Here is a 72,089-nt window from a genome sequence, read left to right on the forward strand (position 1 = left end):
TTAGGGGAAATCTCTCAATTTTTCCCCATTAAGAATGATATTCGCTGTGGGTTTTTCATAGATGGCTTTTATGATATTGAGGTCTGTACCCTCTATCCCTATACTCTGAAGAGTTTTGATCAAGAAAGGATGCTATAGTTTGTCAAATGCTTTTTCTGCATCTATTGAGAAGATTATATGGTTCTTGTTCTTTCTTTTATTAATGTATTCTATCGCATTGATTGATTGCAGATGTTGAACCAACCTTGCAACCCAGGGATAAATCCCACTCGGTCGTGGTTGATGATCCTTTTAATGTACTGTTGGATCCTATTGGCTAGTTTTGGTGAGAATTTTTGCATCCATGTTCATCAGGGATATTGGTCTGTAATTCTCCTTTTTGATGTGGTCTTTGTCTGGTTTGGGAATCAAGGTAATGGTGGCCTCAGAAAACGAGTTTGGAAGTTTTCCTTCCATTTCTATTTTTTGGAACAGTTTCAGAAGAATAGGTATTAATTCGTCTTTAAATGTTTGGTCAAATTTCCCTGGGAAGCCATCTGGCCCTGGGCTCTTGTTTGTTGGGAGATTTTTGATGACTGCTTCAATTTCCTTAGGGTTACAGTTCTGTTCAGGTTTTCTGTTTCTTCCTGGTTCAGTTTTGGTAGTTGATACATCTCCAGGAATGCGTCCATTTCTTCCAGATTGTCTAATTTGCTGGCATAGAGTTGCTCATAATATGTTCTTATAATTGTTTGTATTTCTTTGGTGAAAGATCTCTCCTCTTTCACTTAGATTTTATTTTTTGGGGTCATTTCTCTTTTGTTTTTGATAACTTTGTCCAAGGGTTCATCTTTTTAATACTTTTAATACTTTCAAAGAACCAGCTCCTAGTTTTGTTGATCTGTTCTACTGTTCTTTTGGTTTCTATTTCATTGATTTCTGCTCTGATATTTATTATTTCTCTTCTCCTGCTGGGTTTAGGCTTTATTTGCTGTTCTTTCTCCAGCTCCTTTAGGTGTAGGGTTAGGTTGTGTATTTGAGTCCTTTCTTGTTTCTTGAGAAAGGCTTGTATTGCTATATACTTTCCTCTTAGGACCATCTTTGCTGCAACCCAAAGATTTTGAACAGTTGTGTTTTCATTTTCATTTGCTTCAATGAATTTTTTTAATTCTTCTTTAATTTCCTGGTTGACCCATTCATTTTTTAGCAGGATGCTCTTTAGTCTCCATTTATTTGAATTCTTTCTGACACTCCTCTTGTGACTGATTGTGGTCTGAAAATATGCAGGGAATGATCCCAATCTTTTGGTACAGGTTGATACCTGATTTGTGTCTTAGAATGTGATCTATTCTGGAGAATGTTCCATGGGCACTAGAGAAGAATGTGTATTCTCTTGCTTTGGGATGGAATGTTCTGAATATATCTGTGAAGTCCATTTTGTCTAGTGTGTCATTTAAAGTCTTTTTTTTTTTTTTAAGATTTTATTTATTTATTTAATTGACACAGAGAGAGAGACACAGCGAGAGAGGGAACACAAGCAGGGGGAGTGGGAGAGGGAGAAGCAGGCTTCCCCACGGAGCAGGGGGCCCAATGCGGGGCTCGATCCCAGGACCCTGAGATCATGACCTGAGCTGAAGGCAGTCGCTTAACCAACTGAGCCACCCAGGCGCCCCTTAAAGTCTTTATTTCCTTTCTGATCTTTTGCTTAGATGATCTGTCCATTTCAGTGAGGGGAGTGTTAAAGTCCCCTACTATTATTGTATTGTTATCAATGTGTTTCTTTGTGTTTGTTATTAATTTGCTTCTGTAGTTGGCTACTCCCATGTTATTGGCATAGATATTTACAATTGTTAGATCTTCTTGTTGGATAGACCATTTAAGTAGGATGTATTGTCCTCCTCATCTCTTATTATAGTCTCTGGTTTAAAATCTAATTTGTCTGATATAAGGATTGCCACCCAAACTTTCTTTTGAGGTCCATTAGCATAGTAAATGGTTTTCCACCCCCTCACTTTCAATCTGGAAGTCTCTTTGGGTCTAAAATGAGTTTCTTGCAGACAGCATATTGATGGGTCTTGTTTTTTTATCCAATCTGATAGCCTGTGTCTTTTGATTGGGGCATTTCCATTGTACTGCCTGTAAGGTGACTGTGACTGTATATTGTCTGTGTTCCTTCTGGTCTGTGTTACTTTTTAGGCTCTCTCTTTGCTTAGAGGACCCCTTTCAATATTTCTTGTAGGGCTGGTTTCGTGTTTGCAAAATCCTTTAGTTTTTTTTTTTTTTGTCCTGGAAGATTTTATCTCTCCTTTTATTTTCAATGACAGCCTAGCTGGATATAGTATTCTTGGCTGCATATTTTTCTCATTTAGTGCTCTGAATATATCATGCCAGCCCTTTCTGTCCTGCCCGAAAGGTCTTGTCAATCTAATGTTTCTACCATTGTAGGTGACAGACCTCTTATCCCAAGCTTCTTTCAGGATTTTTTCTTTGTCTCTATGACTCGTAAATTTTACTATTAGATACCAGAGTGTTGACTTGTTTTTATTGATTTTGAGGGGGGTTCTCTGTGCCTCCCGGATTTTGATGCCTGTTTCCTTCCCCAAATTAAGGAAGTTCTCTGCTATAATTTGCTCCAAATACCTTCTGCCCCCTCTCTCTTTCTTCTTCTTCTGGGATCCCAATTCTAATATTGTTTCATCTTCTGGTATTGCTTATCTCTCGAATTCTGCCCTTGTGATCCAGTAGTTGTTTATCTCTCTTTTTCTCAGCTTCTTTATTTTCCATCATTTGGTCTTCTATATCCCTAATTCTCTCTTATGCCTCATTTATCCTAGCTGTTAGATTCTCCATTTTTGATTGCACCTCACCAATAGCCTTTTTGATTTCGACTTGTTTAGATTTTAGTTCTTTTATTTCTCCAGAGAGGGTTTCTCTAATACCTTCCATGCTTTTTCCAAGCCCAACTAGTATCTTTAAAATCATTATTCTGAACTCTAGTTCCAACATCTTACTAATGTCCATATTGATTAGGTCCCTGGCAGTCAGTACTGCCTCTTGTTCTTTTTATTTGAGGTGATTTTTTCCGTCTTGTCATTTTGTCCAGAGGAGAAAAGATGAATGAGAGAACAAAATACTAACAGGGTAACATCATCCCCAGAAAAATATACTAAACAAATCAGAAGAGACATGAAACTGGGGGAAAAGAAAGGGAAAGGAAAAAAAAAAAGAAAGAAAAAGAAAAAGATCTAAAAAAAATGAATATGATCAAATATGATCAGGCTGGTGAATAGATCAGTGCCACATGCTAGACTTTGGACGTATTTTGGTCTGTTAGAATTAACTGCCTCCTAAAATTTCAAAGAAAGAAAAGCTTATATATGTACAAAAATAAGGGTATATATGATGATGGGATGGAATATGACTGTAAAGGTGAAAATTATAAAAGATTTTATAAAAGGAATTGATAAGATAAGAAGTTGGTTGAAAAAAGAAAGAAGACAAATAAAAAAAAAGTTAGAGAATGTGATCAGGCAGGAGACTAGAACAAAGACATACAGTAGAGATTTAGGGTATTTTGGTCTGTTAGAAGAAACTGCATCCCAAAATTTTAAAGAGAGAACAACTTATATGTATACCAAAATTAATATTTAGTACCATGAAGAGATAGAATATGACTCTAAAAATGAAAAATAAAAGATTTTTAAGAAAAGGATTGATAAGATGTTGGTTGAAAAAGGGAAAAAGAAAAGTTAAAAAAAAAAAAGAAAATGAAAAAGAAAAAGAAAATTAAAAAAATTAACATTGAAAAACTGAAGAATCAGGGGGAAAAAAGCCATGAATTCTATGTGCTGTGTTCCCCTAGTGCTAGAGTTCTGCCATTCTCATTGATCTGTAAACTTGGTCTTGGCTGGCTGTTCTTGCTGATATTTGGGGCGGGGGGGCTGTTGCAGAGATTCTCAAATGTCTTTGCTGGAATCTGAATTGCCCCACACTTGCCGGGTCCGGGCTAGGAAATCTGCTCGGGTTTGCTCTCCATAGCTTTTTTTCCCTGCAATCTTTCCTTTTTGCTTTGGAGGAAGAGAGTGAAAATGGCAGCCGCCCAATCTCCACCCCAGAGGAGCCAAGAACTCGGGGTCCCACTCCTCAGTGCACTCCCAGAAAAAAGCAATCACTCCCGTCTCCCCGGTCTCTGGCCGCACTCTGTGCTCACCTGGCCTGTGACCGAGTGTTTCTATCTCTGGCACACGACCCTGTTTGGAGTCTCCAAACCCAGCAGATTCCTGCCTGCGCCGCTCCTCCCAGGGGAAAAAGGGGAGTCTCCCTGGATTGGCCGCTTGTTGGGTCCTGCTGGAAGAGCCGTGGCCCAACTGTGCCAGAGATCATGGTTTATGGCAACCCCAAGCTGAGAGCCCACTCCTCAGCTCCGTCTCTGCAGCCGGCTTCCCTGCTCTGATACCTGGGAGCTCTGCCACACTCAGGCATCCCCAGTCTTTCTGTGACCCCGAGGGTCCTGAGACCACACTGTCCCAGCTACGGTTCCAACCCCTGCTTAGCCAGTGGATCGGCGTCCCTCAGCAGAGCCGACTTCTAAAAGTTCCAATTTTGTGCTCTGCTGCTCTATCACTTGCAAGTAGCGGCTGATGAAGGCTCCCTCCCTCCACTGTCTATCTTATGGAATATCACCTCAGATTCACTTCTCCACACATCCTACCTTCCAGAAATTGGTGTTTTTCTGTTCAGAGATTTGCTGCTATTCTTTTCTCAATCTCCTGTTGAGTTCACAGGTGTTCAGAATGGTTTGATACCTATCTAGCTGAATTCCTGGGGCCAGACGAAATCCAGGTCTCCTAATCATCTGCCATCTTGCTCCTCCCCCAGCTGTATAGTTTTAAGAACAAGGGATTATGTTTGTAGTGTAAATACCTAACATAGTGTTTAACATTTTTTAGCTATTCAAATAGTGTTTGTGTGAATAAATTAAGCTATTTTTTTATTTATTCTCTTGATACCACTTGTATATTCTCTACCCTGTTGCTGCAGGGTGTAAGACTTATACTGTTGCAGGATTTACAGTCAAATATATTTTTTACAGCAATAAGCTTGGTTTTCTTTCTTTGTATAAACTAATAAAGAAATAAATATAATAACAAAACTTCCCTAGCTATATCCCCAGCAGGTATCTGACTAAAAACTTAAAAACTGTAGATATTTACTATTAGTCATATACTATTTGGTATACTATTTCAATTTTCCACTCTGCCAAGTATTAGTTTAAAGATGAATTATTGAAACTAAAATCAGCTGTAGTGTTGCAGCTATTTGGTACATTAAATGCCAAATGCCTATAAGTGACTTCATTAGAAAGGATGGATAGAGTTCCATTTAAAGCACTGGGTAGATGAAATTAGCATCCTTACTACCTTTAATCAGCCTAATGTCTATCTTTTATTATGCTAAATTTAACAACCTCTCTTTCTTGAGTGTTTATTCTTATTTTCGGAAAATAGAAGAAGTGACTCACTATGTAGTATTTTAAAATGTGAATGTTAATATGAAAATAGTCTGGTTCACATAAAAGAGTGCTTTCTAAAACTAAAGATGTTTTCTTAGAAACCTCATTTAAAAAAAGTAACAGTTATGATGGTAAAATTTAGTCAATGTAGGAGTCTCATATCTTTGTGGGGTTCCCACACGTGTGAACATAATTATAATTGTGTTTATTTTTTCTGTTTTAAAAAATCAGTCACTTTAGTCAATCTGATAATCACTTCTATATTTTTTCTGTCTTCATCTTTTAACAAACTGATGTGCTTTAATATTTTAACTATATATTAAGTCTGCTTTTTTTGGATTTGGATAACATGATACACTTTTTGCATAGTATGATCCTAAGTATTAACTGAGAGAAATCAAATTCATTTTCAAGGCCATAATTCAATAAGTACAATATCTGTCAATTAAGTCCCTGGCAACTTTAGAATCAGAGACTGTTCAGATAAACCAGTCAGAACTGATTTATTGACATTAAAAATCTACATAAAATTTTGAATTATGTTGTTTTTAATAATCCCGTTTCCTCTAAATTTGCTTTTCAGTGCTTTTTATAGCAGTTTCTGAAACTATTACATTTATGTATGTTATGTCATCATCACCATTTCACTTATAGGCACACTAAAAATCAATGTTTTATTCAAGTGATTTTCTTTTATTTTACTGTGATTTACTGAAAGACATGAAAAGACTGGATAAGAACCACATCAACTTGCTTCTTATCTTCTAATGTTTTTCTATTAAATTTTGAAAGACTTCTAAGAAACTAACTTGACTAGATTTTGAGGGCTTATTTAAAATACATCACAACTTGTATGTACGATAGTAATATTGTCCCAATGCCTAATTTTATTTGGTAGTGCATGTATGAGTCAGACAACTAGATCAAATTTGATCTTACAAGAGGAAAGACAAAGAAATTTAAGTTTTCTAGTGACATTCTTGGGAATATACTCTCTGATCCTGAGAGCATTTTGCCAGATGACTGAACTGAGAATCAGCATGCCAGTTATAATTGCCAATACACTGTACCAAACCGATATTGAAATAAACAGGATGTCTCCAAAATACTTGTCCCAGAACCCATGATGTCAAAATCACACAGAGAATCTGATTGGTAGACATATGTGAAACTTTCCAAAATGATGTGATAAAGGATTTTATAAGGAACTCTAAAGCTTTATTGTCAGGTCCCTCCTTACTTGCTCCTTATACCCCTCCTTATTAAACTACCCTAATTGGCCTGCTCCCTCTTGGGATAAGGCTAGATATCACCTTTTTCAGACAATCTTTCCAGACCTACAGAATGTTTGGTTGTTCTTTGAGGTAGCCTGGCAAACTGTTTCTGTCTAGCATGGCTTTTTTTAAAAAACATTATATTGGCATTTATAGTTTATTTTCTTGATAGTAGCAACTGAGACCTGTAATATAACTCATTTCTTAGCCTGTGATAGATGTTCAATACATGTTCCTTGAAAGAATGAGTAAGTAAATAAATGAATTAACTGAAGAAAATACACATCACTTAAGTGAGAATGAGTCACTTTACTGAGTCTATATTTAGGGAATACCTGTATCAAATAGTTAAGAATTAAGATATGGTTCAATGGCTTCAAATTCTAGATGAGAAAATAACTCAGAAGCTTCTGGAGACACTCAAAAATAAAACCTTGATATTACAATTATGGATGTTTTAAATCAAATAAATGGGAGAAGTATCTAAGGAAATCCATGTGACATAGGGTGCTTAGGAATTCTTAAAAAAGAACTTGGATGAATGAATTTTTTAATTTTTAATTTTTTATATTTGTTTATTTAGAGAGAGAGAGCACGTGTGCATGTGACTGGCAGGAAGGGGCAGAGGGAGAGGGAGGGAGAGAATCTCAAGTAGGCTCCCCACTCAGCACAGAGCCTGAGGCGGGGCTCAATCCCAGGACACTGAGATCATGACTAGAGCTGAAATCAAGAGTTGGACACTTAACCAACCAAGCCACCGGGTGCCCCATGGATGAATGATTTCTTTTTAAAGTTATTCTTAAGAAAAAATATCCAGTTTTGAATTCTTGTCATCAAATCATCCAGATATGGGCTTAAAAATAGATTAGAGTTGGAGTAAAAATCTTTGAAATTCACTTAGAGATTTGATTTGACAACCCTCAAAGAATAAAGGGACCCCAAAACTAACTAGAGAAAAAGCTGGAAGTCAGGCATAAAGATAGGTAAAACCAGGGAGATTTTTGTAAAGAGAATTGATATATTAATAATTAAAATTGCTTCCTTAGGATTAAGATCAATTTCTGACTTAGTTTTCTCAGGGAAAACTATGTTGCAAACAGCTGAAGCATCTAAAAGTAACATTGGTTTTATGAGAGTAATTGCCATATAACTAACTACAACTTATTTATTTATTTATTTATTTATTTGCTTGTTTATACATTTTAAAATATATATACATATTCATGTATATATTTATTATGAACTCACAGTACTGGACTTATGTTTACTTTTTAAAAAATCAAATAGTACTTTTTAATTAGTATCAACATTGCATTGAAAGAGCAAAGGGAAAAGATCAAACTGGTAATCTCCCTCCTAGAATTAGGATTCATGTCTAAGCGTTTCTCTAAACCTAATGAAATCACTTTTTACATGCTACTTATAGGTGTTATGCTAAAGAAAGCTACCAAGAAACACCACTGTTATCCTAAAATTTCACTGGAAAATTACTTTAATATATATATCTAAAGGTGTATATATCTTTAGTTAAATCATGGGGGAAATCTAAGGTTCATATTTATTGTATTTACTGTAATATAATTAAAGTTTATAAATTGTCACTTTTAGTGCAGTTTGAAACACTTTGAATGTAATGTGTTTTGGCTATTAGGCCTTTATTTTCCTCTGAAGTGAACACTAAACATTGAGAAAATGGCTTTGTTGTTAAAAATCATATGCTATTCAGTCATAAAATTTAATACTTGAATATATTTTAGATCGCTTTTCCAAATAGGGAAAGAATATGACATCATCACAATTATTTATGATAAGATGTATACATTAAATGATGTGGAAAAATGTTCAACTAAGTTAACTAAAGTTATGTAATGGAAATAAAGCACCACACTAGAAATATAGTACAAAATAAATATAACACATTTTGAAAATGGATCTTTGATCAAGTGCTAAAAGCAGATATTTTAATTTTTTCAAAGAAAATAAGACCGAGTTTAGATGGTTCAGAAAGTATTTATCCTACAATTTACTTTATCATTTAAAATCATTTGAGGATGATTCATGACAGAATCCATGATCCATAGCAAAATTACAAGTTTGAGATTTGGCTTATCTCTGTTTAAACCAACAGCTTACATTCACTTAGCACTTATGTATTGTCATATCCTATGGTGGGCTCATTATACACATAATACGTAATAGGTAGGCATGTTTATCCCAATTTCTTAGGGGATAAAAAAAGGTTCAGAGAAATTGGATAACTTTACCAAAGTAAAACGTTTAATAAATGTCAGAGGTGGAATTTAAATGCAGATGAATGAATAAAGAAGACGTGGTTCATACATTCAATGGAATATTACTCAGCCATTAGAAAGGATGAGTATCTACCATTTACATCAACATGGATGGAACTGGGAGGGTATTATGCCAAGTGAAATAAGTCAATCAGAGAAACACAATTATCATATGGTTTAACTCATATGTGGAACATAAGGAATAGTGCAGAGGACAATAGAGATTGGGGGGAGGAAACTGAAAAGGAAGAAGTCAGAGAGGGAGACAAACCATATGAGACTCTTCACTCTGGGAAACAAACAGGGTTGTGGAAAGGGAGGTGGGTGGGGGGATGGGATAACTGGGTGATGGGCATTGAGGAGGGCATGTGATATGATGAGCACTGGGTGATATACTCAACTAATGAATCACTGAACATTATATCAAAAACTAATGATGAACTATACCTTGGCTAATTGAATTTAAATTTAAAAAACGTGGAAATGTTTCTCTCTACCAAGCTGCCTATCTTTTTAGGATCATATCTTACTCTTTTCTTTCCCAACTCATTTTCTACTACAGCAATATAAAAATATACTACTTTTTTGAAAATCTCATGATCTTTCATGCCTTACTCTCTTTATAATTTTTTCTTTTTTTAGTTTATGTTCCTTAGGAACGTCTAAGGAACTTCCTTCCTTAGGTTCTTTCTACTTTTAAATACATGACAAACTTCTATTTTCCTGAAAGAGTATCATCATATTATAGATTCATAATAAATCCCTTCCTGACTACCACCATTTTTCTCCAAAGAGGTACTTGCTTTCTATTTAACCTCTGTGCAGTCTATGTTTTGTGTACTTTGTATGTGTGCATTCTATTTTTAAAACTTTACATGTATATTTAAGTTTTCAAATTATGTGTTAGCTTCTTCAGAGGTTATGTATATTTTACTCATATTTGGATCCACAGTGCCTAGAACATTGTTTGGTATGAAATAGGTGCTGAATAAGTGTTGAACTGAAGTAAAGGCCTTTGTTGTTTGCTTTTGTTTTGTTTTCAAAATCATATTGATGATGGAAAGAGGCCAAATCTGAGTAAGAGGAGAATATCACTGTTTTTGACTTTAGATGATTGGAATTATGAGTAAAAATTTTAAAGTTTGAATATTTTCTAGAAGGATACTAAACTTGAAATCAGAAGTCCTAAATAAATTATTGCTTTTTCATATATAAGCAGTGGTAACTTGGGTATTTTATTTCTTTAAACTATAATTATTTCATCTATAAAATGTGACTTATACAACTCTTTTTTTAAGTCATATGGTTATTTGGAGAATCAAATGAAAATGGAATAATGTATATGAAAACACTTGCAGAGTGCAAACCATTATATGTGACAGTCCTATTATTACATTTTAGGTAGAGAATGTGATCCAAGAAAGATTAGCAAAACATAGTAAGGTGGGAGTTTAGCAGCCTAGTTGTGTAGTAGTTAGGTGCCGTGGACTGTCCTAACTGAATTCTTAGGAAGTCTTCCAAAGATTCAGTGATGAATATTGTCAATTAACTGTGTTTAACCTGATATGTAGTTGTTGGTGGCATACCATAGATTGAATTTAGTCCTCATTTGTTTAGGAATCACATCTGAAAGTAAAATGAGATGTAAAAATCATGAATATTATTTTCCTTTATTTCCAAAACTGACCACCAAAAGGTAATGAGATTTTTGAGAAAAGAAAAAAAAATGTAGTTAGAATAATTTAGAATTGTCCCATACCATATACTCCTGTGATGATTCAGAATGCCCATATTCAAATTAAATATTTATTCCTTTTCAAAGTTTGGCAATTTTCAGAAATTGAGTTTTATTTTAAGCAATCCTAACACAAGTTACGATCTTACAAAAAGCAGTTTGGGAAAAATCTGTCCTAGAGATTTTTAGCAAATAAGAAGATAAGAGAGGAGAGACTGACAGTTTGAAAATCAAGTATAACTGAGAATTTATCCCCAGCTAGATTCAAATTAGGAAAGATGAATAGTGAAATCTCTACTTAGGATTATTTCATTATTCCACTATGGATGCTTCAATTTTTAGTAGTAGTAATGAAAGTAGCAAAGCGATCTGTCAATCAAGTATATTCAGCAGAGTCATCTCAAGGTCTAGGCAAGCCAATAGCTATACATTTAGTGAATATATTCATCTATGGATTATTGCTTTACTAGTGGATGAACGCAAGCTGTATGCTGGGCTATAATGGTGGTTTAAGGGCTAAGAGAGAGCACATTATTGCACAGCTAGTATATAATGATAGTACCCTTAGGAAGTAATTGTTACATTTTAATCCAGAAGTAAGCAAAGACTGTCTAAATAGCTCTTTAAAGTAGAATTAATTCATAATTAGGAAATGATGGAGTTCTTAACTGTCATGTATAAGGAAACCCATGAGCAAGCTCTATTCTAAATAGACTTTTTAAAAAAAGAAAAGTAGAGGCGCCTGGGTGGCTCAGTCATTAAGCGTCTGCCTTCGGCTCAGGTCATGATCCTAACATCCTGGGATCGAGCCCTGCATCGGGCTCCCTGCAGGGCGGAAAGCCTGCTTCTCCCTCTCCCGCTCCCCTTGCTTGTGTTCCCTCTCTCGCTTTGTTTCTCTCTCTCAAGTAACAAGACAATTCATTAAATTTCACAAGGGAACTTGCAGTATACAGATGTAGGCCAAAACATAGGGGTCTTTAGGTCAAATGTGAAGTTATTTTAAATTAATTCTTGTCATCAAACTAAAATGACTTTTGAATAGTAATTATCTTTTACTTTCATTAGCAATGGTTCTTGAACTTTAATTTCTAAATCTTTTTTTTTAAGATTTTATTTATTTATCTGACAGAGAGAGATCTTGGTTATAGAAAGGAATATATTAGAGTTTCTTTGGCTATTAATGCCTTTCTAACAGAAACTTAATATTTAGGTAAAATGGTATTATTAGGTAAATTAGGTAATATTAGGTAAAATATTCAGATTCTATGCCTATGGTAACATTAGAAGCTTGAAAACTGTTAGACAAGGTAGCATAACACTATGTACTTTTGAAAAATCGAGTTTGAGGAATCAACTTTCATTTTGAGATGTCCATTATTTACCATCAGTTTTGTAAGTAAAAACTGAAAAAATACTTTGATTTAGATTTTTCTATAATTTTCCAAAGGAATTGCAAACATTGAAGGATAAAAGAAAGTATTTGGGAAGAATGAGAGGAAGACGGAGGATAAAAATTATTAAAAAATTAAACTGATTCTAAGATTTAAGGAAAGTTTTAGAAGGAATGATTAAAGAAATGTCATCTTGGAAAAGATGATCAGTAAACATAAATAAGACTTTATTAAAAACACATTATGATAGTAATATGATACAATGTCTTTCCTTAAAATGTTTTGACTAATAAAAGTTGTGTGTGTAAATATATACACACACACACATAGATATATATATTCACTTGCAAATAGTCATCTGTGTCTATTATTTCCAAGCCCTTCCTTAGATTCTGTGAGCACAAATATTATAAACAAACAAACAACAACAACAAAGCAGCAAATGAAACCCTTGCTCTTGTGGAACTTATATTCTAAGGAGGGGAACTAATTGACAAACAAATAATTAAATATGTAAAATGAAAATAATGAAGAAAGATAAAGAAGGAACCAGGGAGTGTCTGGGGTGAAGGAACAAAGGAGTGCCAGGGGAAATTATACTTCTTAAAATAATTGGACTTACACTAACAATAGTAAACTTGGCAGATATGAGTATTAAACCTTGTATTTGAAAAAAATCAACTTTGTAAGTGTAAGATTATTGAGACCTGGCTAAACAAATCTTTATTTAAAATACTTGAAAATTTTAGAAGACCATAAGCTTTTGCTATTGAGTTTTGTCAGAGCAAAAAAAATAGGTATATTAAATTAGGCTGTACTATATTGAGGAAAATTATTCAGACATTATCTTTTATAGTGTTTATTATGTCAGAAAATATGTTCAATGTTAAAAATTATATTTTAAGGGGTCACTGAAATATTGATGCTAATCTAGAAAGGAACATAACTCTAGAAGAAGATTTAAAATTTTAAATGTAGTCTCCCAGATACACTTAATACAGATAATAGTTCTATTAAATTTCAGAAAAATATTCATTTCCTCCATGGTCTTCTTAGGCTGGTTAAGAGAAGTATTTATGTCATTCACCACTGGACATTTCTTTTAATCAGTGAATTGGGGCTTGCTGGACAAGCCCAGTGGGTAAACGGTTATAAAATTTATTTCTATAAATGAGGCATTGTTTTTGGAAAATGATGTGAATATGAGAATAAAGTAGATCACTAAATTAGGATTTGAGGTGGTAACTCAGAAAAATCAATAAGTGAATCTGAGTGAAAAATTGTATAAGAACACCTTTAGAGACTATATTTAATTTTTAAAGCAAAATTTTCAAATAAATGCATGCATTTATTTGGGAAATTATTACAGACCTTAAGAAATGGCATATGGCCAAGCAATGAGTAGCACACTGAAAAAAAAAGAAACTCCCTTGCAAACGTTGAAGTTAGTCCTCTTGTGTTGAGGGGGCAACATGGAAAGAAACTACAAGCAGTCTCCAGGTGCTGGGACTGGTTCCTGACTAATGGCCAGGAAGGAAAGGGACACCTCAACTTTACAATCACAAGAAATAAGCTGTCTTCTCTGTACCAGGAGCAGCTCTGCTGCCACAGCCCCTCATCCCCTGAAAATGTATGCCTGTGCAAAGTTCATCTCCACCCCGTTCTTTATCAAGAGCCCCCCTCAGCTGCTGAGCCAATCACAGTCCCCAGTGGTGCTAAACCCTCTGGAGACACTGACAATGAGACAATGAGAGCCTCAGCAGCTTGGCAGCCCCTCGTCCCCTGACCTCACTTATTCCTAACCACGGCTTCTGAACCAGCACCGTTTCCCGGGATATGGACACAGCCGCCAAGCGCATTGGGGCTGGGCTGCCATGGTAGGGGTGGCTGCCTCTGGAGCTGGAAGCGGGGCTGTGTTTGGGAGCCTCATCTTCGGGTATGGCAGGAACTCTTCTCTGAAGCAACAGCTCTTCTCCTGCGCCATCCTGGGCTTTGCCCTCTCCGACGCCAGGGGGCTCTTCTGCCTGGTGGTGGTCTTTCTGATCCTCTTCACCATGGGAAGGACCTGTCTCCACCTCCCATAGGTCCTTCTGTGTCTCCTTGGCCCTGTATCTTCCTTTCCTTATACCTCCCCAGACAGACTTGAAAAAGTGGTTGGCTCAGAGTTTGACAGAGAGAAGACAAATACTGTATTAGTAAGAAAAAAAAAAAATGAATTCTGCCAACAAACTGAAGGTGTTTGAAGTAGATTATTCCCTAGTCTAGTTTCCAGATTATTGTGACTTTGTTAAATTAACATTTATAAAGTAGAGTCCTAGACTGTCAGATGGTGATCAGCGATTCAGCAGAAGACCACAAGAGAAAATGAAATAGAGAAATTTATTACTCACAGGTCCTGGACAAGGTACAGGTCACACTCCCAGGGGCATGTGGGGAACTCAAGACAGGGTACTGGCAGAGAGAACACAGCAGAACCTGTGGCGTATGCCATCATTAGGGTCAAAGGGTTGCTTGCTTTGGGGTTCCCAGGCTGAGGCTGGATTGGTCAGTTCAAACCAAAAGAAGCAGGGTTTTGGTAAGCTTCTAGGGGTGGGGTGTGTTACCAAGGGGCTCACAAGGGTAAAGGCCTGGGAGTCAGGGGAGAGTGCATATAACAAGGGATGTTGGAGGGAGTCTTATCAGGAGCTTCTGACCCTGGGCGCTCTGTTTAGAGCACATACTTGCACTCTCCAGATGGGCTAGTGTCAATTCAAGGCCTGCAGTCCACTTGGCCACAAAAATGGATGCCAAGGTGTAACAATGTGGACTAGTTTAGCTAAGCTCTCCACAGAGATGGACATTCAGTCCCTGATAAAAGTACCCAGCTAAATTACCTGTACTTCCAGACATGAAAACTATGAGACAATAACTGTGTGTTATATTATGCTTCTAAGTGTGTGGCAATTTGTTATTCAGCAATGGGAATCAAATATAAACCATTGGAACAATTTCGATAGCAGAGTGGTGTGGTGTTAGTTATATAACCTAAGTCAAACAAAATGGAATTCCATTTCCTTAGCCAGAAAAAAAATTGATTTAGACATGAACATGTGAATCAAGCTGAGTTGATCAAAATTCTTTTTAAGATATTTTCTGCTACAGCAGATAAAACATTTTCTGCTAAAGCTTTTTATGCCAGTTGTCATGCTACCTGAAAAGAAGAAACAAAAAGTAAAACTGTTATATATATAAACAGCCTCTATTAAGCTGCACCTCTTAGAATTCCATAGGTCCCTAAGAAATATGACTTGTTAATGAGTCATGGCTAATACAAAGACTAAAGATTGGGTCTATTATTCTTTCCTAGTATATCTTTCATAATCACTAAATTCTGGCCAAGTTTAACTATATGCCATTTCCGTAACTCATCACTTATACTTGACTTCTGTATCTTTGCTCACAATATTTCTTTCACTGCAATGCATTCCATGCATACACCTTCCTTGACTTTTTATACCCAATTCCTATCCATTCATCAATGATGTGAGTTGAAGTTGCCTGTCACTAGAATGTCTTTGCTCAAAAAGTCAAAATAAATTTCTAGAATAATTTTACCTTTGTCATGCAAACTAAATTCCACTTTTGGAATTTATTAAAAATGTCTCTGTGGCTTAGTACATGATCATTCTGTAATAATTCGTCCAAGCTTACTTGAAATGAATGTGTATTCTTTTTATAGGCTTTCTTTTTTTAAAAAATCAGGATCTACTTAAAGTACTGTTTCTAGATTTTCAGTTCTGGTGTAAACAAATCTAATTTAAATTTTAAAAATGTTATTTCTAATTAATGTTGCTATTTTTAAGGATTAAATTTGGAATTTTGGGAAATGTGTGATTATAAATATAGTTTTAATCAAGCAAAATGCTACCATCTTGACTTCTGAGAATGAAGAGTCTACCATATACTGTGCTACTGGAATGAGATGTAAATACCTCCTCTTACTTTGGCTAGTTATTTCACTCTTGACACAGGATAATCTACTGAATCATGATCATGGGACATTGGTATTTAACTCTGATTAAAACATTGGGTTTGACAAGTTTTATATATAGCTATCAATCTATGCATCTTATCCCATACTTTAATTAATAATTTCATACTTGTATAAATTTATGCTTCATTCTCTAGACTGTAAAAATTTTTGTGTGACAAGGATATTATCTGATATATCTTGATTATATATATTCTCAGCCATGTCCTAGCAATAGGCTCTTAGTTTTTACTCAGCACATTATTGGTACATAAAATAATAACAAAAGAAGCAGTACTAACAGCTCAGAACTGAGTAGTCCAGTGAAAATTCTTCTACTTAGTGGCAGCATATGGGACTTGCCATGAATTTAATAATAACAGCATATGGGACTTGCCATGAATTTAATAATTAATCTGCTGAGGAACAGGAGGGAAAGCAAGTTATGTGATGATAACTTTGCAGTGTACATACTTACTGATTTTTTAATCAAACTTTAGGATCTTCCTTGATTGACATATTTAACTTTATCACAATGTATGCTCTGTAATGGGGGGGGACTTTGTGAATAGTTGTCTATCTTCAGCATCTATTCTTAGTATATATTTGGCCCTTGATAAATATTGATTATGTGGCTTAATGGATTGATAATTACAATTATTAGAAATATGAATTAGAAGGTAGTTTGCTGGCCTGGCAGACACCAGTGCCCCGGAGCCATCTGAGTCACCCGGCCATGGTCAGCACCACCATATTCTTCAACATCACCGTGGATAGCAGTCCTTGGGCTGTGTCTCCTTTGAACTGTTTCCAGACAAAGTTCCAAATACAACAGAGAACTTTGGTGTCTGAGAACTGGGGAGAAAGGGTTTGGTTATAGGTTTCCTGCTTTCACAGGGTAATTCCAGGATTTATGTGCCAGGGAGGTGGCAACAAACCCATCTATGGGGAGAAATTTGGGGATGAGAATTTCATCCTGAAGCACACCAGTCCTGGCATCTTGTCCATGGCAAATGCTGAACCCAACACGCTTCTCAGTTTTACATCTGCGCTGCCAAGACTGAGTGGTTGGATGGCAAGCATGTGGTCTTTGGCAAGGTGAAAAGGAGTATGAGTATTGTGAAAGCCGGGAAGGCTTTGAGTCCAAGAATGGAAAGACCAGCAAGAAGATCACAGTTGCTGACTGTAGACAAATCTTATAAATTTGACTTATGTTTTATCTTAACTACCAGACCATTCCTTCTGTAGCTCAGGAGAGCACCTCTTCATCCCCATCTGCTGGAAATATCCTATAATCTCTGTGCTCTGGCTGCAATTCTGTGGGTTCCATGTTTTCCTTACTCCCCTCCAAGTCTAGCTGGAGAGGAGAGTTAAGTTTATGGTGATGAAATAAAAACTAAACAACAAAAACTAAAAGAAGATAATTTGCTAAAAATGTGTTCCTTATTTGTTACATGAATTTCTGGCTGTCATTACAGCAAGAAAACCCAGTGAATTTGAAAAGCATCTACTTTTATTTACAAAAACTCTTGGTTACTATTAAGAAAGGTTCAGTCCTTACCCTGAGTTCCAGCATTTTTATATCTATGTTCCACTTAATCTTCAACATAACATGTCCAGTCCTCTTTGTTATCATCTTTCAGTCAAAATGGATTGACCTTCTTGTCTTCCTCATTTTATTACAGGCACTACCGTTTTTCTAGCCATCAAATCCTGGAAACTTATGATAATTTTCAGATGTCTTCTTGTTTCATCATATCCAATTAATTGTCTCAGACTTTGAGGACATCCTTTAACCACATTTATTCTGATAACAACCCAATTGGATGTGGCAGAACTCCATATACAGATGGCGAGATGGTGAGTCACTCCCAAGAAGGTTTAAATAACCATGATTCAGGGCCGGATCCTTTCACAGTTTCCCCATTCGCTCTCTCTATAGCCTTTAATCTCCTATTTTACTTTTTTTCCTGACATAAACAATGCATATAATATCCTATATTTTAATTTTATGGATCTTGTGTTGTAGTTTAATTGTTTCACTTGTACTTAACAGGTTTTGAGCTATAGTAAGCCCTTTGATGTCTCAGACTAAGGCTTTCTGTGGCCATCCCATAAGGTGGCTCTTTTTAACTACCTCTGAAAGGTGAATAACTATAGCATATCCTATTTACTGCATTCCTTCTGGACAGTTCCTTTCAGGGCGATTACTATTCTCATTTTGAATCTGCCTTATGATCACAGATAAATCCCAAGCAAGCATCTACAAGGTTCTATTACACATTTTTCCAGTGTGGTGTATTTGTACCTCAAGCATAATTCTAGCTATTAGGCTAAGGAACATTATCACTAATCCCCATGAATCCACAGTCAAGGTGAAAAGACATGCAGAAAAAAAAAAAAAAAAACAGCAATTTCAGGAGAATCTGGTAGAGATATGTAATGGGAACCTATGATACCTACAAGGAGTGCCAAAGCTAATGTAGAGAAGTCTTGAAAACATTTTTGGGGAGGAAGGGGACTTATATTTTCATTGAGATACCTTCACATAACATAAAATTCGCCACCTTAACCATTTTAAGTTGTACAGTTCAGTGCTATGTGGCATACTCACAATGTTGTGCAAGCATCACCACTACCTAATTCCAGAAAGTTTTAATCATCCCAAGAAGAAACCCCATAGCCATTTTAAAGAGTAATTTCTCATTTTCCCCTCCCCCTTTCCCCTGGAAACCACTAATCTATTTTCTGTCTCAATGGATTTGCCTATTCTGGACATTTCCTATAAATAGAAACATACAAGTATATTAGTCTTTTTTCAGTAAATTTAATGTTTGGCCTTCCTTAGGTACAGTTTCTATTTATTGCTTCCCCTCCTCCTGTTTATGGACCATAATTTCTTATTCATTTGTATGCATCACATTCTTTATTGAAAACTGAATATTTTTAATATGATAATGTAGCAATGCTGGAAATCAGGATACCTGGAAACCCCTGTCCCTAGGGTTTGCTGTTGTTCCTTGTTGTTGCGATTGTTTGGATATCTGGTGACTTTTCTGAACTAATTTGTAAATTCTCTGTTCTCTGTCATGTGCGGCCCCTAAAGTTTCTGTTAGTTGAGTGGTGAGCTAGAGGCTGGACGAAGATTTGCTTAAACACCTGTAAACAATAAATTCCCAGTCTTTGCCAGTGGCCTGTGTGTATACTGGGCATACTTTCAATACTCAGTTAAGCAGTTTACAGCTCTGCCTTAGCCTTTACTTCCTCCCTGTGTAGATCCTGAAGGTCAGTCAGAATGGGAGCTTAGGGCCTTCTTAATTCTTTCTTGAGCATGTTTCTTGCTCTGGGAATTCACATGACTTTTTAGATTCCCATGAATATATTGGAGCTTTTAAAAACATGTTTCCTGGGGCACCTGGCTGGCTCCGTCGGTTAATTGACCGACCTGATTTCAGTTCAGGTCATGATCTCAGGTCCTAAGACCAAGCCCTGGGTCAGGCCCCATGTTGGGCTCCATGCTCAGTGAGGAGTCTGCTCCTCTTTCTCTCTCTCTCCCCCTGCCCCTCCCCCCACTTGTGCACTCACTCTCTCTCTAAAATAAACAAATCTTTAAAAAAAAATAATAAACATGTGTTTCCCCAGAACATCTCATTCCTAGTCTTCTATTCCAAGCTCTTTCATTAGTAAGTGGTTTTCTCTAAGTGTTATCCATTGTTTCAGAAAGCTAATACATCTCCCTATAAATGTTTTTGACAAATGCCCTCAAAAGCTGCCACAGTTCCAAGTTAGGCAAGATAAAGGCAAACCCCTCAGCTGATATTCCAGAGAGCCATTAGACAGGTCAAAACAAATAGCCACAATTCTTTGTGGCTCTTTTCTGTTCCCTCTGGTACTGGTACCTGTACAAGGGTTGTGGATTAACTAGGAAACATGAAATGAGAACAGCATAAGTTTGGGGTGCCTGGGTGACTCAGTTGGTTAAGCACCTGAATCTTGATTTCAGCCCAGGTCATGATCTCAGGGTTGTGAGATCAAGCCCTGCATCAGGCTCACACTGGGCATGGAAACTGCTTGGGTTTCTTTCTCCCTCTCCTTCTGCCCCCCCCCCCCCCCCCCCGCCACAAAGAACAGTGTAAGTTAAAACACCACAAAACTCTCTGTTCTTACCAAGATTCAGATGTACTTTTCTTACTTAAATCTTGCCCTCATTGTTGCAAGCTTTTGGTCTGTTTCCAGAATTCCGAAAAGGTTGATTCTGACAGTTTTTATAAGATTCCATTGCCTTTATGGAAGGATGAACTTTTGGATTTCTTTATTCTGCCATTTTCACTGACAACACTAGAAAAACATTTAAGATGATGTTATAATTAAGCTGGGTTTAAAAAATCCAGCAGGAATTAGTCAGGTAGAAAGTTGAGAGAACAAACCAGATTGAGCATTTTATCAAAAGGCCCAGAAGTACAAGGAGAAGGCTAACATGTGCTGGGAAATGACCCTAGTTCAGCAAGATTGAATTATAGGATACAATTAAGTAAAAAGACATGCATTTTAGAGGAGACAGGATGAAGATTCATCAATTTGGACTTAATTTGGGTAATGTGTATTGAATTATTCAAAGCAAACTTGTTAAAAACTAAAGCAGACTTGTTAAGTCATTATGGAAGATGGATAGTTTGGGAATGAATTTAGGCAAGGAATCTAGTAAAGGGACTAATACAAACATCATGAGCATAAGAGATGATAAATCAAACTGAGGTTGTGACTGTAGAAATGGAGAGGAGAAAGTACTTAGTTCTTAGAGTAGGAGACACTTAGGAGCTAAAATTGGTAAATAGTAATCTCCAGTTGTTTCAGTGCATGCAGAGAGGAAAGGCATGGCAATGAGGAATAAGTGTAAGGCAAATGTCTAGAATGATGCTGACAATTTTGGCTTCAGAAAAGTGAGAGGGCACTGATACCATTCACTGAAACTAAGAATACTCAACATGAGGTAAATTTGGAGAAGAAGAGGAAAGCTAGCTGGAGTCATATTTGAATATTATAAGATTAAGTTGTTCATGAAACATGCAGAGGCATATTCAGGGGACCCTGGAAGACACAGGTTTGGTGCTTAAGAGGGAATTTGGAGCTGCCAAAGTAGATTTTGGATAGCTAAGGTATATATAAATGATAAAGATAAACTGTGGGTATAAATGAAGTCACTACAATTAAAAATGTAGTGCTCACTTTGGCAGCAGTTGGAACGATACAGAGAAGATCCGCATGGCCCTTGCACAAGGAAGACACACAAATTCGTGGAACATTCCATATTTTTTAATCTATGGATATAGTATTGTGTGAATGATCTTTTAAATAAAAGAAAACCTTACAGAAAAAAAAGGGTTTATAAAAATATAGTGAAAGAACATGATTAGGGCTACCTAGAACTTTTTAACAATTGAACAGGTAATTTATTATTACTATTCCTAGCCAAATTGCATCAGACAATAAAAGTCAATGAAAAAGTTTACTCACAAGTAATATATGAAGAGATTATACTATTCTTTCTTAACTTTAGACCTGGTGAAGTTTTCATATAGTCCAGAAAATTTTCTGATGGGAGATTAAGTCTGGAGGGAGAGTTTTGTTCCAATCATATAGAATTCAGTTCTCATTTATATGGTAGAACAGTTTACCCAGGATAACCTTGATTTGTTCTGTTTCTTAAAATCTAGGTCATCAGTATGAATTTAATTTTTAATATTGTGAGCTGCAAGAAAATTAAACTCCTCTAAGAAAACAAGCCAAGAGAGTCCCAAAATATAATCAGGGTGGAAAACTGCTCTTGGAAAATGTGAAGTGTAGTTAAATCCCCCAGGATTAACCTTATTCCCAACTTTAATGTATCCTAACATTAGAGATTTTTGTAAAAAACTACGTCCAAAGACATAGCTCAAGATTTGACAAATAAATAATAAATTCTATTTTTTTATACAATTTACTTTTTTTAAAGATTTTATTTATTCATTTGACAGAGACAGCGAGAGAGGGAACACAAGCAGGGGGAGTGGGAGAGGGAGAAGCAGGCTTCCCCTTGAGCAGGGAGCCAGATGCAGGACTTGATCCTGGGACTCCAGATCATGACCTGAGCTGAAGAGAGATGCTTAATGACTGAGCCACCCAGGCGCCCCAAATTATTTCTTTCTATTTAAATATTCAGATATTTGTAGATAGGAATTACATTTTAGATTTTTTAAAACTAACACCATGATTACATAGTGTAATATTGCATATATGCTACAAAATACTATATATTTGACAACATAAACACATTAGTACTTATATAAATATTATATTAATCGGTCACCATCACTGTTTAAGATGGACAGCATCTGGGGGCACCTGGGTGGCTCAGTTGGTTAAGCCTCTGCCTTTGGCTCAGGTCACCATCCCTGGGTCCTGGGATTGAGGCCCACATCAGGCTCCTTGCTCAGCGGGAAGTCTGCTTTTCCCTCTCCCTCTGCCCCTTCCCCCACTCATGTTCTCTCTCTCTCAAATAATTAAAATCTTTAACAAAATAAAAATAGATTAAAAAATTTATATGGGCAGCATCTGAATTTCTAATGAGTTAACTGAGTTATTCAGAAAAAGATTATTTCAATATGAGTAGCTCCATTTACACAAGATAATTTCCCAGTAAACATTTCCTATATGGATAGTATATGTGAAGGGAAACAAACCTTTCTATAAAGATAGCAAATATTTTAGTCTTTGCAATTCATACCATCTTTCATAACATCTGAAATCTGTCCTTGTAGTGCAAAAAGAGCCGTAAAAAATACATAAAGGAATGAGTGTGTCTAGTGTTTAAAAAGAAATAAAAAGCCTTATATACAGCCACTAAATTTTGCTTTCCTATAAATTTTCATGTGTCACACAATAGGATACTTTTGTTTTTTTCAATATTGGGGGTATAAAATACTCTCAGTTCACCATGTAAAACAAACAAAAACAGGCAGAAGGTCACATTGGGCATTTGGACTATAGCTTGATGACTTCTGATCTAGTACCTAAAATATCCATGATTTTTCTTTCAAACTGAGTGTATGCAAGCAGCATATACACAGGTTAAGATTGAGTTCTCTGGATTCTGAAAACTCTGAGGTTGGAGCAGTGTGATTCCTCCCCTGCCCCCACATCTTCCTATTCCTCTTCTTTGACATAGAATAAATGATTTTGTTGTTGTTCTTATTGTTTTTCATAGGCTCAAAATCATAGGTTTTTTGGAATGACTGCATACATGTATGACTGAATAAAAATATTAACAGCATTTCTACTCTGGCAGGGCACTAGACACAACCCCAAATCAAATGACTGTTTTCTCCCCAACATTTTTAACGTAGCTATATTTTAAGAAACCCAGTTTCTTCACTGATGTTGACTTAACCCACAATGTGCAAGCATAATCACTTTAAAATTCCATATCCATTTCAATTGTTCACAAAGGAGCATTTATCATAAGGTCAAAATAAATAAAGCACATTATTGGTTCTGTGCTTGCAATGCCGAGGCATTGAAAGACAAGTTTTTTTATGACTATAAAGTGCAATTATTTTAAGTGTCATTATTTTTTAAATGTCATTATTTAATAAAAATATGTATATAAGAAACCAGATAATTATATTGATTTTATTTTGGCTACTTAATAGTGTCCTGAACATTGGAACATTTGTTTCCCTGAATCATGTATTTAGTTGTGTTAACATTTCTAGATATTTAATTATTCAGGTGATAATAGTTTAACAAACCTCGATATATTAAAGCATAATGGTTAAGAACATCAGGTCTGCAATTAAACAAAACTACAGATCTCAGATCCAATCCTTACTAGCTATGTGACCTTGTATAATCTGTGACTTTCTTTTCCTTGTCTTTGCATGGGGGCGACAATTGCTAGCTCAGAGGAAGTTAACACTTAAAAAAGTTAATATGTACAAATTATTCACAACAGTTTCTGGTGAATTTTAAGGACTTAATACATGTAAGCTTTTTACATATATTTAAATAAGTCAATAAAATATTGTCATAAATATGCTTATTTTTAGTTATCTATTTCATCCCACTCAGCAAGTATAATATAGGAGAAAATAATTAGGAGCTATTAGAGAAGATTTTAGACAAATTGGTTCATGCATTAAGAATATTTTTACATCATACAAGTAACCTACATTGAAAATGAGATCTGAAGGAAAATTCCTACCAGCAGAAAGCAGCTAAAGGCACTGTGGAATTTTACCCCAAATCACAGAAGAAAAAGATATCTTTTCTTTTTAAAAGGACATACTCCTATCCATCCATAAGCATGCTTTTGTTTGTATGGAGTTTCCTTTACCTTCAGATATTTTGAGTTAGAAGGCGTATCTGTCTTCTTTTGATGTGAATAAATCCACTTTGGTTGAATGTTGCCTCTTCCTTGGCTGTGGAAGCATATTAATGAGAAGATTATTTATAAAACTCTAAATTATCTTGTATCATGATCACTCAGAATATATAGTGGTCTCAAAAGTGGATAGAATTAATAAGTTAAGGTGTCAAAATGGAACTAAAAATGAAAAACATGAACTTTTTGTTAGAAATTACTGCCTGTATCTTGTCTTTAATTTTTTGATGATGAAGAGTCATTTTAAAGAAATTTATAGTTTGGAATCTTCCAGAATAAGCATAAAACAAATAAATAGCTCTTGATAAAAAGCAAATTATCCCCAAATATCATCAAATACAGGTGGATGGGTTTTGTTGTTTGAGAGTTGCTTGCTGTCCTTGTTGCCATTGTTCTTTTTAAGGGACTGTGTCTCACAGAGAATAAAATATTTGGCAGTGGTTGGTTTTCAGTGTCTAAGATAAATACTGCATACCATCTCTAAGGTAAATCTCTCTTAACATCCTAATTAGTTCCTATTTTATAATTTTGAGAATGCTAATTCACATATTCCAATATCAGTTTTTCATTAAAGGTACAATTGAATCATATCAGTTACTTTTTAATCTCATCAGAGATAAATTTTGATAGGACATTTTTAGTGAGAGCTTATTAATCTGTTTCCCAATGTAAGAACTATTAATTTATAGTAGCTTCTCTATACTTAGATGCTACATTGTTATCACTTGCCTGCCTCTCCCCAACACCCAAATCACCATTATTTTATTACATTGCTTCTTTTTATGTTTTCATCAAATTATATTATTTAGTGCTAGCCATTTTTTAACTTAAAAAAGTTATACCATAATGTACTTTTCATTTTTGCTTAATTTACCCATTATTTCACCTATCATATCTGTTGTTCTATGTATCAAACATAAATAGAGAAAGTAGTGTTTTCTTCCATTTTTGTTTTAAAAAATATTTGTTCTGTTTATTTGATTTGTCAGTTTCATTAAGGGAAGATCATATATGCATGTAATTTAGAGAAATTTGATTTAAAATTAATATCTTGCAATGCTTATTTGCCCAGAATTTCTACCCAAGAAAGCATTATATAGTTTGGCTTTTTTTAGCTATATGGTGCTAGATGCAGCAAGGTAAACTGATTTCTAACGAGTTTTAGGGATGATATATTTATTACAAATAAATGAAATACATTCCAAGAATAATTTTATAAAGTTTCCCCCAAATCTACATTTCTTCCTTATCAAATTAGATGGAAATACCCATCGTCATAGGCAACCACAATTTCTCTTGGTGGCTTTAATGTTCTCAGTGGGAAGAGAATAATGCAAACCTAAATGTAAAAAATGCACTTTCACTAAATCAAAGGGAAATTTAATATTGTTCACAATACAAAATTTAATAAATGTTACCAAAAGGTTTAAAAATAACATAACCATTTCTCTTCATTTCCATCTGACACCTTAATATAAGACTTGGCTCAGACACATGGTTCATTTAATCAAGTAGGCTATTGTCAACACAAGTCCACTGACAGAGGTTTATATAATATGGATGTCTCATGTTTTAGGTGCATAAATAACATCTGGGAGATTATTATTTCTTAAGATTATTTATTTATTTGAGAGAGAGAGAAGATAGAGAGAGACAGAGCAGCGAGGAGGAGTAGAGGGAGAGGAATAAGCAGACTCCATGCTGAGTGTGGAGCCTGAGGTGGGACTTGATCTCACAACCCTGGGATCATGACCTGAGCTGAAATCAAGAGTCGGTCACTCAACCAGCTGAGCCACCCACGTGCCCCTGGGAGATAATTTTTAAAAGTGAATGTTCATGGACTTAATTCTCAGAGATTCATTTCAGTAGGTCTGGATTAGGGCTGAAGTTTGGACTTTTGATGGTCAATCTAGAATGTTTTAATGCAGATTTTCCACCCATCTGACTTTGAAAACCACTGTGACTGGTTCTTTTCCTGAACTCACTATAATTCACTTGTATCTTTTATGAAGAATGAAGCACATAGTTCAGTATTATAAACTGTTTTCCTGGTAAGGAAATAACATAATTTTATCAATGGTCAGAAAAATGTTTATATTGTTTCTATTCTTTTTTGATGTTAAGTTTTATTTTGTAAACAAAATATTAAGTGCATTAATTTTAAGTAATAATGTAAATACCTTCCATATCTTTCCTAGATGTCAAATTATATTTAGAATGCTTCATTTATACCTTCTTTTTTCTTAAGTTTACTTGTGTTTGTCCATATAGCCACTATTTTTATGTAAATCAATCATGTTGCATTTTTTTTAATTAAAAAAATACTGAGTACCTACAGAATACCATATATGGTTCTTCAGTTGCTGGGATTACAGATAAATAAGGTCCTCTCCCTGAGTAAACTACGTGATTGTGTACTATCTAGTAGGGACAGAAGGTAGGCTGTAGGCATAAATTACTACATATCAGGTCGTAATAGGAATTTTAGGGAAAAGTCAAACAAAGTTGGTTGGATCACAAGTCGTGTAAAGGCCTACTATTTTATATGGAGTTATCAGGAGAGGATTCTTCGTGGAAGTGACATTTTAGCAGATACCTAAATAAAGTGAAGGCAACCACCATAGACATCTGGGAGAAAATATTCAGGTCAAGGGAGTAACAGTTGATAACCCCTAAAGCAGAAATGGGCTTACTGATAAAGATAATGAGAGAACATTTTGCAAGTAGCAGAGTTAAGGAGGAGAAAGTGGTAAAAAAAAAAAAAAAAATGAAGCCAGTGACATAGCTGATTGTCTTGTAGGTCATTTAAGAACTTTGGCTTAATGTGTGTGAGAGGGGAAGCTACCTGATTGTTGTTAACATAAATGCAATGTATCTGATTTTTCTGGTTCCTGGATGGAGAACAGACCATTGGTTAAGGGTAGAAGCAGGGACACCAGTTTGGAAGCTATTGCAATGACCTAAATAAGGGCTGACAGTGTCTTAAACAGTGGAACTGTTGTGGTGATTATGAGAAATAGCTGGATTCTGGATTTATTTTCAAGGTAGATTTGACAGGATTTGCTGGTGGAATGGATGAGAAATAGGAAAGAGATGAGTGGAAATGACTAAAAAAGGTGGGCCCGAGAAACCGAAAGAGTAGATTTCTATTTACTGAGAAATACCAGATTGCAACAGAAGCACATTGAAGGTAGATTTGAACAAAATATTTTGTGCATATTGAGATACCTCTTAGACATTCAAGTGGACACGACTGTGAGAATTTCCTCTGGCTTACCCATATTATGTTTATTATTTACCATTGGAGTTTAGTGTCCTCTATAATCTTGAATATTTAAATGTGCAATAGTTATTAATGGCAATTTATACAACCACTAAGTAAGTTATTAATGGCAATTTATACAACCACTGGATCTGAGATAATCATCTTTTAAAATTCTATAACCAAATAAATCTGTATTGATGTCTACCTTTTGTTTTTGCTTCTAAATAATCTTTCTACCAATAAAAGAATGAGACATCTGTCCCTCATTCTTCTCTTACCTTTCCCAGCCCAACACACATGCATGCTAACATGCACACACCACAAAAACACCACTCTAAACACGTGCCACCAGCACACCCCCACCCTAACACACATCCAACACACACACACCCCACACACACTTTCACATACATTAAACTGTTATTAGCTATAATTTCTTTTTGTTCATAAATAGATAACATAATTTCTTACAAGTTTTTTTATTCTATTAAAGCTCAAGTAGATATATAATAACATAGGACTTCAAATTATGTTTGTATTTATATATAATTATTGTTGAAATAAAAAAGGAAAGCAAATATTAACCTGGAATCTGGGGATTATTCTCAACAGTATAATATTAATATTTCCCATTTTCATCTTTATAAAAGTGAAATACAGCTTAGTGTTCAAAAACCAGATGTAACCAACATTTTGCTTTAATGATGGTAAAGGAATAGAGATAATTTTGTATAAGTCGACATAATATGGCTATAGAAAATTTTTGCTTATAAGCAGAGCAATTTTTCTTTATCTAGATAATAATAGTTAACATTTGCTAAAGGTACTACACACTAGGTATTTTGCTAAGGGATTGGCGTGAGTTCTTAAACCTTCACACAAATCTTGTGAGGCTGATTTCATTATCATTCATTTTCAACATTATAAGGAAATGGAGACACTGAGCAATAAAGAAACTGGAATGTGGTAACACAGCACTAATAGGTATATCTTGAACATGATCCTACTTCTATCTTACTCCATTTTTTTTTAAAGATTTTTATTTATTTGAGAGAGAAAGTGAGAGAGAGAGAGAGAGAGCCCAAGAGGGGGTAGGGTCAGAGGGAGAAGCAGACTCCCTGCTCAGCAGGGAGCCCGATGTGGGACTCGATCCCCGGACTCCGGGATTATGACCTGAGCCGAAGGCAGTTGCTTAACCAACTGAGCCACCCAGGCGCCCCCTTACTCCATTTTTTTTATAAGCATGAAGCCACACAAAAGTTAAGTGAGTGGAAAAAAATACTTCTGCATGTATAGTTTTGATACAACAGCTTTATATGAGAGAATCCAATAGACTAGCCTTGTTTAGATGGTTGGTATTTGTACAACAGCAGGGTTGGAATCTCTATGAGTATTATTTGCAAGGTGGACCAACAGTTGACTCGCGTTATTTTGCAGAATAATGGTTTGAGACTCAACTCAATAATCCATCTCTTCCTTTACTACTCGAACAAGGCAAGAAAAATAACTGGGATCATAGTTTCTTAAGGATTTTTCTATAAAATAACATAATTTGTAACCCACATTAGGCTTAAAATAGCACTCCTTCATTCTGGTTTTCACTCATTTGTGGAACATCTCAAGCTCTCCTACCTCAGGTTTTTGCACATATTTTGTCTTCTGAGGATGCTCTTCCTTGATTTCTTTCATTTTTTTAAAAAATTAACCTTCTAAACTCAAATGTCATATCTTTAGAGAGGAACTTTTTGACTACCTGATCAAGAGACTTCCCCTTACTCACCATGTGCACAGTCATTATTACTTTTTTAAATATCATAGTCTTGTGTTTATTTCCTTCACAACACTGCACATGTTATTTATAAATTTATTTCCCTGTGTACTTGATTGCATGCCTCTGTCTCTAAAACTTAAGCTTACTTCACCTTTCAATGAATAACACTTGCCTGTCACAGCATCCTGCACATCACAGATTATCAATGAGTACTTATTAAATTCATGAATCAATAGTGCCACTGCTCTCTCATAATCGTCCCACTACACCCAATAAGTAAGAATTTGCCTCACTTTTTAGTGTCTGGTGTTAAAGAGTACTTACTGTGATTGACAGATGTGGGTGAGAATGTGAGAATTTTTTTTCTTTATTATGTTATGTTAATCACCATACATTACATCATTATTTGATGTAGTGTTCCATGATTCATTGTTTGCATATAACACCCAGTGCTCCATTCAGTACGTGCCCTCTTTAATACCCATCACCAGGCTAACCCATCCACCCACCCGCTCTAATGTGAGAAATTAACCAAGCTTTCTATAAATTAGGTTAGCCCAGTAACCATTTGCTGCAAATAGACTTAGAGTTTGCATCAAAATTGTTCCAAATTTTCAGTTAAAAATCTTCCCTAAAAGCCTATCATCACCTCAGACTTAAAATAATTAAAAGAAAACCTACCATATGGAACCTAATAGGTTCCTATAACCCGTAAACCTGCTTCTGTTACTCATTTACTGAGCCTAAAATCTCAATACGTAAGCTTCATTTGTTTGTCCTCTTTATTCCTTTCCCTATAAACCCATGTGGTCATGGAAGTCTTTACCTATTCATTCATCTGTTAATCTCTGACTAAATAGGAAATGTGTGTGATGTCCTAGAACTTTTTAAATCCAATCTTCTCTGTGGGCATGGACAGTATAAAGGGAATAATATGCTATTGTTCTGATTGGTGTTATGAAAATTATACAATGAGGCAAACTAGAGCTTTGGGATTGGGAAACTTTGCTTAGAGTCCTGCCTTTTCCAATTTGTTTTTAAAGATTTTATTTATTTGTCAGAGATAGAGAGCACAAGCAGGGGGAGCACAGGCAGAGGGAGAAGCAGGCTCCCTGCTGAGCAAGGAGCCCAATGCAGAACTCTATCCCAGGACCCTGGGATCATGACCTGAGCTGAAGGCAGACGCTTAACGGACTGAGCCACCCAGGCATCCTGGACCTCTTCAGTTTTACAACTATAAGTCTCTGAGGAGTATTCCAACCCATAAACCTGAAATAGGAATAGCATATACTTCATATGCATCTAGAGTGAAAGGTGCACTTTCTGGCACACAATAGGTACTAAATAAATGGTTGCTACTGAAAAGCTTGGTGACTCAAAGGGAAAGTTGGACATATGAATATGAGTACAGTAGCTAAGGTTATATGCAGAATAATGATCCCTATAATCAGACTGGTCACAAATGAAGGCAATAACTAACCTTCTGAGAAAGGGATTCTTTACAAAATGAGACAATTAAACTGAATGATGAAGATCAATAAGTTTTAACCTGATCGATATGGGTGGAAATGTGTTCCATAAAGAGGAAGTGTGGTAAAGAATAAGAAGCAAGAAATGGTATGATGATCTGAGACTGAATTGAACATTGGATGGAAGTAGAGAGCAGGGAAAAAAGGCAAATACGTTATTATATCTCATTGTAGTTTTGATTTGTATTTCCCGGGTGATGAGTGATGTTGAGCATCTTTTCATGTGTCTGTTAGCCATCTGTATGTCTTTTTTGGAAAAAAAAAAATGTCTATTCATGTCTTCTGCCCATTTTTTAACTGGATTATTTGTTTTTTTTTTTTTTGGTGTTGAGTTTGTTAAGTTCTTTATAGATTTTGGATACTAACCCTTTATCAGATATGTCATTTGCAAATATCTTTTGCCATTCTAAAGGTTACCTTCTGGTTTTGTTGACTGTTTCTTTGCTGTGAAGATTTTTATCTTGATGAAGTCCCAATAGTTTGTTTTTGTTTTTGTTTCTCTTGCCTCAGTAGATCTATCTAGTAAGAAGTTGCTACAGCCAGTGTCAAAGGGGTTACTGTCAGTGTTCTCCTCTAGGATTTTGATGGTTTCCTGTCTCATGTTTAGGTATTGAATCCATTTTGACTTTATTTTTGTACATAGTGTAAGAAAGTGGTCCCATTTCATTCTTTTGTACGTTGCTGTCCAGTTTTCACAACACCATTTGTTGAGAGGTATTATCACCTCACACCTGTCAGAGTGGCGAAAATCAATAACAGAGGAAACAACAGATGTTGTCAAGGATACAGAGAAAGGGGAACCCTCTTACACTTTTGGGGGGACTGCGAACTTGTGCAGCTGCTCCAGAAAATAGTATGGAGGTTCCTCAAAAAGTTAAAAATAGAACTACTCTATGATCCAGCAATTACACTATTGGGTATTTACCCAAAGGATACAAAAATAGAGATTGGAAGGGATACATGCACCCCGATGTTTATAGCAACATTATCTGTAATAGCCAAACAATGGAAAGAGCCCAAATATCCATCCACTGATGAATGGATAAAGAAGAAATCATATGTACATATATACAATGGAATATTACTCAGGCACCAGAAGGAATGGAATCTTGCCATTTGCAAATGACATGGATGGAGCTAGAGAATATTATGCTAAGTGAAATAAGTCAGAGAAAGACAAATGCCATGTGATTTCACTCATGTGGAATTTAAGAAACAAAACAAATGAACATAGAAAGAGTGAGGCAAACCATCAAGCCAACTCAACTATAGAGAACAAACTAAGGGTTGCTGGAAGGGAGGTGGGGGGGGAGTGTTAAATGTGTGATAGGTATTAAGGAGAGCACTTGTGAGCACTGAGTGTTGTATATAAGTGATGAATCACTAAATTCTGCCCCTGAAACTAATATTACATTGAATGTTAACTGGAATTTAAAAAACAAAAAACTTGGAAGAAAAAATCAGTGTTAAAACAAAAACAAATATGTTGTTGATAGGGACCAATCAATCATGAAGAACCTTATGTGGCATAATAAAAAATAATATTTGATTTTTAATGAGATGGAAAACAATTGGAAGATTTGAACAAAGAAATCATCTAGACTCTGAAAACTGCTATGATACTGTGATTTATAATAATATATATTTGATCTTTGTCCCTTTTTCCAATACTTAGCTCATAAAACCACTAGAATTTCCTAAAATCCATTAGAATTCTCTAACTGCACTTTGTTATGTTCACAAGGTGACTTTTGGATCCCATCTAGGGATAGGGGCTGGTTTCCAGGACAACCAACCTTGTGAGTAGAGGGTGGGAAATTACTGTCCCACACCTGTACTTCTGGGGAGGGGGGAGAGACAGGCTCAAAGTTGAATCAATCTCCAATGGCCAATGATTTAATCATGTCTTTGTAATAAAGTTTCCATAAAGTTCCAAAAAGGACTCAGTTTAGAGAGCTTCCAGGTTGGTGAATACATGAAGATATGAGGAGAGTGGCCCTCCTGGAGAGGGCATGGAGGCTCCTGCCCTTTCCCCATACCTTGCCATATGCATCTCTCCTATCTGCTGTTCTTTTTATATCCTTTTATAATAAATCAGTAATCTCGTAAGGAAAAGGTGTCTCTGAGTTCTGTGAGGTGCCCTAGTATATTAACTGAACCTCTGGAGGGGGTCATTGGAACATTCAATCTGTAGCTGGTGGGTCAGAAGCACAGGTGATAACCTGGACTTGGACTAGTGTTTGAAGTGGGGGCAGGGAGGAGCAGCCTCGTAGGCCTGAGAAGAGTGCCCTTGGAACCTCCAGTATATCTCTGGTTGGTTTGGTTCAGAATCCAGCCATAAAAATTAAATACTACCAGCAAATTTAATATTTTTCTCTAATATTTGTGAATATAATTTACATATAAAAAGTGAAGAGTTCCTGCTATTTTATTTTGATGAGTTTTGAGGTTGTGTATATCTATCTACCAGTATCTGAAATCAGATATAGAAAAGTTCCATCACCATGGAAAATTTCCAAATGTTTCCAGTCAGTTCCTAGTCCTCTGCACCCCTCCCCACTAAGGAAGCCACTTTCTGATTTATATTTTTATGAATTATTTTGCTTATTTTGGGGTTTCACACAAATAAAATAACAGTCTGAGTAAATATGATTGGTTTGATATATTTTGTACAATCTAATGCTTTTTTATATGCTGATACTATAAATTTCTTTCTCTTTTGATTTCCTTCAGCAGACTGAGGAAGTATGCTCTTATTCCTCAGCTGCTGAGAGTTTTTATTATAGATGCACATAGAATGTTATCAAACATTATCTCTGCATTTATGAGGTGATCATATACGTTTCTTTATATTGTTAATACAGTTAATTAAATTGATTTTCATATGTAAAATCAGTTTTTCATTATTGGGATAACTTTCACTTGATCATGCTTTCTGTATGATAGGATACAATTTGCTAATTTTTGTTTAAGAGTTTTGCATGTATGCTGATAAGAAATTATTCTTTGATTTTACTTTTGCCATATTTTCATGTCAGATAATATTGACCTCATAATATGAATTGACAGTTGTTCCAATCTGATGGATTTTCTGGAAGAGTTTGTGTAAGATGTTTAATTTTCTCTTGAAAGTATTAATAAAATCTACCAGTGAAGCCATCTAGGCCTAGAGTTCTCCTAATTGTTTTGTAAATTGTTTTCAACCATAGTGATTGACATAGGACTATTTATATTTCTTATTTTGTTTTGGGCTCATTTAGATAAGTTGAAGTTTGTTTTATTTTTGTTTTTTTGTACAAAAATTTTGTGTTTGATATGTTTTCAAATTGATTGGCATAATGTTCATGTATGTCCTTAGCATCCTTTTAATTACTGTGATATCTGTACTGGTGTCTACTCTTTCATTGTTGAAATTGTTAATTAGTATTTTCTCTCCTCTTGATTTGTCTTACAAGGAATTTATTGGTTATATTAATCTTAAAAATAGCAACTATATTTACTTCTATCCCTGGAGATAGTGCAAACCTACCACAATGATGGCTCTTGGAATCATAATAAAAGCAATCACCTATAATAAGGTTGATAATGTCTATAATGAACATGTTAAAGTGAATGAACTATCCATCCTCCAAAACTCACTAGATGGTCATGTTCCATGGGAAGGAAGGCTTGGAGGTCACTCTATTTACTACAGTAATGAGGGATGGAGTGGGTGGGACAGAGACCAGCATCTTGGCCGTTCATTGGTGGCTTTCCAAAAGGAAGTGAAAACAATTATTCTAATAATTCTGTACTGAAAGGATAATTAGGGGAATATCTAAATACTTTAAGGTCTGCTGGTCACAAGGTTCAACCTGACATGTATTTCTGGAGATCTGAAGTGACATCATGATGTTTGTAGACAATTCTCCATGGTCCTCTAAATTTTTGCATATCTTGAATCAACTTTTGCTCTGTAATATGTTTCCAAATAATGTTTGTGTAACAAAAGGCCTTAGAAGATAGAGATATTGTCCCCTTCCAGGGCACAGATTATATATATATACATATATATATATATATATGTATATATATATATTTGCTTACCATAATGATAAAGGTAATGTCTCCCTCTGGGAAGGTATTTGAGCATGTTTTCTAACAGCCCATTCATTGCAGATTTGGATTTTGAAAGCTTGAAGTCCCTCAGTTATGATGCAGATTTACTCTTTGTGCATTATTCCTCTGAATCACTCCACATGAACCCTGATGGTACTTAGAGAGCAGGGAGAACTAATGTAAACATGAAACAAGATTTTTTCTGTGGCATGAGTAATGAAACCCCTTATCCTTGACCTGAGTTTCATGTCTTCTGCTAGCATCCATGCACTTGTGACAGGTTGACTTGTAAGCTTTCAAACAGAAAATTTCAGATACTTCATAGTTCTTGATAATTACCCTCTGTAGTTTTGGGACATAAAGGGAGTAGGTATTAAATTGAGTTAAGACTAAGTGAACTGGTGAGTCCACAGACCCACTTAGAGGTCATTTCTCTAACTCCTAGATGTATAATCAGAATCAATTTACTTAGCATAAGGCATAACCACTATATTTGGTCCTTGGCCTGTGGGGTAGGGATTAATTCACAAGACCAGACCTTGCAAAAATCAGACAGAATATGGAGAATGAAAATTACATACTATTTTCTCAAGCAAATAGTAACTTCAGTTCAGATATTCTACCAGATGCAGTATCTGCACTAGAGAGAATTAACATGATCTCAGAAACATGGGATGAAGGAAAGTATGATTTATCAAATTAATTTATTTACATCTCTTTAAGGAGAGAGAATCAGAATGAGTTCACATTCACTTGGAAGACATAATGGTATATAGTTACAGTTTGCTCAGGACTGTATTTGCTCAGGATTGATTCCCTTGCTCGCTTTCATATCATCTGAAGAGATCTAGACTCTTTGGACATTCCATGGAATATCACTGGTACACTGAATTGATAACAGCATACAAATAAGATTGGATGAGCAAGAAGTGGCTAGTGTATTAGAGGCCTTTGTAAGACATGCAGTCCACATGGTGGAAACTAAAGATTCAGAGACTTGCTGCATTGGTAAAATGTCTAAGGGCTAATGCACTTAGCATTCTGGGAAATCTTCTCCAAAGTAAAAACAAATTATTTCATCTGACTCTCCCACCATAAGGACTTCTTAGATTTATTTCTCTTACTTTATAGTGATTCTAGAAATAAAAAAAAATCTTATTTGATTTTGTCTTCAAATAACATTATACTATTTCATGAACAATATAAGGAACTTAACAATTGTTTATTTCCATTTACTCTTCTCTCATACTTTGTTCTCTTGATGTCATATATTTTACTTCTGCATGTACTATAAATCACACAGAATGTATAAATTTGCTTTAAAATAGTCTATTAATTAATAATATATCCACTGAATGTATAACAGAATGATGGCCCCATGGTCTTTGCCTCCTGGTGTTATGCCCAAGAATAAGTTCCATTAAATAGAAAAAAAAAATGACATTGTAGATATTACTAAGGTTATTAATCACTTGACTTTAAAATAAGGTTATTCTGGATTATCCAAGTGGATTCAGTGTAGTCATATGAGCCCATAAAACCAGAAGATGACTAAAGAAAGGTAAATTAGAGAGATTAAAGCACAAGAAGAATTTGACCTCCCATTGCTGGCTTGCAGATGGAGGGGCATTGTGGAAAATATGAGAAGGAAAAAATTCTGGCATCAATCAGTGCACTTAAAAGTGGATCCCCCAAGCATAGAAGATAACTGTAGCTAGGCTGATAACTTTGTTTTAGCTAAGTGAGTGGGCTGAGTGCTCTTATAAAAATGGCACCAGAGAACCCTCAGCACCTTCCACCAAGTGAGAACACAGCAAGAAGTTACTAATTATGAACAAGGAATGAGGGGCCCTACCAGCCAGTGACCATGCTGGCACCTTGATCATGGACTTTCTGGTCTCCAGAACTGTGAGGAATTTCTGTTGTTAATGAGCCACCCAGTCTGTGGTATTTTGTTACACAGATATATTAACAAATTAGGACATACTCCTTATGGATATAAGCTTCTTTCTTTTGTCCCTTCCCATTAGCTTGAAGAATTTAGCATTTACTGAAGTGTGTATTTGTTAGAAATGCAATCTCTCCGATTTTGTCTGTAGAATATGGTTTTATTTCACTTTCAGTTTTGAAGGATATTTTCACTGGGTATATAATTCTAGGTTGAATTTTATTTTCATAGATGTTTTAAAGATGTCTTTCTCCTGGGTTGTTAATTTTTCATGAGAAGTCAGCTGTCATTTGTATCCGTTTCCCCTTTGTGGAATATGACATTTCCTTCTGCTGCTTTTAAGAGTTTTCCCTTAACCGTGATGTTTTTAATGTTAACCTGAAATATGCCTAGCTGTACATTTTTTTATCTTCCTTAAGTTTTCTTGGATCAGTTAATCTTTCACTAGTTTTGGAAAATTCTCATACATCTTCAAACATTTCTTCTCATCCATTATTTCTCTTCTTTGGAGACTCCATTAATACATATATTAAACAATTCGATTTTGTGGCACACATCTCTGAGCTTTTCCATTTTGTTTTCACATTTTTTCACTTTTAATTCTGTAATGAGACCAGTAGAAATTATTCAAACTTATCTTCATCTGTAGCTATCCTTTGTTTGCTGATTCCATCATGTTGCTAGGTATATCAAACATTTTTTTTTTTATTTCTGATAATTTCCTTTAATTTTTAGCATTTCCATTTTATTCTATATTTTTACGATTTTATTTATTTACTTGACAGAGAGAGTGAGAGAGAACAAACAGGGGGAGCAGCAGAAGGAGAGAGAGAAGCAGGCTCCCCACTGAGCAGGGAGCCCAAAGCAGGACTCGATCCCAGGACCCTGGGATCATGATCTGAGCCAAAGGCAGTCGCTTAATCTGAGCCACCCAGGTTCACCTCTTCTATTTTTAAAATAATTTCTCCCTATTCTCCCTGTAGAAATTTTCCATTTGTTCATGTGTATTCTCAGTCTTTCCCACTAAGTCATTTAACATATTTATTGTTGTTATTTTAATGTTCTTATGTGATCATTACACTACTAGGATCATATCTTGGTCTGTTTCTCTTGACCCTAGGTTATATTTTTCTTTCTTTTTTGTAAGTCTCATAGATTTTAAAAATTTTATTCTTAACCAGAATTAATTTTTTTAAATTACCAATAAAGAGTCAATTCATTATAAAGTTCAAAAAATTTTTATTCCCAACATAATGTGTAACAGCTAAGTAGATACTAGAGTAAATATTTATTCTCAGAGAAGGAAACATCCCTTCAGACTGCTCTAGGGTGGCTGCTATATGGAATCCATCATTTAGTTGGGCCTGGGCTTTGTGGCAAATTCTTTTACAAGCAATTCAATACTGGCTTTAAATGGTTCAGTGGCAGGATCTGGGCTTGCTCTTCAGCAGGGGTTGGAATCTGAGCACCAGAAAAGCTTTGGTGATCTTTTTGCAATTTCTATAATAATAAAAGTGTTCACCTTCCTAAAGCATCTTATGGTTCCTCCTACTTTAGAGTTTGGCTGCCTACTTCTAAGGACCTTTGGAAATTTTCTTTGCTCCTAAGTCCCAACTTAGCATCCTAGCCTTTTTACTATCAGTTATCTCTCTCCACTCCCTGTTCAATGTCAAATTTTTAACCTATCATGACTTGAATGAATTTTTCTAAGCTATCCTATATATTATACTTTAATAGGCTTCTCCCCTTTACTTGGTATGCAGATTTTAAGTTGGTACCCATGCTCTCCACCTCCTGCTATTCATGCCTTTGTGTAATTTCCTCTGATTCAGTATGGACAGGACCAGTAATTTCTTCTCACCAATGGATGTGGCAAATGTGACAAGATGTACGTGATTATGTGCACATGATTACATACAAATATAGCACCTATCTCTGGACTCAGTTCCTCTCTCTTCCTCCCTGCCATTCCTTCCTCTGTCCCTTCCACTCACCACAAGGAGGCTTTTAATAAATAATCTATTAATCCTACAGGCATAGGGGAATGGCATATGCCAATGACTGGATTGACCTTGGAAGTAGGTTCTTAGTCAAGCCTTTGATGAGATCCCAGAACTGGGGTAAGCTTTAACTGCAGCTCTGTGTGGCTATCTGTAAAGGGCTGACATAAGCTATTCCTGGATTCCAGAACCATAGAAACCATGAGATAATAAAATATGTGTTGTTTTAAACCCCTAAATTTGTGGTAGTTTGTTATGCAGACATCTTGGAAACTCAGTGTGAAACTCAGCTCTCTTGCTCTCTCCTCAGCCTTCTGTGTTACCTCCATGCATTCGATACAGGCTTATAAACAGCTGGGCTGGTGAAGACTTGCTGTGTGTCCTAGGGTCCTCAAAATTTAAATTTAAGGTTTTAGTAAGCCATGCCAGCTGAAACATGAGTGATAAACAATATTTAGAAATTTGGTAGGTTATTCCTTCCCATTCTTTTTGGCATACTCCTCTTCCTTGTGCCAATTAAAAAAAAAAAAGATTTATTATTTATTTGTGAGAGAGAAAAAGAGTACGATATTGAGAGACAGCATGAGCCGGGGGTGGGAGGGTGGGGAGAGGAGCAGATGGTGAGGAGAGGGAGAAGTAGACTCCCCCACTGAGCAGGGAGCCCAGCTTGGGCTCTTATCCCAGGACACCAGGATCATGACCTGAGCCTAAGGCAGACTCTTAACTAACTGAGCCACCCAGGCGCCCCCTCCTTGTGCCAACTGACCAAAGTTGAGAGCAAATCGGTCTCTTCTCTACTAGGAAGGACTTGCTACATTCTGGAATTCAGCTCATTTAACATTGATACCATATCTGGCACAGAAGCTACAATAAGAACAATGCCTTGTTGACCTAGTCTCATTCCATAGTAATTCTTCAAGATTTATGATTGGGATTCCTACCTTTTGATCCTTTAGGTTTGTAGTGGGATCATTAATACCTGATACTTACTTTTCTGTTAGGCAACATTATTTTTTTTCATCTTTTTATTCAAGTATAATTAATATAACATGTAATTATATTAGTTTCAGGTGTACAATATAACAATTCAGTAATTCTAACATTACTCAGTGTTCATCATGATAAGTGCAATCTTATTCCCCTTCATGTATTTCACCCATCCCCCAACTCACAGGCAATATTATTTTTTATTTACTGTTTTGACCAGGGAATAAGGACAGTTTCACAGACTTTGGTATGGCTTTCCACACTACTATAGCTCTTATTCCATAAGCCAAGATCCAAATGTGGGAATCACTTCAATTGTCAAATATGTCAACCTCATTATACCTTCAGGGACTGGGGAAATGACCACTGGATGGAGATCCATGGCTCAATGGGCCCACTATATGCTAAATTTTGGCCAAGTGTGCATATATTACCTGGACATTGTAAGGCTTTATTCTAACAGGGGATTCAGCAAATATCAATGTCAAGCCAAACTCTGTGTCCAATAGCCTTCAAAATGACTGGATATTCTCCTTTCCTCAATGTACTGTCACCTGAGTAAATGGCAATAGGTTTCATTAGTAAAGGACTGGTAAAATCATTATGGCATATACTTTTCATAAAGTTGCATGCTTCTTATGTTAAACACCTGGTCACCTCCTCTATTAATGGATTCCAGATGAGAAAACAGACTCGAATCTGGGTACTGAACAAGGCATCATGACTTTTTCTTTGGATGACTGCTCTTATCTTTCTCCTTCTCCATCCTTACCTTCTTCTGATTTACATTCTTATACAGCAGAACTCTTTCTGGTTACTTATCTATTAGGATGCCATATTCTATTAACCATCTTCAGAAGTTCCTGCAGGTCAAGCCCTCTTACTTGCTTATCTAACCTGGCTTGATATTTTGGTATTTTTTGGAAACTGGTTTCTGACAATTAAGTGCCCCTGTTGATTTTAAGGCATCAATTGCTTTGGAACACATCAGCACATGACTAATAATGAACCAGCTTTATGACTACCTCGGCCACCATCAGCCCTGTTATACAGTAGAATCTCTATGCACTATGTGCCATGTAATATTAAAGACATACTTATACTGGAAAAAATTCATTGTTTATCTGAAATTCAAACTTAGCTACAGTCCTACATTTTTTTTTTTTTTGGAAGCTGTAAATGGAGAGCTACCACCAGATATTTTATTGAGGTCTATGTCACTCTCACCAGTTTATTCCTAATGGTCTTGATAAATGATGCGTTCATCTTGGCCTTCCCAGGGAATATCATCCTGTGGGGATCTTAGGGCCTCACATAACATATCCAGTCAGCAGGCCCACCGACCTGAGCTTTTTGATAGCATCTTTACTATCTGTCAGGGAAGCTCAGACACTATTTTTATACTTTGCTTAACTTTGGCTATTACTTTCTCCAGGTTTTTTTTTTTTTTTTTTTTAAAGATTTTATTTATTTATTTGAGAGAGAGAATGAGAGATAGAAAGCACGAGAAGGAAGAGGGTCAGAGGGAGAAGCAGACTCCCTGCTGAGCAGGGAGCCCGATGCGGGACTCGATCCCGGGACTCCAGGATCATGACCTGAGCCGAAGGCAGTCGCTTAACCAACTGAGCCACCCAGGCGCCCTTTCTCCAGGTTTTTAAGAGCCACCCTAACAGAAAGTTTGCCCCATTCCTTGAGGTCCTTGCCAAGCTGTCATTTTCTATTCTAAAAAAAACAACTAATGCCAATTAATTCTTATTCAGTTTTATGTTCCAGTCCCATTGAACCCTCAGTTAGAATCTCAGGGATACCCCTGGCTTATAATGGGCTATGCTGGCTAGATTTTGTAGTTCCTTTGGGGTGTAATTACTTTCTACCGTTATCAGGTTCAACATGTCCCTAGCCAGTTTAAGATTATATAAAACTTGTTTTTGGTCTTGTAGTTAGGAAATTAGCTCCTGAGAGAGTCACCTGTTACTTTGTAAAGAAAAGGCTTTAAGTGTCTTTCTGCATGGGGGAGACACTTATTATTTTATAATAGCCAATTTGACAGGTGTGAGGTGATATCTTATTATGGTTTTGATTTGCATTTCCCTGATGATTAGTCATGCTGAGCATCTTTTCATATGCTTGTTGACCATCTGTGTGTGTTCTTTGGAAAAATGTCTATTCAAGTCTTCTGCCCATTATTAATCAGGTTTATTTGATTATTGATATTAAGTTGTGTAAATTATATATTTTGTATTAACCCCTTATTGGTTGTATCATTTGCAAATATCTTCTGTTCCACAGCCTACCTTTTGTTTTATTAATGGTTTCCTTTGCTGTGCAAAAGCTTTTTAGTTTGATGTAATCCTATTTGTTTATTTTAGCTTTTTTTGCCCTTGCTTGAGGAGACTGGTCGAAAACAATGTTGCTAAGACCAATGACAAAGGGCATTTTCCTCATGTTTTCTTCCAAGAATTTTAAAATTTAATCCATTTTGAATTTAATGTTGTGTATAGTGTAAGGTAGTGCTTGAGTTTCACTCTTTTGCATGTTGCTGCCCAGTTTTCCCAACACCATTTATTTGAAGAGACTGTCTTTTCCCCAATTTATATTCTTGCCTCATTTTCCATAGTTCAATTGACCATATAGTGATGGGTTTATTTCTGGGATATTTCATTCATCTATGTGTCCATTTTCATCCTAGTACATACTGTTTTGATTGCTGTATCTTTTCAGTATAGTTTGAAAGCAGGCTCTAGGATACTTCCAGCTTTGTTCTTCTTTCTCAAGATTGCTTTGGCACTTCAGGGTCTTTTGTGGTTCCATACAAATTTTAAGATTCTTTGTTCTAGTTCTGTGAAAAATGCTGTTGGTATTTTGATAGGGATGCCATTTAACCTGTAGATTGCTTAGTATGGACATTTTAACACTAATTCTTCCAACTTATGTGCACGAAATATTTTTCCATTTGTTTGGGTCATTTTCAATTTTTTCATCAATTTCTTACAGTTTTCAAAGTATAGGGCTTTCACCTTCTTGGTTAAGTTTATTCCTAGGTATTTATTCTTTTTGATGTTATTATAAATGGAATTGATTTTTTATTTTCTCTTTCTGATAACTCTTTATTAACATATAGAACCACAACTGATTGTTTTAAAATTTTATTTTATTATGTTATGTTAATCACCATACATTACATCATTAGTTTTTGATGTAGTGTTCCATGATTCATTGGTTGTGTATAACACCCAGTGCTCCATTCAGTACGTGCCCTCTTTAATACCCATCACCAGGCTAAACCATCTCCCCACCCCCCTCCCCTCTAGAACCCTCAGTTTGTTTCTCAGAGTCCACAGTCTCTCATGGTTCATCTCCCCCTCCAATTTCCCCCCCTTCATTTTTCCCTTCCTACTATCTTTTTTTTTTTTTGACATATAATGTATTATTTGTTTCAGAGGTACAGGTCTGTGATTCCTCAGTCTTACACAATTCACAGTGCTCACCATAGCACATACCCTCCCCAATGTCTATCACCCAGCCACCCCATCCCTCCCACCCCCACCACTCCAGCAACCCTCAGTTTGTTTCCTGAGATTAAGAATTCCTCACATCAGTGGGATCATATGATGCATGTCTTTCTCTGATTGACTTATTTCACTTAGCATAATACCCTCTAGTTCTATCCACATCATTGCAAATGGCAAGATTTGGGGTTTTTTGATGGCTGCATAGTATTCCATTGTGTGTGTGTGTGTGTGTGTGTGTGTGTGTGTGTGTGTGTGTGTGTGTGTGTGTGTGTGTGTATGCCACATCTTCTTTATCCATTCATCTGTCGATGGACATCTTGGCTCTTTCCACAGTTTGTCTATTGTGGACATTGTTGCTATAAACATTGGGGTGCACGTACCCCTTTGGATCACTATAGTTGTGTCTTTGGGGTAAATACGCAGTATGAAGCACAACTGTTTTCTGTATATTAGTTTTTTATTTGGTGAATTTACTGAATTCATTTATTCTAATAGTATTTTGATGTAGTTTTTAGGGTTTTCTATATATAGTATGTCATCTGCAAATAGTGATGATTTTACTTTTTCCTTTCCAATTTGGATATCTTTTATCTTTTTTTTTCCTTTTCTAACTGCTATCACTAGGACTTCCAATAATATGTTAAATAAAAGTGATAAGAATGGGCATCCCTATCTTGTCCCTGACATTAGAGAAAAAGATTTCAGGTCTTCATCATTGAGTGTGATGTTAGCTGGGGTTTTGTCATAAATGGACTTTATTATGTTGAGATATATTCCTCTCTACCTATCTTGTTGAGAGTTTTTTTTTTTTTAAGATTTTATTTATTTGACAGAGAGAGACAGTGAGAGAGGGAACACAAGCAGGGGGAGTCGGAGTGGGAGAAGTAGGCTTCCCGCCAAACAGTGAGCCTGATGCAGGGCTCTATCCCAGGACCCTGGGATCATGACCTGAGCCGAAGACAGACGCTTAATGACTGAGCCACCCAGGTGCCCCTTGCTGAGAGTTTTTAATCATGAATGAATGTTGAATTTTCTCAAATGCTTTTTCTGAATCTATTAAGATAATCATTTTTATCCTTAGGTTTTTTTTTTTAATTTTGTGTATTATGTTGATTGACTTGAGGGTATAACACTGGAATGAATGCCATTTCATCATGATATATGATCCTTTTAATGTATTGTTGACTTTGGTTTGCTAATACTTTGTTGAGACTTTTTGCATCTATGTTCATCAGGATATTGGTCTGAAATTGTGTGCGTGTGTGTGTCTGTGTGTGTTTTGTCTTTGGTGTTCTTATCAGGGTGATGGTGTTCTCATAAAATGTGGAAGCCTTCCTTCCTCTTCAGTTTTTAAAAAAATAATTTCAGAAGGATAGGTGCTAACTCATTTAAATGTTTGGTGTAATTTACCTATGAAACTGGTCTTGATCTTTTGTGTTTGGGAGTTTTTAAATTACTGCTTCAATTTCATTACTTGTAATCAGTCTTTTTAGATTTTTTATTTCCACAGGTTTTTTTTCTCCTTTCAATCCCATCTTACAGCTAATCCGAGTGACTGTTACTTCTTTACCAATTATAACTTTATCCTTTCACTAGTCTTCCCTTCCTATTTATTTTATTTATATTATTTATATATTTGTTTATTATAAATTTATATATTTATTATTAAATTATATTATTTATTTTATTATTTATATTGTTTTATTTATATTTACTAAAATATACAATAGTAAAATAGCCCCTACTTCTGAGAACATCCAATAAAGAGTTAAACCATACTTACATCTTCCCTTAAAAATCACCTAAAAGGGGGCTCCTGGGTGCCTCATCGTTAAGAGTCTGCTTTCAGCTCAGGTCATGATCCCAGGGTCCTGGGATCGTGCCCCTCATCGGGCTCTCTGCTCAGCAGGAAGCCTGCTTCTCCCACTCCCCTTGTTTGTGTTCCCTCTTCCACTGTCTCTCTCTCTCTGTCAAATAAATAAAGTCTTTAAAAAAAGTCACCTAACAGAAGCCTATATCCTATAACAAGTTCTTTCTAATACCCTATAATTGAGACACTACACAGTTTCCTATGGTATGATTTTTCTCTCACTGGCATGGATAATAACCCACATTTTCAACTACTGGTGTGTTCCTAACTACTTTTAAAAATAAGATATTGACAAGTGGGAGAAAATAGGAGCAGACAGAGAGCTTTTGGTTCACAATGCCTGCCTAATCCTTGTGAGAGGAGAGGGGAAGGGAAGGAGAATTGGCTAGCAAGAGACGCAGAATATAGTGCAGTTCTGAGGAAATCTGATCTAGGCAGATGGCCTAAGCAGAGATTGCCTATTAGAGAGGTTTCTAATTTGAGATTCCAGAGGGATTTATTTGTCAGAATTACAGCAGAATATAAAAATGTATAACTGGAGTTCATAAGAGAGGTGGGATAAAATTTTTGTAAAGAGAAAAATGAAAGAGAAAAAGAATATTTGGTATGAACTTACTTCAAGATTATAGTTGAAACTATGGGAGGTTAAATAAGATAGCTAGTACAGAACGAAGAAATCATACAAGGATTAGAGAAGAGGATGGAAAAACAGCAAAGGTAAAGATGAAGCAAGGGGAAGAAGTATTAATGGAAATCAAGAAGGAATCAAAGAAGTTGGGAGAATAAGAGCTAACACGGAATCCTACAATGATAGTGAAAGTATATAAATGAGGTAAAGGAAAAAGGTGTTAAATTCTTAGAAAATCCAGGACAAGAATTATTAATTTATTGACCAGAGAACCATTGATATTCACTGAATAATGTTAACGTGGAGGTCAAGGCAAAAAATGATATATTCTAGGGAGAGAAAGTATTTTCTGAAGTTCAGTTAGAGCCTACTTGGATTAGTAATGGAGATTCCTGGCTTCTCCCCAGAGAGGCTAAATTGGAATTGATGGTGAATAAGTCGGTGGAGCAGTAGGTGAGTCCTATAAATCAAAATGGGAGAGCCACTGGAAGTACCCATTTTCTAAAGAAGTTTGGTAGTACATAACAAGCTCAGATAGGACAGGCATATAAACAACAAAATGTTCAATAAGGTTAATGAATAAGAAAACATTAGGAGAAAGAAGGATAATGCCACTCCATGAAGAAAAACATGAGATAGAAAATCTGATGAATAACTAACCAATTAAGAACTCCCATGGCAGCAGAGTAGGGAATGAAGAATATATATTTATCGTTATTCTTGCAATAGTGATGTCAACTCTTCTTTTGAAGGGCAATATAGAATGGAAAGGACAAAACTTGGTGAAGATAAGCTTTTAAAAGCCTAGATAGTTGAGATAACACTTGCTATTTCTTCCCAACCAAGTCACCAATATATTACTGCCTAAAATGACAGAGGTACTTAATCTTTCTAACTTTTGTTAGTTTTTCATTAGACTGAGCAGGTAAGTATGTTAAAACATTAGAAACTCTGAAAATTCCCAATGAAAATCAGTATTTACATGTGGTCAGTATGGAATAGTATACCAGACTTGTGATTATATCTCATATAAGAGAAATATATGACGAGGACAAAACTATCTGCAGGGAAACTCATAACTTGAGTATAAATTTCACTTTCAAGTCTCTTTCTTAGGGGAAAGGGAGAGAGTAAAGTCTTTTGGGAGCCAGTCTTCAGCATTTGTCACTTCAGTATTCATGTCTCTAGTCACAGAGTGATGTTTAAATGTTATAAGAATCATCAATGAAGGCTACAATTTATCATTTTTAATATAGTGCATCAGTATTATTGAATATTATTCTGTTTATTTTATAGGTTAAAGAGCAATAGTGATTTATTATGGTGTTACATTTTGGATAAATGCTGTGTGTGTGTGTGTGTGTACATAGTGATGCTATAAATATTGATATATGTTTAGCCACATTTTCAAATACTGGAAAACTAGCTGTATATTTAGGCTGATATTTTGAAGTAGTGGAAACAAGTTTTATGATCATGTGGTACTCTTGAAAAATTGAAACAGAAATTTTTATAACTAAAAATATTTTCATTGACTGGTCTATAGAATCCGTGTTATCTAATAAAATCACTGTTTACTGGAATAAATATGATTCTAAAATAAATGCTGATAGGAAAGATGACAGTTGGAACAGTTACTTTAGAAATAGTGTATGAAGATGTAATAAGAAGAGGGATAACAACTTAAATAATAGTAGAACTGTTCCTGAAGGTATATACATTGGGGTTTTACGAAAATGGTATTAAATACAATGAATACACATAAATCTGATTTGGTTCTGTTTTTTAATGTAAATAATTTTGGTTTTATGGAAGAAATTAATTTGATTTAATTGACATACAGTTTTGAAATGAGGAATTAATATTAATTTCATATTATCTTCTATCCATTTTAAAATTTTAGGTGATTATTTTATTAGAAAATATAATAAAAATCCTTTACTTGTGTTTGAAATGTTTCAGACAAGTGTCCACTGAAGTATAGATCTAAAAATATTCTACAAAGACTTTATTCAACTTTTTTGGAAATGAAATGTTCAAAGAAATAATAAAGGCTGAATTTAGATATTACTTGCTCAAACCTTCATTCTTTCCTGTTTTATAGCAATGGAATCATATACAACATTTATTACAATCAGAGCCATCAGTCTTGACCTTCCAAAGTGTCATTTTTATTCTAAAAAGTCCAAAACAGTAGAAAACAGTAGAAAAATCAGGGTACATTTCTAGGAAAAATATACCTAATTTATGAAACTTTGGACAGGTATTAATCAAAATTTTAATATAATGATATTAATACTAAAAAGAACAAAATATGCTTTATTTCAAAAGGAAAAACTCATTTTTATGGCAGAAGGAAATGTGAAACTCAGTTTACAAACTTAAAAGAGAACTTTGAAAATGGCAAATGTTCAGAGTTGAAGATTTTTCTATTATTGAAATATTTTTCATATATTATCTTCCATTCTAGGATAAATATAAACATTAATTGCTTAATGATAAGATATATAAAATATATTGTGACCTAAAAATTACCGTACATTGCTTTGTGGGAAAGAATTACATCTACCAAAATAATAATTGCCCTCACTGTATATTTAAAACACTGGTTTTAAAAAAATACATTTTCTGTGAAACTCATCCTTTTATGTGATAAAACTACAATTTCTAAATAGAGATAGCTTTAAATATAGAAATTATTCAGAATCATCCTTCTTAGTTAGAAAATTATGATTATGGAATTACCATTTATATATTGTTATAGCAGCATTTCTCATATAAAGACTATTTATTACATACTAATTGATAAATTACAAATCTGACCATACTTCCTAGGATTCCATTCCAATAATTGAAAATATTAATTTAAAAAAATCATAGCAAAGAAGTGGAAGTAGGTAAAATACTTATGATTATGGAGACATACAAAGAATTTTCATGGCATATTCAGTTTTAAAATATGTCTAAAATGTAAAATAAAACTTCGTAGCTCCATAGTTACTTGTGTAGTGATTTTGAAAGAGGTTTTGAATTCCTAAATGTTGTCTGAAAACACTTGGTATTTTGTAATGTGATTATTGAAGTCATTTAAGTGGTGGCTTTTTTCCCATGGCAGTGAATCTTCCTTTTTCTCTGTGTTAATCCTGAAAATATTTCTTCTGTTGGTTTGAATAACTTCTCCCATTTATTTTCCACAGTTTGGCAGCATTTCCAAGGATATCCGCACAAATATTTCTGTTCTGTTGTCTGGAAACTTTCCAGGATACAATATGTTTTTTTCTTTTTAATTTTTAATTGACTATCAAAGATGTTTCTGCTTATATATTCACCTAAGTGGTATAACTGTCACATAGCAGAGAATTTAAAATGAAGCTTTTAAAAGTACTAAATACCTGTCTAATTTCATGATAGATTTATACACAAAGATTTCTGTACTAAGAGAAAAATAAAGGGATGGAGGTAAGCCCTGTTTAGATGATGAAAAACTTTTATTGCAAAAAACTCAAACATGAGAGATTGCTTATATAGAAAAATCAGTCTTTAAATGATATGACTCACAATTCAGGTTCTAAAAGGTTTTTTGATGATAACCCATTTAATAATCATAGGTTTGAGGGAAATGTGAAAGCTCAATAACTTTAAAGTTGTAGATTATAGACAATTAATAGATTATCTAACAAGATTTCCCTTTTTGTTTCTCTATAGCTTCATGTACATTAAATACAATTTTTGTTGAAAAATATTGAATAGCTTATTTGCTTAAATCCATTATTTTACAATACTGATTATATTATTCTTTCATATTTACATAAAACGTAGTAAGCTATTACCATGTAATTTGAATATTAAATACTTGTCATTCATGAATTTTTCATAAAAACTTTTAGGAAGTTACTTGCTGTAAGTGCCCTATAAGTGAAAAGAAAGAACATATACAAAGTAAACCGTGTTGTATTTTTAAAGTACAAAATAAGTACTTTGTCCAGAACGTCAGGAGTCCAGAGTACCTACTTGACAACATGAAACATACATACTTACTATTTTTAGCTGTGAGAAGTAGCTAACTACATAATGAGATAAAATTATATGAATAATCTCTCCCACTGGTCTGCATAGGGGTTGAAATTGGCTTATTCAGAATACATATATGAGTTCTTAACTATTGTCAGGAAATGTAAGGAAAATGGATATAAAGATAATCAGAAAACAGTCTCTATCCACACTATTCTTACAGATTAACTGCCTAAGGTAGAGACCTCTTTGGTCCTTTTATTTATTTATTTATTTTTAATTTTATTATGTTATGTTAATCACCATAAATTATATCATTAGTTTTTGATGTGGTGTTCCATGATTCATTGTTTGCATATAACACCCAGTGCTCCATGCAGAACATGCCCCCTTTAATACCCATCACCAGGCTAATCCACCCCCCTACCCACCTCCCCTCTAGAACTTTCAGTTTGTTTCTCAAAGTCCATAGTCTCTCAAGGTTCGTCTCCCCCTCTGATTTCCCCCCCTTCATTTTTCCCTTCCTACTATCATTTTTTTAACATATAATGTATTATTTGTTTCAGAAGTAAAGGTCTGTGATTCAACAGTTTTACACAATTCACAGCGCTCACCATAGCACATACCCTCCCCAGTGTCTATAACCCAGCCACCCCATCCCTCCCATCCCCATATTCCAGCAGCCCTCATTTTTTTCCCTGAGATTAAGAATTCCTCATATCACTAATATCATATGATACATTTCTTTCTCTGATTGACTTATTTCACTTAGAATAATACCCTCTAGTTCCATCCACATTGTTGCAAATGGCAAGATATCATGGGTTTTTTTGATGACTGCATAATATTCCATTGTATATATATACCACCTCTTCTTTATCCGTCTGTTGAGGGACATTTTGGCTCTTTCCATAGTTTGGCTACTGTGGACATTGCTGCTATAAACATCGGGGTGCACATACCCCTTCGGATCACTACATTTGTATCTTTGCGATAAATACCCAGTAGTGCAATTACTGGGTCGTAGGATAGCTCTATTTTCAACTTTTTGAGGAACCTCCAGACTGTTTTCCAGAGTGTCTTCACCAGCTTGCATTCCCACCGACAGTGTAGGAGGGTTCCACTTTCTCTGCATCCTCACCAACGTCTGTCGTTTGCTGACTTGTTAATTTTAGCCATTCTGACTGATGTGAGGTGGTATCTCATTGAGGTTTTCATTTGGATTTCCCTGATGCCGAGTGATGATGAGCACGTTTTCATGTGCCTGTTGGCCATTTGGATGTCTTCTTTGGAAAAATGTCTGTTCATGTCTTCTGCTGATTTCTTGATTGGATTTTTTGTTCTTTGGATGTTGAGTTTGATAAGTTCTTTATAGATTTTGGATACTAGCCCTTTATGTGATATGTCATTTGCAAACATCTTCTCCCAATCTATCGGCTGTCTTTTGGTTTTGTGGACTGTTTCCTTTGCTGTACAAAAGCTTTCTATCTTGATGAAGTCCCAATAGTTCATTTTTGCCCTTGCTTCCCTTGCCTTTGGCGATGTTCTAGAAAAAAGTTGCTCTAGCTGAGGTTGAAGAGGTTGCTGCCTGTGTTCTCCTCTAGGATTTTGATGGACTCCTGTCTCACATTTAGGTCTTTCAACAATTTTGAGTTTATTTTTGTGTGTGATGTAGGGGAATGGTCCAGTTCATTCTTCTGCATGTGGCTGTCCAATTTTCCCAACACCACTTGTGGAAGAGACTGTCTTTCTTCCATTGGACATTCTTTCCTGCTTTGTCAAAGATTAGATGACCATAGAGTTGATGGCCCATTTCTGGGCTCTCTATTCTGTTCCATTGATCTATGTGTCTGTTTTTGTGCCAGGACCATACTGTCTTGATGATGACAGCTTTGTAATACAGCTGGAAGTCCGGAATTGTGATGCCGCCAGCTTTGCTTTTCTTTTTCAACATTCCTCTGGCTATTCGGGGTCTTTTCTAGTTCCATACAAATTTTAGGATTATTTGCTCCATTTCTTTGAAAAAAGCAGATGGTATTTTGATAGGGATTGCATTAAATGTGTAGATTGCTCTAGGTAGCATTGACATCTTTACAATATTTGTTCTTCCAGTCCAAAAGCATGGAACACTTTTTCCATTTCTTTGTGTCTTCCTCAATTTCTTTCATGAGTATTTTATAGTTTTTCTGAGTAAGATTTTTTGCCTCTGTGGTTAGATTTATTCCTAGGTATCTTATGGGTTTGGGTGAAATTGTAATTGAGATCAACTCCATAATTTCACTTTCTTCTGTCTTGTGTTGATGTATAGGAATGCCACTGATTTCTGTGCATTGATTTTATATCCTGCCACTTTACTGAATTCCTGTATGAGTTCTCGCAGTTTTGGGATGGAGTCTTTTGGGTTTTCCACATAAAGTATCATATCATCTGCAAAGAGTGAGAGTTTGACTTCGTCTTTGCCGATTCAGATGCCTTTTATTTCATTTGTTGTCTGATTGCTGTGTCTAGGACTTCTAGTATTATATTGAATAGCAGTGGTGTTAGTGGACATTCCTGCCGTGTTCCTGACCTTAGGGGGAAAGTTCTCAGTTTTTCCTCATTGAGAATGATATTCGCCATGGGTTTTTCATAGATGACTTTTATGATATTGAGGTATGTACCCTCTATCCCTATACTATGAAGAGTTTTGATCAAGAAAGGATGCTGTACTTTGTCAAATGCTTTTTCTGCATCTATTGAGAGGATCATATGGTTCTTGTTCTTTCTTTTATTAATGTATTCTATCACATTGATTCATTTGTGGATTATGAACCAAACTTGCAGCCCAGGAACAAATGCCACTTGGTAATGGTGAATAATCCTTTTAATGTACTGTTGGATCCTACTGGCTAATATTTTGGTGAGAATTTTTGCATCCATGTTCATCAGGGATATTGGATTGTAATTCTCCTTTTTGATGGGGTGTTTGTCTGATTTTGGGATCAAAGTCATGCTGGCCTCATAAATGAGTTTGGAAGTTTCCCTTCAATTTCTATTTTTTGGAACAGTTTCAGAAGAATAGGTATAAATTCTTCTTTAAATGTTTGGTAGAATTCCCTTGGGAGGCCATATGGCCCTGGGCTCTTGTTTGTTGGGAGATTTTTGATGACTGCTTCAATTTCCTTAGTGGTTATAGGTCTGTTCAGGTTTTCTATTTCTTCCTTGTTCAGTTTTGGTAGTTGATACATCTCTAGGAATGCGTCCATTTCTTTCAGATTATCGAATTTGCTGGCATATATTTGCTCATAATATGTTCTTATAATTGTTTGTATTTCTTTGGTGTTGGGTGTGATCTCTCCTCTTTCATTCGTGATTTTGTTTGTTGGGTCATTTCTCTTTTCTTTTTGATAAGTCTGGCTAGGGGTTTATCAATCTCATTTGTTCTTTCAAAGAACTAGCTCCCACTCCTAGTTTCGTTGATCTGTTCTACTGTTCTTTTGGTTTCTATTTCATTGATTTCTGCTCTGATCTTTATTATTTCTCTTCTCCTACTGGGTTTAGGCTTTATTTACTGTTCTTTCTCCAGCTCCTTTAGGTGTAGGGTTAGGTTGTGTATTTGAGACCTTTCTTTTTTCTTGAGAAAGACTTCTATTGCTATATACTTTCCACTTAGGACTGCCTTTGCTGCATTCCAAAGATTTTGAACAGTTGTGTTTTCATTTTCATTGGTTTCCGTGTTTTTTTTTTTTAATTCTTCTTTAATTTCCTGGTTGACCCATTCATTCTTTAGTAGGATGCTCTTTAGCTTCCATGTATTTGCGTCCTTTCCGACTTTCCTCTTGTGATTGATTTCTAGTTTCAAAGCATTGTGGTCTGAAAATATGCAGGGAATAAGCCCAGTCTTTTGGTACTAGTTGAGACCTGATTTGTGACCTAGGATGTGATCTATTCTGGAGAATGTTCCATGGGCACTAGAGAAGAATGTGTATTCCGTTGCTTTGGGATGGAATGTTCTGAATATGTCTGTGAAGTCCATTCGGTCTAGTGTGTCATTTAAAGTCTTTATTTCCTTGTTGATCTTTTGCTTAGATGCTCTGTCCATTTCAGTCAGGGGGGTGTAAAGTCCCCCACTATTATTGATTGTTCTCAGTGTGTTTCTTTGCTTTTGTTATTAATTGCCTTATATAATTGGCTGCTCCCATGTTAGAGGCATAGATATTTACAATTGTTAGGTCTTGTTGGATAGACCCTTTAGGATATAGTGTCCTTCCTCATCTCTTATTACAGTCTTTGTTTTAAAATCTAATTTGATATAAGGATTGCCACCCCAGCTTTCTTTTGGTGTCCATTAGCATGGCACATGGTTTTCCACCCCCTCTCTTTCAATCTGGGGCTGCCTTTAGGTCTAAAATGAGTCTCTTGCAGACAGCATATTGATGGGTCTTGTTTTTTAATCCAATCTGATAGCCTGTGTCTTTTGATTGGGGCATTTAGCCCATTTACATTCAGGGTAACTATTGAAAGATATGAATTTAGTGCCATTGTAATCCCTGTAAGGTGGCTGTTACTGTATATTGTCTGTGTTCCTTTCTGGTCTATGCTGCTTTTAGGCTCTGTCTTTGCTTAGAGGACCCCTTTCAATATTTTTTGTAGGGCTGGTTTCGTGTTTGCAAATTTCTTTAGTTTTTGTTTGTCCTGGAAGCTTTTTATCTCTCCTTCTATTTTCAATGACAGCCTAGCTGGATATAGTATTCTTGGCTGCATATTTTTCTCGTTTAGTGCTCTGAACATATCGTGCCAGTCCTTTCTGGCCTGCCAGGTCTCTGTGGATAGGTCTGTTGCCAATCTAATGTTTCTACCATTATAGGTTACATATCTCTTCTCCCAAGCTGTTTTCAAGATTTTCTCTTTGTCTCTGAGACTCATAAGTTTTACTATTAGAGGTCGGGGTGTTGACCTATTTTTACTGATTTTGAGAGGGGTTCTCTGCGCCTCCTGGATTTTGATGCCTGTTTACTTCCCCACAGTAGGGAAGTTCTCTGCTATAATTTGCTCCAATATAGCTTCTGCCCCTCTGTCTCTTTCTTCTTCTTCTGGGATCCCAATTATTCTACTGTTGTTTCATCCTATTGTATTTCTTATCTCTCAAATTCTGCCTTCATGATCCAGTAGTTGTTTATCTCTCTTTTTCTCAGCTTCTTTATTTTCCATCATTTGGTCTTCTATATCACTAATTCTCTCTTCTGCCTCATTTATCCTAGCAGTTAGTGCCCCTTTTTTTTATTGCATCTCATTAATAGCCTTTTTGATTTCGACTTGGTTAGATTTTAATTCTTTTATTTCTCCAGGAAGGGTTTCTCTAATAACTTCCATATTTTTTTCAAGCCCAACTAGTATCTTTAAAATCATGATTCTGAACTCTAGGTCTGACATCGTACTAATGTCCATATTGAGTACATCCCTGGGAGATGGTACTACCTCTTGTTCTTTTTTGGACGTGATTTTTTTCAACTTGTCATTTTGTCCAGAGGAGAATAGATGAATGTGAGAACAAAATGCTAACAGGTTAACAACATCCCCAGAAAATATACTCCAAACAAATCAGAAAACACCTGAAACCAGGGGGAAAGAAAGGGAAAGAAAGAAAAAGAGAAAAAAAAAGAAAAAGAAAAAGATAAAAACAAACAAAAACAGAACAAAACGAAAAAAAAGAATATGATCAAATATGATAAGGCTAGTGCATAGCTCAGTGCCACACACTAGATTTTGGGTGTATTTTGGTCTTTTAGAAGAAAGTGCCTCCTAAAATTTTAAAGAAAGAAAGACTCTTATATGTACAAAATAAGAATTGATAAAATGAAGGGATGGAATATGATTGTAAAGATGAAAATTACAAAAAATTTTATAGAAGGAATTGATAAGGTGCTTGAAAAAAGAAAGAAGAGGATTAAAAAAAGAAAGAAAGAAAGAAAAAAAGAGGGGGAGAGAATGTGATCAGGCAGGAAACTAGAACAAAGCCATACACTAGAGATTTAGGGTATATTTTGGTCTGTTAGAAAATGTATCTCAAAATTTTAAAGAGAGAACAACTTATATATATATGCCAAAAATAATGGTAACTACTATGAAGGGATAGAATATGACTCTAAAAATGAAAAATAGTAGCTTTTTTTAAAAAAGGGATTGATGAGATATTGGTTGAAAAAGGGAAAAAGAAAAATTCAAAAAAAAAGTTAAAAAAAATTAACTTTGAAAGACTAATGAATCATGGAAAAAAGCCATGAATTCTATGTGCGGTATTCCCCTAGCGCTGGAGTTCTCCCGTTCTCATTGATCGGTAAACTTGGTCTTGGCGAGCTGTTCATGCTGATGTTCTGGGGGAGGGGCCTGTTGCCATGGTTTCCAAATGTCTTTGCCAGAAGCGGAATTGCCCCTCCCTTGTCTGTCTGGGCTAAGTAATCTGCTCGGGTTTGCTCTCGGGAGCTTTCGCTCCCTGCAAGCTTTCCTTACAGCTTTTGGAACATGAGAGTGAAAATGGCAGCCTCCCAATCTCCGCCCTGGAGGAGCCGAGAACTCCAGGCTCCATTCCTCAGTGCGCCCCCAGAGAAAAGCAGTCAGTCACTCCCGTCTCCCCGGTCTCCAGCCATACATCGTGCTCACGTGGCCTGTGAACGAGCGTTTCTATCTCTGGCACCCGACCCTGTATGGAGTCTCCAAAACCAGCAGATCCCTGCGGTGCGCTCCCACGCCGCTCCTCCCAGGGGAGGAAGGGGAGTCTCCCTGGCTCTGCCGCTTGTTGGGGCCCTGCTGGAGGAGCAGTGGCCCGACTGTGCTGCGCATCACAGTTTATGGCAACCCCGAGCTGAGAGACCATGCCTCGTCTCCATCTCTGCAGCCGGCTTCTCTGCTCTGATACCTGGGAGCTCTGCCACACTCAGGTACCCCCAGTCTTTCTGTGACCCCAAGGGTCCTGAGACCACACTGTCCCGCGAGGGTTCCACCCCCCACTTAGCCACTGGAGCGATGTCCCTCAACGGCGCCGACTTCTTAAAGTTCCGATTTTGTGCTCCACGGCTCTATCACTTGCCAGAGGCAGCTGATGGAGGCCGGCTCCCCCGCCATCTATCCTCCCAAATATGGCCTCGGATTCACTTCTCTGCATGTCCTACCTTCCAGAAAGTGGTCGTTTTTCTGTGCAGAGAATTGTTGCTATTCTTTTATTCGATCTCCTGTTGTGTTTGTAGGTGATCAGAATGGTTTGATCCCTATCCAGCTGAATTCCTGAGACCAGACGAAATCCAGGTCTCCTACTCCTCTGCCATCTTGCTCCGCCCCCCCCTTGAACAGCTGTGTTTTCATTTTCATTGGTTTCCATGAATCTTTTTAATTTTTCTTTAATTTCCTGTTTGACCCATTCATTCTTTAGTAGGATGCTCTTTGGCCTCCATGTATTTGAGTTCTTTCCGACTTTTCTCTTGTGATTGAGTTCTAGTTTCAAGGCATTGTGGTCTGAAAATACGCAGGGAATGATCCCAGTTGTTTGGTACTGTTTGAGACCTGATTTGTATCCTAGGATGTGATCTATTCTGGAGATGTTCCATGGGCACTAGAGAAGAATTTGTATTCTGTTGCTTTGGGATGGAATGTTCTGAATATATCTGTGAAGTCCATTTCGTCCAGTGTGTCATTTAAAGCCTTTATTTTCTTGCTGATCTTTTGCTTAGATGATCTGTCCATTTCATTGAGGGGGGTGTTAAAGTACCCTACTATTATTATATTGCTGTCGATGTGTTTCTCTGATTTTGTTATTAATTGGCTTATGTAACTGGCTGCTCCCATGTTAGGGGCATAGATATTTAGAATTGTTAGATCTTCTTGTTGGATAGACCCTTTAAATATGATATAGTGTCCTTCCTCCTCTCTTATTACAGTTTGGATTAAAATCTAATTTGTCTGATATAAGGATTGCCACCCCACCTTTCTTTTGATGTCCATTTGCATGGTAAATAGTTTTCCACCCCCTCACTTTGAATCTGATTGTGTCTTTGGATCTAAAATGCATCCCTTGGCAGACAGCATATTGATGGGTCTTGTTTTTTTATCCAATCTGATACCTTGTGTCTTTTGATATGGGCATTTAACCCAATTACTTTCAGAGTAACTAATGAAAGATATGAATTTAGTGCCCATTGTATTGCCTGTGAGGTGACTGTTACTGTATATTGTCTGTGTTCCTTTCTGGTCTATGTTACTTTTAGGCTCTGTCTTTGCTTAGAGGACCCCTCTCAATATTTCTTGTAGGGCTTGTTTCGTGTTTGCAAATTCCTTTAGTTTTTGTTTGTCCTGGAAGATTTTTATCTCTCCTTCTATTTTCAATGACAGCCTAGCTGGATATAGTATTCTTGGCTGCATATTTTTCTCATTTAGAGCTCTGAATATATCATGCCAGTCCTTTCTGACCTATCCTCCTTCTGTGGATAGGTCTCTTGCCAATCTAATATTTCTACCTTTGTAGGTTACAGACCTCTTGTCCTGAGCTGCTTTTAGGATTTTCTCTTTGTCTCGGAGATTCGTAAGTTTTACTATTAGATGTCAGGCTGTTGACCTATTGTTATTGATTTGGAGGGGGCTTCTCTGTGCCTCTGGATTTTGATGCCTGTTTACTTCCCTAAATTAGGGAAGTTCTCTGCTCTAATTTGTTCCAATATACCTTCTGCCCTTCTCTCTTTCTTCTTCTTCTGGGATCCCAATTATTCTAATATTGTTTCGTCTTATGCTATCACTTTTCTCTTAAATTCTGCCCTCGTGATCCAGCACTTGTTGATCTCTCTTTTTCTCAGTTTCTTTGTTCTCCATCATTTGGTCTTCTATATTCCTAATTCTCTCTTCTGCCTCATTTATCCTAGCAGTTAGAGCCTCCATTTTTGATTGTACCGCATTAATACCTTTTTGATTTCAACTTGTTTAGATTTTAGTTCTTTTATTTCTCCAGAGGTGGAGAAATGCTCTATCACTTGCCGGTAGTGGCTGATGGAGGCTCCCTCCCCCCACCCTCTATCTTCCCAAATATCACCTCGGAGTCACTTCTCTGCATGTCCTACCTTCCAGAAAGTGGTCGCTTTTCTGTACAGAGAGTTGCTGCTATTCTTTTCTTCTATCTCCTGTTGAGTTCATAGGTGTTCAGAATGGTTTGATCCCTATCTAACTGAATTCCTGGGAGCAGATGAAATTTAGGTCTCCTACTCCTCTGCCATCTTGCTCCTCTTCTCTTTGGTCTTTTTAAAGCATACAGTATATTTGGTCAGGCATATATATTAATGCTGTAGCACAGAATCATCTCTGTGTTCTTTTGCAAAACATATAGCAGAGTAGAAATTGATATAAAAATAATGCTTAATCACTGTAAGTTATTTTAATAATTTAAATTACATTTCAAGTATAAAAACAGAATATATGAAATAAAGAATTATTTTACAAAATTAAAAAAAAATTGCTCAAATGCTGCAAGGCTGGAGTGTTAGAGCATGTTTCTTGACTAAATATTGAACTTGAACATTAACTTCTATGAAGGAATCAAATGTCTCAATATGATTGATGAATTTGGCATTTTTCCCAAGCATTAGAGTGTGCCTAACATCTATTTTTTAAAATTTTTAATTGAGATAAAAACACATAACATAAAACTTGCCATCTTGACCATTTCTGAGTGTATAGTTTAGCAGAGTTACATGTATTTGCAATGTTGCACAATTTCTAAAAAATTTTCATATTGCAAAACTGAAACTCTATCCATTAAACAATGGTTTTCCCTTTCCATCCAACACCAGCTTTGATAAACCTCATTTTCCTTTCTGTTTCTGTGAATTTGACTACTCTAGATATCTAATAACAGTGGAATCATACAATATTGGTCTTTTTGTGATAGGGTTACTTCACCTAGATATTGTCTTTAAAGTTCATCCATGTTTTAGCATGTGTTAGAATACTTTTCCTTTTTTAAGCTGGAATACTATTCCCTGCATATATACCACATTTTGTTTATCCGTTCTTCTGCCAATTGACAGATTGCTTTCACTTCTCAGCCACTGTGAATAGTGCTGGGTTTGCAAATATCTCTCCAAGGCCTTACTGTTGATTCTTTAGAGCATATACTCAGAACTGGAATTGCTGGATTGTATATTACATTGAATTTTAAAGAAATGTCATGAGACGTACACAACAAACTCATCTCTTGTCACCTTATTCCTACACTTACCTTATTTCAATTTCTTGTAATCCCAAGTTTTCCCCTTCTCCAAACCCTAAGAAGTGCTGAAACATTTTCCGTTGGCTCTTCCTTTTATTAATATTTGGGTTGTCTATTTAAAAGCCATCTTTTCAGAATCTCTCCTCTCCTGTTTCAAAGATCTCTCTATCATCTTCCTATGATGATCCCTTATCTCACACTACTCTTTGTTTCAGCCCTTCACTTCTTTGCTTCATTTCTTACTCAAAATATTTCCTTTTTTCTTTCTCTTAGAGACAAAGAATCGTATCTTTCTCATTCACTGCTGTGCATTATTTCTGTTCACAAATGTGTACCGTCTGCTGACTACCTAATGAATGAATGAATATGATTGAATGTTAGACTTACACTAACTAATGATTTTGAATTCCAAGGAGATTGATTTCAAGTCAGTTTTAAGGAAGGATTGCTTTGAGAAAGGAGTTCAATCAAAAGAGAGAAAATCACTCCGCAGACATAAAGCTTTTACAAGTCAAACATGAAATGGGTGTTTAGCCTATTATATTAAAATAGCCTTTTTAGGACCGATTTTTTTTTTTTTTTACCATGTTCTTATGATGCTTGTTTTGTACTTTTAGAAGTAAATATAGTCAGGTCTTTAAGACCCTTTGCCATTCAAATTGGCTATAATTCTATTAGTTGGTAGTATATGCACTCAAAGTTATATAAACCTTGGTTATTTAATTCTATCAAAAATGAGGCATTTTCTGTCAAATAGTTTGTGTTTGTCTGGTGTAGCATAACACTTTATGGAATCTTGAGTAATACAGAGCTCAGTTTATCAGCCAGGTTAGGCAGTTCCTAGCTCTGAGCTTTCTGAGTCTCATTATCCTCCTGTGTAGAAATAAAGCAAAAATTTGATATCTCAAGGTTAAGATTGTCAATATGTAGAATAGCATATGCAAAAGGGCTCAGCACACACAATAAGTATAATTTTGCTTGCCCTTCTCTTTTTTTAATCAAACTGTTATTTAGTCCTATCTTTAGGTATGTAGAAAAAATATTCTAACACATGTACCTATTAGTTTATTTAAGATCTTATTTTTATAACTGAATTTCTTTCCAAAGGGATATACTATAACTTGCAAAACAAAAAGAATTTACCAGTCATTAATGGGAATATACAAATAAATGTCTAGATGAAAAAAATGTCTTTAATATAGAAATATTTGCATGATTGATATAGAGGAATAATACCATGATTTTTGTCATTAAATGTGGACATATAGAATGAATAAAATGTGGTATGTACATACAATGGAATGTTACTCAACCTGAAAAAGGAAGGAAATTCTGACACATGCTATAGCACAAATGGATGTTGAAGACATTATACTAAGTGAAATAAGCTGGTCATAAAGTACAAATACTGTATGATTTCACTTACATATATGAGGTGCCTAGAATAGTCAAATTCATTTAGACATGAAAAAGAATGGTAGGTATGAGGGGAGAAAGGGAATGGGGAATTGCTGTTTAACAGGTAGAGTTTCAATTTTGCAAAACAAAAACGTTCTGGAGATGGATGGTGGTACAGTAATGCGAATGCACTAAATGTACTGAACTATATGCTTAAAAATGGTTAAAATGGTAAATTTTATATTCCATATGTTTTACAATTTCTAAAATGTTAGGGAAAATTATATAGAAATCTAGTGAAAAAAATTATATTTAGAAAAAATAACAAAGCAATAAACAAAACTTTTCTTATCTCTAAATACATAGAGCATCATATAATACTGTTGTGTGCAGAGAATGACTAGGTTAAGAATCTATATTTTTAAGTGTACTATGGTGTTTTCAATGAATAGCCTAAATTAGGACAAATGTGATAATAGAAAATATCCTTAATAGCATTTCTATAATAGTAATATCAATATTACAAGAGAGAGTAGAAATTTGCCCAGAATAGCTATAACTTCAACATCAGGGCATGTTGTAAAAACTATTCTGAGTTTAGTCTTAACAATAGTGGTATGATGTATCTTTCAAAACTGGATGTTTCCTGTAGAGAACAAGTGTACATAATGCAATGCCAGTTCATTTGGGATTATAACCAAGGAATTCTCCAGGAAATTGAGTGGTGAGGAAAGAATTGGACGTTTATACTTAAAGTAAATTAAAATACATATTTGTTTTTATATTTCATATTTTTATATTTCATGTATTTATATTTCATATATATCAATATATGTAATATATTTACTGGAAAAAGAAAGAGGAACCCATATACTCCTTATGCCAAGACAGAACTCCTTAGAGATTATTCCTTTGGGGATTGGCAATCAGAAAAGCACTAGAACCACTTGGGGAGCACCTGCTACTAGAAATTATAGACAATTTGTGCCAAGGAATAGAAACAATGATAGCTATTAGAACATTTGGTCAAAATTGGAACATTTTACTACAATGTCAGGAACTGAAGGTGATTACTAGCAAAGGTCTTGGGTGTGCAATAGGAGCTACATGATCTCTAAACCGTCACTATCTCAGGGTTGGAAGCAAAAATTTTTGGTTAAGCAATACTTTATTGAACAGGACTGTTAAGTGCAACAAAAAATATTCAACATGTTTGGATCTTGCCCCAATCCTCAATGACACACACCTAGTATACTAGTGTTTTTGAGATTTATAAGTCAGTGCTTGAATGTTAAATGTTAGTATAAAACATGTCTTTCATGAATTCTCTGTTTTCCTTTCCTGCCCAAATCTTGCCAGTTAAAGTGTCCTCTACTCTCTCAATCTTTTATCTCTTTACCTTTAGCATTAGCTCTTCAGCCTGTAATTCTCCAATCTTTTATTTCTTTATGTTTAGTTCTTCATCCTCCTGTCAGTCAATCCTGTTTCATCCTTGTGCACATTTGCAGGGCTTCAGCAAGCATGCATGTGAAAATGACACACACACATACACATGGAGTCCTGTGCAAATTGACAAGCAAAAAGAAATTAAGGAAGTTGGATTTCTTTAAAACTGACTGGAAACATGAATAAGAAATAATGAAATTCAGTTTTTATTTCTAAGTCTTTGTTTCTTGTTTGCTATATAATTTTCTGAACTATTCAAACTACTATATTTTATTTCCTCAGTTATTATAATGTTACCTTGTAATCATACCAGGATTGCAAGTTTTGAATGAATATTACTATAAATTATGCAAAATTACAAAACATATAAAAATACAAGGGTTAATAATTTGTTTATAGCTAAAAACTTTCTTATGTTAGCTATTTATTACAAGTCCCTATGCTTTTGATTTCATATCTCAACACTGCTAAATGATAGATTTCTTGTGTCTGTTTTATTGGCCTTGTCAGCCCAAACCGAATTTCCACCAGTGAATGATAAAGAGGAATAGTTCTTGCTCACTGCATTTGTTCTTCCAGTACACTTCATGTAGTATTCAAGAATCAGCAAGCCACTAGGATCCCTTTGCTCTTTTCAGGTTTAATTCCTTTGCTAAATGAAATGGTTTTCCCCATCCTCTGGACATTTATACTCCTCTGCAGTAACAATCTCCATTCCATTGGACAGTGGTCTGTTGTTTACATGTCAGACTTTTTAAGCCACTAATTTATAGCCAGATGCTACAGGGAAATTGCAGCTTACAATCTCTTGATCAGTAAAATAGATATCCATTCCTCACTTGTGTTTTGCTCTCTTGCTTGGTAACAGGCTGGATTGAAAAGCAAAAGAACTGGGAAAATAAAAATGATTGCCTGGGATAGGATACCCAGTATATGAGGATACAGAGACTCTAGTGGTGTGTAATTTGAAATTCACAGTAATGGACATTTCACTTTCTGAGACTTTGCTATTATGGATAAAATATGCTGTTATAGAGACTACAGGAGGAGAGCTAAAAATAATCCAAGGTATTGTCTTGAATCTATGTGGCAATTCTGCTGTTTAAAGTTCTGCCACTTTGTATGTGCAAACCACTTAGATATAGGAAGCATTTTGGATGGTATACACAATCTAGTTAGTCCCATTTCTTTTTAGGAGACATGAGAAGAAAAAAAAAAAGGCATGAGAAAAAGAAAGATGTGAAAAGCCATTTGGGATTTTCATATATGGGTGCCAGGTAGCCCAGAAACTAGCTAAAAGATATAGATTTCCAACAACTGTTCTTGTTAAAATGTAATACACAAATTGTGATGCTATTACATTTATTTTAGTAGTTTTTTATATGATAACTTCTTTTAAGAAAATGAACCAAGGCTACTGTTTCATATGAAAACAATCACTAAAGTTCTCTACTCCTGAAAAAAACCCACAAGAATAATTTGTGCAAATACATATCTCTTTACTATTCAGACACCTGATAGTTTTTTTTTAATAATTAAATGTTGGCATTTTAAATGCAAACTTTATTTTCAAAAGGTTTATGACTTGGCTGTAAAAATCATCACCTAGCTAGAATTTGGCATAGTCAGTGTGTAGTGCAGAACAGTGACACTTCAAATGCATATTCCTTTAATGTATCATGCACTATATTTCAAAGAGATTGGCTAATTTAATTTTGGAACATTTCATTGTCTCCCAAGATCTCCATCCCAGCTACCCTACATAAGCATACTCTACTCCAAGGAGAGTGTTCAGATACAAAGATTTAGGGAACACTGAGAAGTCTCAGCAGAGTGTGGAGAACAGAGGAGTAACTTAATCTGAAAAGGTGCTGCTTCATGTTCTCAATCATGTTCTTGTATTGGGGTGTGTAAGATTTTGGGGAAAAATTGGAAAACTTTAGCAATTTCCATTTTCTAAAGTGAACAGAACATTACAATCCATAATTTTCAAGTGAATTGATGTCAGATACACCAGTGTAAAATAAGCAGGGAAAATAGTGATCAATGTATCATTCAACGTCCCGTCCTTCAGTTGAAGAACAGATAATCAAGGCAGAAAGGAAAAAAGGATTGCCAATATGGGTGAAAAACATACCACAGTCGTGTGATAAGAGGAACATTGGATTGAAAATCAACAGATGTGAATTTGAGAATCTTACTGATTGTGACAGCAAAACAAATTATCTTCCCTCTTTAGGTCGTGGAGTCTTCAGCTGTGAATTAAGGATTTTGGAACCCTTACCTCCACTAAATCCTACCCAGAAAATCAATTATTTAATGCTGAGAAATATCTATTTTTCTTTCATTTTTCTTTATAAATGCTAAGTTAAAATCCTTTAGCTTAATGACCTATTAAGAATTTTATATTTATGAAATAAACTCTTAGAAACTAAAAAAAAAATCCTAAATTTGTAGATCAATTATCCTTTTTCTCTTTTCAATCATATGAATTATAATAGATGGAAATGAATGATGAGAATTCCATAATGCTGAAGGATAATATAGAACATAAAAGTAAAAAATGCTATTTCTTAAAATAAAAAGTATGTAATTAAAATGAAACTTTTCCTTTGTCCTTCTGAAAGATATATAAGAGATTCAGAAGAACTTATTTTCACATAAAATGAATGTGCTGAAGTCATGGGGCACTTGAGAATTTTAAACCCAGGCAGCTGGGCCATTCATACCTATAATCATTTTTGGCTGTACCTTTTGCCTTAATCCATAATATTTTCCAGTTAATAATTATGGATGTTACTATTAGTACAATTAAATATATATTTATAATCTTATTTGACTGTCTCAGTTTTCTCTTTATTAAGTAAAATGTATTTTTTCTAGTAAGAATTTAATATAATTTTTCATATCAGAATACAGCATTTGGTCAATTTATAGAGAAGACCTAGCCTCATTAATCTGTTTTCCTCACCATCATCTCAGAATCCCCAATTGTCTGCCTCTCGCAGATGGAATCACTGGAGCAAAGAGAAAGGTGAAGTTTGGACTTTTGCTGGTTTTGATGTGGTTCTTTCTTTTAGAGCAAGCCATTTCCTATAAAAGGACTTTTTTATTGCTTTGCTAATGTTTATTTTGAGTTTCTCTCCTCCTTGTTCTGTTTATATTCAAATAAAGCTTGATGGTGAAGAAATCTTTCTAAAGGCCCAAAAAAGGTCAATAAACATAATATCACAAGGCGTATTTTTATTTTTCCATGGGCACTACTGGTTACTCAGTAGCAAATCTTTGTCAATCTGTTGTTCCATGTAGTTTCTGCTTTTGCCAAAATGGATCTAGATCAAAGGTTATATTCTCTTCTTTCTGTAGTGGAAGTGGGCCCAGAGGTGAAAATGTAATAAAATAAGAATATATACCTCATCATCCAAAACCAGAGAAAGTGTTAGATTGCAGATGGCAGAGTTTAAAGACTTATTAAATTGATGTGCAAACTAATTTGAAAAGTAGATAAATAGCTTTGGTGAACACCCTCTGCCAATTTGGCATTATCTATCAAATTATATTACTTTTGTGGCAATTCATGAATATGATAATGAAAGGAAGTTACAGGTAAGGGAATAGTACACAGGTCCTCAGGGCAAGAGAATGTGACAGATGTAGGTTTGTTGATGAATTTAAAAGCCTGGGAAGTATAACAGCTATGACAATTAATAAAAAATAAAATAATATAAACCAACATTTATTGAAAACACATATGTAATGATATCAATTATGATGTTTCTGAGCTTTCATATCAAACATGTATAATACATGGAATTATGCAAGTCAATAATTGCATAACTTTTATGCTTTTTTTACAATCTCATTAATTAAAAATATATAGGTTAGATTTCAGTTCCATGAAGTAAAGAGCTTAGAAGTTTTTATACCTGTTCTTATAGAAAAAAAGCCAGATAACCTGAAAATCAGTGGCTTTTCTTCAACCCTTCAGAGAACTAAGATTTCAGGGCAAACTGCCAACCCAATATGTCAAGAGACAGATCTACCCAGAGAATTATATCTGAGATCTGATTACCTAGAGTAATGTGTGCTGAAATCATAATTACTGGGACTACTTAAATGGTAATTTTGAAGAACTGAACTAGTATGAGATTGAGAAATTCCCGAGGCCACAGTCTTTGTGAGGTCCCACACTTTTTTAGGCTTACCTCCAGGAACACTCCCAGATTCTCAGGGTGAAGTCTAGGAAAGATGCCCTCATATCTCAGCAGGAGGAGGGGAATATTACTCCTTGAGAAATAAACCCCGACATTCTCCATAACAAAGACCCAACACCCAAGAGAAAAGGCTTTGCCAAGCCTTACTTACAAAGACACCGGGGATGGAAGAGCACCTATTAAGCAACAATGATGAGAATTAAAGCAGATTCTCAGCTTGGTGAAAGGAATTTCCCCCAATCTAGCCTCTTCTGGCTTTCCTGTCTAAACACAAAGTTTGGAGAAAGAATGTAGTAAAAAACCAAACAAACAAAAAAAGATTGTGAACACTGTAATCAGGAAAGGGAATGGGAGTAGAGGGCCAGTGTGGTGGGGAGTAGCCATGCTGTTGGAGAAATACTTCTGAGTGTCACAGCCCAAAGACTCAAAGACTGAGATTTAAACATTAGGTTATAGAACACTCTCTTCTTCTACTCCACACTATTACATCAACAGGGCTCTACTATGAAAATAGTGGATTACAACAGAAAGAGCTACAAGAGGCAGATTGTTTCTCATGAGAAATTCTTATAGAAACCCAAAGTCAAGAGTGGTAACAAAAACAATGACGGTAGAGGAATCTGATCTGATGGCACTTAAAACTGCAGCAAGCATTAAACATAGTCCAACTCCTACCCAAATTAACATAAATCCTAACCCTAAGGCCTACTTACCTTAGTCACTATTACCTGATACATACTTGGCTTTCAACAATTATATGGCATGTCAAAAAGCAAGAGAAAACGTAGTCTGAAAAGACAAATCAAATGTCAGCACCAGTCTCTGAAGTTACAGATATTGGAATTATCAGACAGGGAATTTAAAGTAACTATGCTTATTGACATGTTAAGGCCTAACAAAGTAAATATTGCCTTTAATGGGCTCAACAGTAGGTTAACAGAAACTTCCAAAACTGAAGCAGAGAAAAAAAATATAGAAGATAACATCTAGGAATTCTGGTACAATTTTAAAAGTACAATATATGTGTAATTGGAATATCAGAAGGCAAAGAAAGAATTTAGCAGAAGAAATATTTGAAGTAGTAATTCATGTGAATTTCAAAACTAAGACAGCAAACCACAGATCCAAGAAGCTCAGAGAATGCATCACATACAGACACACACCCTGATGTGTACTATGTTCAAATTACATAAAAGCAAAGACAAAAAAAAATCTCAAAAGAAGCCAGGGATGGAAGAGCACCTATTAAGGAACAATGATGAGAATTAAAACAGATTCTCATTGGAAACCATACAAGGAAGAAGAGAATAGAGAGAAAAGTTTAAATGTTGAAAGAAAATAAATTCACCAACATCAAATTCTATATCCAGTGAAATAGTCTTTCAAAAATGAAAGACAAAAGGACTTTACCAGTTAAACAAAAACTGAGGAAATTCATTGATGGTAGGCCTTTCTTCCAATGATATAGCATGTATATAAATATATAGACATAGAATCCTAGAACAAAAATAACTTTAGTGGAAAAACTGGTAGGACTGGTATAAAGTCTTTAAGTTAGTTCATAGTGTTGTACCGGTGTTAATTTTCTGGTTCTGACAATTATGCTATGGTTAGGTAAAGTAGAAATATTAGAGAAAGCTGGAGGTGAGATACATAAAATCTCTGTAGAACTATAGAATTCATCAGCTATTCTCTAGGTCTAAAGTTAGTTCAAAAATCTTTTTAAAAAATCTCTAATTGTCTTGGGATTGAAATATCTTATTAACAATTATCAAAACTGTGAATAGCTTTAAATATCTCCCATGCCAAAATTTGGAGTGGGATCCAGCTCTCTACTCTGTTCTTCCAAATCTTTTGGGGATATTTTTACTCAAAGTACAATTGATCTGGTAATGCATTGAACTTGAAGTTTATTTGTTAGGCATCATAAAATATGAAACTCATTTTTTAAAAAGCCTCATATAACCATATTCTTGATTCCTCTAAAAATCCAGAAATTCATCCACTTAATTTTGTGGTTATTCAATTAGTTATTCTCTGCAAAAGAGATGAGAAAGCCAAGATTTATTTTTAAGAAGGCAGTAGGTTGTCTTTTTTTTTTAGAGATGTTAGAATTAGTAAAACCGTTTAGAATATTTTTTTATGATTTTCCTATCCTAAGTATGTTCTTTAAATTGGTTGCTTCAAATTATCCATGCTCTTTTTGCTTCTTTGTGGACATTAGAAAAAATCCATAATAGGATAATATATATTTTCTAAAAACACTGTTAGTAGAGAACAAATAATAATTATGAATATATACAATAATGATATTTCCCCCAGACATCCAAAACTGGCCTTGTCATTCTTTAACCATAAATACAATTAAAATTGTATTTCCTGATGCTAAATTATGAAATAAAACTATCAGAATTTACTGGATATTCTCATTGTCTTTGCTCTTTGATTTTGCTGCAATTTCCAGTGCCACATTCTTATTTGACTGTTAGGATGTTATTGAAATGCCACCAGTGCCTACAAAAATATGCACAAAATTTAGCTCACAGAGTCACATGCTGAATTTTATAGATGACTCTATAGTGATACTGCTATTAGTATTGAGCTATTGAAGTTTCATGGCATTTAATGAGAATATTCTATAACTGTGGTATATAGAATTAATCATTGATTTAAAAAATCATTATTTGGGGATTTATCAGCAAAATACTCTTTTTTTTAGGTTAAAATTCTATGTTTGGAAATATTAGGCTAAAATTTCAAACTTCTATCATTTTCCTGAATCTTCCACAATAGCTTCTGCAGTGTCATCATTTAAGTAATTGATTTTGCATGAACTTCATTCCCATTTTGATTAGCTAATTGTGAAGATTAGAATTGTAATTTTAACTTAAAACTTAAAGTGAAGTTACTTATAAGAAAAATCCTGGGCAGAAACACATAGAGACAAATCCATTTAAACAACACATTACTTTGAGGATCCTACAGAGCTGAACTCAGTAGGAGCTGTTGGTAATGCAAACCCTGGGGACATCCTTATTAGTCTACCCACCAAGTGGACTGTGTGTGTGTTGTGAACTCTGTGGGTTAGCAATAGCCAATAATTTAATGCTACTAGAAGAATCACTCCAGACATTTAAAATGTGATCACCTACCCTTTGCTTACCCTTTGCTGGCATTTAAAATAAAATGAACCAGTGGAAAGTTGGTGAAATGGACTTGAGATTCTCCAAGGGGATCCATGAAGTTGTCTTGTGGTTTTGTATTGACAAGTTTAAGTTGAATATGAATTTTTAGGCTGTCAAGAACTTCCTCTTTTTGGGGTGGCAGGTTATAAGGGACATAATATCAAATGTTTATTGAGTGCCTGTAGCTTTTGGTCTTCAGATGTAGAAAGGTGAAGAAGGATTTACTGCCTAAAAAATATGCTCCAACAGAACAATTACCAAATGGCTGATGTAGGTGGTGGTGATGTTGAAAGGATGAGGAAGATGATGATGATAACATATTTTGAAGATGATGATGATAACATATTTTAAAGTTAAATACTGAAAGAAATATAAATAACAGAAGGATAAATTTAGATAGGGTGTGGTTGTCAGAGGTCAGAATAGGTAGCCTCCAAGATTCATCCTAAAATTTGTCTTTATTCTCTCTTGCTATAAGTTAGGGAGTATTGTTATTAGTGATTTAATGAAACACTTCCACTAATTTCTTATGTAGTCTAAAGAGAGATGTGAGCCAAGTTAAGCTTCCTTTCAATATGTTGGTATGTGTACTATAGGTAGCAGAATTTCTAAAATAAAGAAGTCACATAGAATTTAATTCACAGTATTTTAGAGATGGATCCCAAATTCACCCACTATTTTAATTCTCTCAATCAGTTCATTGGGGATCTGTAAGTAAACCCAGGTTTTTCAGAGTATCATATTACTTGGAAGCCTATACATTAAAGTTCTGTATCCTGCACCATGGAAATTTAGTATATAATGTATTAAGTCTCATGTGATATAAATCACATAGGATCTTCTAGTGTAATTTACACAATATCTACCTAACAATAAAACAATTAAGGAAAGTCTGACAACAATGCCATTAGAAGAGATAAGACAGAAGCCCATTCAAGGCCAGCTTCATTTATGAAATGGAGACACAGGGCCTGCTGGAATCACGTAAACTTTTGTTCTAGAATTTTTATACACACAATATATTGTATGGTTGTAGAAACAAGGTTAGTTACCAGTGGATTATATGACATTTCCCTTTACCATCCCCCAAAACATGATATGCATATTTATAAGCCTTATTTTCAAGTGAATTTTAATACTTTGGTGTTGATTTTACCTCTAATACTTGCTAGTCTTTTCATTCTTAAGCCTTAGTGGCTTCAAAAGTAGAAAAAGAGCATCATCTAAAACTGGTTTTGCTTTAGTTTTGCATTACTAGAAATTTCTATAGGTTCTTGTGTTCTTGCTATGATGGTCATGAATATCTTATTGTTAATGGCTATGTTTTTAAAGACTTATTACATATCGGGAGCTGTGATAGATACTTTACTTATACTATTTCATTGAGTTTTC

General features: G+C 35.3%; 3 pseudogenes; all 3 read left to right on the plus strand.

Annotated features, from left to right (window-relative positions):
• The first annotated feature begins 13,810 nt into the window (after positions 1-13,810).
• On the plus strand, positions 13,811-14,266 carry LOC118356897 (annotated as a pseudogene).
• Positions 14,267-16,927: 2,661 nt separating this feature from the next.
• On the plus strand, positions 16,928-17,393 carry LOC113925427 (annotated as a pseudogene).
• Positions 17,394-21,409: 4,016 nt separating this feature from the next.
• LOC113917339 lies at positions 21,410-21,505 on the plus strand (annotated as a pseudogene).
• The last annotated feature ends 50,584 nt before the right edge of the window (positions 21,506-72,089 follow it).

The sequence above is a fragment of the Zalophus californianus genome, chromosome 4 (genome assembly GCF_009762305.2).
Source record: "Zalophus californianus isolate mZalCal1 chromosome 4, mZalCal1.pri.v2, whole genome shotgun sequence".
Taxonomy (NCBI): domain Eukaryota; kingdom Metazoa; phylum Chordata; class Mammalia; order Carnivora; family Otariidae; genus Zalophus; species Zalophus californianus.